At 53.2% G+C, this 69,581-nt stretch overlaps 5 protein-coding genes across 5 annotated transcripts in view; all 5 read right to left on the bottom strand.

The window, feature by feature from the left end:
* LOC308273272 (HLA class I histocompatibility antigen, alpha chain G-like) overlaps positions 1-8,993 on the bottom strand; it is a gene marked incomplete at its 3' end in the record, with an annotated part of 11,234 nt that extends 2,241 nt beyond the window's left edge. The window contains exons 1-8 of the mRNA XM_080710353.1: positions 8,918-8,993; positions 8,452-8,721; positions 7,953-8,228; positions 7,126-7,401; positions 6,922-7,032; positions 6,481-6,526; positions 6,385-6,388; positions 6,028-6,195 (exon numbers count right to left, since the gene is read on the bottom strand). Of these exons, the coding sequence (XP_080566479.1) occupies positions 6,028-6,195; positions 6,385-6,388; positions 6,481-6,526; positions 6,922-7,032; positions 7,126-7,401; positions 7,953-8,228; positions 8,452-8,721; positions 8,918-8,990 (1,224 nt within the window). The 5' untranslated portion in view covers positions 8,991-8,993. The remainder of the gene's footprint in view (positions 1-6,027; positions 6,196-6,384; positions 6,389-6,480; positions 6,527-6,921; positions 7,033-7,125; positions 7,402-7,952; positions 8,229-8,451; positions 8,722-8,917) is intronic.
* Positions 8,994-27,017: 18,024 nt separating this feature from the next.
* LOC308273270 (HLA class I histocompatibility antigen, alpha chain G-like) lies at positions 27,018-34,215 on the bottom strand (the record flags this gene model as incomplete). Its single annotated transcript, XM_080710350.1, has 10 exons — positions 27,018-27,173; positions 27,665-27,751; positions 28,594-28,682; positions 28,795-29,070; positions 29,621-29,896; positions 30,078-30,347; positions 30,544-30,650; positions 32,160-32,263; positions 32,317-32,540; positions 34,200-34,215. The coding sequence occupies 10 exons, from the start codon at positions 34,213-34,215 to the stop codon at positions 27,018-27,020; spliced, it is 1,605 nt and encodes a 534-aa protein (XP_080566476.1).
* Positions 34,216-42,670: 8,455 nt separating this feature from the next.
* On the bottom strand, positions 42,671-44,521 carry LOC308273445 (saoe class I histocompatibility antigen, A alpha chain-like; the record flags this gene model as incomplete). Its single annotated transcript, XM_080710563.1, has 5 exons — positions 42,671-42,672; positions 42,772-43,059; positions 43,534-43,809; positions 43,983-44,252; positions 44,449-44,521. Coding segments are annotated over 5 exons (909 nt in total).
* An 8,605-nt stretch (positions 44,522-53,126) lies between these two features.
* On the bottom strand, positions 53,127-55,066 carry LOC308273063 (saoe class I histocompatibility antigen, A alpha chain-like; the record flags this gene model as incomplete). Its single annotated transcript, XM_080710176.1, has 5 exons — positions 53,127-53,128; positions 53,231-53,518; positions 54,072-54,347; positions 54,528-54,797; positions 54,994-55,066. Coding segments are annotated over 5 exons (909 nt in total).
* Positions 55,067-64,244: 9,178 nt separating this feature from the next.
* LOC308273065 (saoe class I histocompatibility antigen, A alpha chain-like) lies at positions 64,245-66,095 on the bottom strand (the record flags this gene model as incomplete). Its single annotated transcript, XM_080710179.1, has 5 exons — positions 64,245-64,246; positions 64,346-64,633; positions 65,108-65,413; positions 65,557-65,826; positions 66,023-66,095. Coding segments are annotated over 5 exons (939 nt in total).
* Between the last annotated feature and the right edge of the window lie 3,486 nt (positions 66,096-69,581).

Below are 69,581 nucleotides of genomic sequence, written 5' to 3'. Positions count from 1 at the left end.
TCTGTTCTTATCATGGCTGACTGCAGCCTCTGTCATGCTAAGAGGCATGGTCAGAGGCCAGCTTCTCTACCCCTCCCAAAACATAAAGCCAACACCCCCACACCCCATAATCTTAGCACTTATCCAAGGTCTTTCCCAGCTGCTGGAGAGACTTCAAGCTAACAGGACTGCCATCCACCTCAGGCCGGGCCTGTGGGGTGCCAGTGTCCCCAAGAGGCTGGCTACCCAGTGCAACTCAAAGTCCCCTCCACCATTTTTGCGGTACTGGGGATGGGACCCAGGGGGCATTCTACCTATGTGCTACACCCCCAGCCCTACTTTTTTTTTTATTTTGAAATAGGGTCTTACTCAGTTGCAAAGGGCCTCACTAAGTATCTGAATCTGTACGTGAACCGTAATCCTCCTGTCTCAGCCTCCCAAATGCTGGGATTACAGGCGTGCACCACCACACCTGGCTTGATCGCCACATTTTGACTGTCCCCACACTGTCTATAACCATATCCAAAAAGTTCCTTTTTAGCTGGTCGTGGTGGCGCATGCTTGTAATCCCAGCATACGGGAGGCTGAGAAGGGAGGATCGCCGTTCTCGGACAGCCTCAGCTACTTAATGAGGCCCTCTGCAACTTCGTGAGACCCTGTTTTAAAATAAGGAATAAAAAATAGGGCAGGGGGTATAGCTCGGAGGTCAAATGCCTCTGGGTTCCATCCCCAGACCCCCCCCCCCCAAATAACTTTCCTTTTTACTGCTGAAATTGGCTAGAGATTTCATATGAAATGATACTGATTAGGACAAATGCTTTTTCTGCCCCCTTACAATGAACATGGAGCTCTCGACCTTCATTCTATCCTCTGGGGGACTGGGCTGTTTTATTTGACGCATGGTAAGCCAACTTTGATTTCCCATGACACGAAAAAGTCCACTCTGGACAGATGTGTGCTGTGTCTGGAGTTTTGGATTTGATGCCCTAGCCCTTTGTATTAATTTTTGAGTTGACTTTCAGGACAGAGTTCTCTTTCCTTTGAAGTCTTGGTGTGGTTTTGGAATTGGAGAAATGGTTTTCAGGTGTCTCTTGTTATTTCTGTTCCTTCCCCAGTGGCAGCTCTGAGCCCAGCACGGATTCCTGGCCCTTCCCAGGACCAGAGGACATCCTCAGGCCACTGCACTGTCCTCTCTCCATAACTGAGCGCCTCGGGTCCTCCCTGGGGAATAGAGACCCTGTGTCCTCAGAGCTCCTTCCAGGTTTCCTCACCTGCCCCCTCAGACCAGCAGTTTTACCCTTTTATTTTGTTTATGAGGTGGTAAAGAACAAGGAACTTATGATTTCCCTTTAGCACAGCAAGTAAAACGGATGCTATTTTTCCATTCACTTAAGAGGAACTAAAGCGATTGTACATCAGCTTAGTACAGACAGTGCTTAGAGATACATCCTGAGCAAAGAGAAGTGGGTGGATTCGATGCCCACTGGGGCTCTGTGAGCCATGTGTGTGCAAGAGGAGAGAAGGAAGTCTCAGAATGGAGGGAGTGCACCGCCCGGAGCTGGGAAAGTTATTTTTATAAATAATACTTTTATTGGTGCATTGTAATCATATATCACAATAGAATACAAGACTTGAGAGGATATACAAGCACACATCATCCAATTAGCCCTCATCCAGCCCCCATCCCATTCCCTCCCCCTCCCTCGATCCCATGCTTGATTGGTGATTATCTTTGATACATTTGTTTATGTACCTCATGAGTTTTAAAGAGGTTCCGTCCTCCGCCATCCCATCCCCTCTGATTGGTCACCTTAATTGCTTCTCTGTAGGTCCCTTTCTACAAATTGACCTCCTTCTGTTACCCTTTTCTCCCTAGTTTTTGCTAATTAGGGGAAGCTTCTGGATTTTTTTTCTGTGCTATTTCTCTGTGCATGCTGCATTGCAAGTTCCGATCCCACTCTTGACCACCCCAGTAGTGGCCTGGCCACCCAGAGGACTCTGATCCCGACCTCGCTGGCTCCAGCACAGGCCTTGCCTCATGGGAGGCCCTGATCCTGGCCTCGCTGGCCCCCGCACCGGCCTAACCCCTCAGCTGGCTCCAATCCCAGCCTCAGAGGCCCCAGCCTCAGAGGCCCCAGCACCGGCCTTGCCTCATAGCAGGCTCCGATCCTAGACTCGCTGGCCCCAGCACTGACCTAACCCCTCGGCAGGCTCTAATCCCAGCCTTGCTGGCCCTGGCACAGGCCTAACCCCTTGGCAGGCTCCGATCCCGGCCTCGGAGGCCTCAGCACCGGCCTTGCCTCACGACAGGCTCCAATCCTGGCCTTGCTGGCCCAGGCACCAGCCTAACCCCTCGGCAGGCTCTGATCCCGGCTTTGGAGTCCTCAGTAGTGGCCTTGCCTCATGGCAGGCTCTGATCCCAGCCTCGCTGGCCTGGCACCGGCCTTACCCCTTGGCAGGCTCCAATCCAGGCCTCGGAGGCCCCAGCACTGGCCTTGCCTCACGGTAGGCTCCGATCCTGGCCTCACTGTTCCTGGCACTGGCCTAAACCCTCAGCAGACTCCGATACCAGCCTTGGAGGCCCCAGCACTGGCCTTGCATCACGGCAGGGTCCGATCCCGGCCTCGCTGGCCCTGGCACCGGCCTAACCCCTCGGCAGGCTCCGATCCCAGCCTTGGAGTCCGAGCTGGAAAGATTTTAAAACTCCCCTCATCCAATGCAACATGGAAAGAATCACAGTTCATAAAAAAAAAAAAATACAGGAGCTGGGCTTGGCAGCGCACGCTTGTAATCCAGCAATTTGGAGGCTGAGACAGGAGGATTGTGCAGGCTTGAAGCCAGCCTCAGCTAGTTAGTGAGGCCCTTTACAACTCAGTGAGACTGTGTTTCAAAATAAAGAATAAAAAATAGGGCTTTTGGTGTTGCTTGGAGGTTAGAATGGCCCTGGGTTCCATACTCAGTACCACAGGCCCGGTATGGTGGCGCACACTTGTAATCCCCGTGCTTGGGAGGCGGAGACAGGAGGATTGCGCTGGTTTAGAGCCAGCCTCACTGGCTTAAGAGACCCTGTTTCCAAATTAAAAAAATATAAAATATAAAATAGGTGTGGGAGTGTAGCCCAGAGGAAGAAGGGCTTCCAGGAACCCCAGTACCACCAAAACAAAAACAAAAACAAAAACAAAAACATACCCAGTACCACATAAAAAGAGAAAGAAACAAATACAGGATAAAAACACAAGTTTATTTTATTTTATTTATTTAAAACACAGGTTTTAAATGCAATCAAACTAAAAATACTTTCTCTGTACACACTTGGGAGCAAATTGCAGTGGCTGTATTTTCTTTTCTTTCTTCCTTCTCTCCTTTCTTCCTTCTCTCCTTTCTTTCTTTCTTTCTTTCTTTCTTTCTTTCTTTCTTTCTTTCTTTCTTTTTTTCTTTTTTTGCAGTAGCGGGGATGGGACCCAGGGGCATTCTACCTCCAAGCTATAACCCCAGCTCAACTCTTTTATTCTTTATTTTGAAAGAAGGTCTTACTGAGTTGCAAAGGGCCTCACTAAGTAGCTGAGGCTGTCTGCGAACTCAGATCCTCCTGTCTCAGCCTCCCAAATGCTGGGATAGAAGCCTGCTGTTTTGCTTCTCCTCATGAGGATTAGGAGACAAGAGAGGAGGACTTGGGAGGGGGAGAAGCAGGGGCTCAGGGAAGCGCTTAGGTCTGACCTGTCCTTGTTTCCCGGGAGCCTGTGGGTGAGAGTTATTGCCCGACTCACTGCCCTCGTCCCTCCAGGTGGTGTTCACTGCTCTGGGGCACCGTTCCTGAGAATGGCAGTCCTGCAGGGTGAACCCCCTGTCTCGTGGGGACCAGGCCAGGCTGAGGTCCTGAGTCCCCACTGCTTTGATCAGGCTCCACATTTTAGGGTTGGAGACAGCTGGGTGGCAGAGGGCTTCCCTAGGCTGAGCTAAGAGTCTAGGTTTGCTCTCAGCCCTGCAAAGAAAATAAAAATCAGACAGGCACCTTTAATTCCAATACTTGGGAGGCTGAGATAGGAAGATTGCAGGAGAGAACAGCTTCAGAAACTTAGGCTCTCAGCAATCTCAAAAAAATAACAAAAAAAAAATAACAAGCAGTTTGTAGTGGTAGTGTAGATTAGACAGAGAACCACCTGGGTTCCATCATCAGTACAGAAAAAAAATCCACATACTAAAAAATGAGGTGATTGTGCTACATGTTTGACTTAACTTTTATAGCTTCCTTAAAGATGAACCAAATAATTTAATAAGCCAGGCTGGGGGATTTAACTGGAGGATGAAGATGATTTGCATACATAGTTTATATTGAAAGGTATGTCTTAATTCCTGTCAAACATTTTTATCTTCTGGTTGTTTTGAACAATCGATGCTCATTTCTTTCTGCCTCATTCATCTCAGAGGTTGAATTATTTTCTGAATTAACAATAAAGCAGCGTGTCGTCTTTGACCAGCGCGGCCCACTCTGAGACCCCCCAGCACCTCCAGGGCCACAGGATGAGGCTGCACCTCAGACCTCCTCTGGGCCAGCTTTCTTTCTTTTTTTTTTTTTTAATGGGTCTGGGGATGGAACCTAGGGGCATTTCACTTCTGAGCTACACCCTGTGCCCTATTATTATTCTTTATTTTGAAACAGGGTCTCACTAATTTACGGAGGGCCTCACTAAGTAGCTGAGGCTGTCCTCGAACCGCGATCCCCGTCTCAGCCTCCTGAATGCTGGGATTACAAGCGTGCGCCACCACGCCCGGCTTTGGGCCAACTTTCAAGCTGCTCTAATCCAAAAGCCAGACCCTACAACGCAGAGCAAGGAAGATGGATTTGCTCAGGGTTTGTGGGGATTCTGGGTTCAGTCTGTTGTGAGGCCAGGGTGTGTACCAGGCTCCGGCCTCCACCATTGCTACCTTCTTTCCCTGAGGGGAAGGGCTGAGTACAAACCAATACAGAACTCCCCTCAGAGGCTCTGCGCCACATCCAGGTGGCTCCCTCTCCCCCAGACACAGCAGGACCCGGCCCCAGGGCATCTGCACCTGAGGTCCTTCCTGCAGACCTCCTCCTGCCCACGCCCTCTGTCCTCAGGCCTCTCCTCAAAGTCACCTCACAACAGAGGCCAACGCTGACACCGAGAAGACAGCGCCTTCCCTGTGCCCGCTCACCACGCTCTGCCTCCTCCTGACACTCACCTGCTCTGTGAGCACCGTCCTGTCCACTCTGCCTGGAGCTTGTCTCCTCCTCGAGGACTCAGCCCACAGCCTGGAACGCTCCTGTTTCCCTCAGCATTGAGTTGTCAGGAGGCAAAATGCAGCACGTCCACGCGGGGCTCACAGCAAATGTGAGCTGAGTGACGCTCCGGGCCCCGCCCTCTCTGCAGACAGGCTCTTTCTAGTGGAGCCTCAGCAGATGCTCCTCCAGGACGCTGTGGCCCCGGGGTGCAGGGCAGACCCAGCCTGGCCAGGCTCTCCAGACACAGGAGGCCTCCCTGCCCAGGCCTGGAGAGGACGAGGCTCTGGGAGTGGGAGCCCCTGGGGTCCAGTCCTGTGGGAAGAGGCTGTGTCCAGGGACAAGGTCAGAGGGGGAGGAGGAGGACGCCCAGCTGAGGAGCGACCACGCCTAAGGCAGGACACGCTGAGCAGCAGCACAGCCCCGTCCACACTCGTCCCCACAGCCTCTGTCCACACGACGGCAGACTCAGAACAGCAAACACGGGGATTCTGGAAGGTTCTCAGGTTTATTTATTTATTTAGTTTTTCTTTTTTGGAATTGAGATTTGAATGTAGGACATTCTGCCTCTAACGTACACCCAGTCCATTTTTTCTATTTATTTTGTAACAGGGTCTTGATGGTTGATGAGTCTCACTACTTCCTGAGGCTGACCTTGACCTCAGCCTCCCAGGTACTAAGATTACAAGTGTGCACAGCACGACCTGCCCGGGTGTGATTTTCACTCTCAGGTGTTAGAAATCTTTCTTTTATTTACTTTACCCATTCATCACATTTCATGGCAAGGATTTGAAATAAAAACCGACATCCAGATTGTTCTTGTCACTAGGGAAGTAGGAGGCTGTGATCAGCGCGGCACGGAGCTGTGTCAGGATGGAGAACCACCTCTGCGGGGACAGAAGTGACAGGAGGGCCCAGGTCCTGTGGGGAGGGTCCTGCTCAGGTGGGCTGGTCTCCTCCTTCCTCACACTACGCTGATGGGGACACAGAGGTGAGGACGTGTTCAGAGGCAGCTGAGACAGAGCAGTCAGGGCCTTGAAGTCACAGTGAGGAGAGACCCCAGGGACCCCGTGTCGCTCAGTCCTCACGAGGCAGCCGTGTCACACTGCAGGGTAAACCATCACGGACAGATTAGATCAGCCAGTGCACGTGGTGACACTCACAGCTCTATAGGAGACGTGGCTGAAAGACGGATTATGGGGGCTGATCTCTCTCCCCGTGGACTCCTGTCTATACTAACCCAAAGGTGTCAGAATCACCCTTCGTCATACTCACAGGCTTCCTGAGTGTAACACATATTTCCACCTGTGGGAAGAAAACATCCTGTGAGAGACTGGGGATGAGGGGGGTCATGAGGAGCAGAGGAATCCTCTGTGCTGGCCCAGGGAAGGTTCCAGAAGGGTGACTGCAGACCCAGGGAGGACCAGGAGACACAGGAAGGAGGCTGACGGGCTGGAGCAGCCGCCTCCTGGAGTCTGTCCTCAGCAGGGCCCTCGCCCTCTGACCTCTCCTGTGGAATCAGGTCTCAGCACCACCACCTCAGGGCTGAGTGTGTCCTCTACTGCCCCTGAGCTTCACAAGTGCGTGTCAGCCCACAGCACCCAGGCTGGGGAGCTGTGGGACAGCGCTTCCATGAAGGAGGCGGGACACCAGGCCTGAGGCCCTCATGGGACCAGAACACTGACCCCGAGCCTCCCTACCTGCTCTCCTCCTCCTCCTCCACACAGCAGCCATTAATCCAGCCACAAATGCAAGGACAGCCGCACCTCCAAGGACCATTCCCACGAAGCGCAGGGTGGACTGAGGAGGCTCTAAGGAAAGAGGGAGGGCAGGGTGACCCCAGCTCTCAGCCGGACGCCTCCTGCTCTCCTGACACCAGGCTCTGTGCCCACAGCCCTGCTCACCCCATCTCAGGGTGCGGGGCTCGGGCAGCCCCTCATGGTCCACGTGGCACGTGTATCTCTGCTCCTCCCCAGAAGGCACCGGCACAGCTGCCCACTTCTGGAAGGTTCCATCCCCCGCAGGCCTGGTGGCCACAGTCTCCATGTCCTGGGTCTGGTCCTCCCCGTCCCGCTGCCAGGTGAGGCTGATGTCGGCAGGGTAGAAGCCCAGGGCCCAGCACCTCAGGGTGACGCCCCCGTCAGGTCTGGGGTGGCGGCTCACGTGTGTCTCTGGGGCGTCTGAGGGAAGAGTCAGGACATTGAGGCATTTTGTATTTCCTCTGTTGTCCACTGGGGCAGAGCCCACGTGACCATCCTGAGGTGGACAGGACAATCGGGGTGGGGAGGGGCGGCAAAACCAGACTCCAGGCTGCACTCGGCTCTGGATAATCTCCTGTTCCTTGGGAAGTTCTGGAATCAGTGGAGTCAGCCTGAGGTAGAGGCTCCAGGTCTGTGAGAGGGATTTCAGTTCTGACCTGGGTGGAGGCTGAGGGCTGTGGGAGGCTGGAGAGAGACTCCAAGACCCTGGACTGGGGCAGGAGCCAGCCTGGGGACGTCGCCATGACGCCCAGGCCGCCAGAGTCAGAGGGAACAGCTATTTCAGGGTCTTTCCCTCCAGCCCCGAGAAAGTGGGTGCTCAGCGTCCTGAGAGCAGGGGGCCTCAGGGTCACTCTGATCAGGACCTGGAGCCCAGGGACACCACCCTCTGCAGGGGAGGGTGCTCAGCGTGGGGCGTTTCCCTCCCTCCTGTGGGCGGCAGGAGGAGACTCGGGGTGTTGGAATCCACAGACCTGCGCGCTGCAGGGCCTCCTTCCCCAGCTCCAGGTATCTGCGGAGCCACTCTGGGCATGTGCCCTCCAGGTAGGCCCTTTCGTGCTCCGCTGCACCAGCCTCCTCCCACTTGCGCTTGGTGATCTGAGCCACTGCATCAGCTGCGGTCCAGGAGCGCAGGTCCTCGTTCAGGGTGATGTAATCGGCGCCGTCGTAGGCGAACTGACGGTACCCGCGGAGGAGGCGGCCATCGGCCCCCACAGAGCAGCCATACGTGGTCTGGAATGTGTGAGAGCCTGGCCCCGCCCCCGGTGCCAACCACGCCCCGCTATTAGCCCCGCCCATCGCAGCCTAGCCCCGCCCCACCCCGGGGATTCTCACCTAAACTGAAGATGGAGCCGGGAAGCCTCCCTGACCGTCCCCGGGTCCGGCCGAGGGTCTCTGCTCGGGGAGCCCTCGCCCTGGTCCAGACCCCGGGTCCCCGAGGCCGCGGTGGCCCCGCGCCCGCCGGTCACTCACCGCGCTCGCTCTGGTTGTAGTAGCCGCGCAGGGTCCGGAGGTGCTCTCGGTCGATCTGTGCGCTCTCCCTGGAGATCCACGTCACCTCCTCCCAATACTCCGGCCCCAGCCCCGCCATCCACGGCGCCCGCGGCTCCATCCTCGCGTCCGCGGCGTCGCTGTCGAAGCGCGCGATCTGCGTGTCGTCCACGTAGCCCACGGAGATGAAGCGGGGCTCCCCGAGGCCGGGCCGGGACACGGCGGCGTGGAAATACGACAAGGAGTGCGAGCCTGGGGACGGGGCGCCTGAGTCGCGACCTCCCCCCGCAGGCCCCGGGGTGGGCGGAGGGAGGAGGGCGCGGGACTCGGGAGGACGGGGCGCGGGGCGGGCGGCGCAGAGGGGATGGGGAGGAGGGGGCGCGGGGCGCACACGGGCGGCGGCTCCTCCTCCCCGCGGACCCCGGTTCCCTCCCGACCCCGCACTCACGCGCCCAGGTCTCGGCCAGGACCAGGAGCCCCGAGAGCAGCGGGAGCAGGGTTCGGGGGGCCACGACCGCCATCCTCGGGGTTGGGGAGACTCATCGTACTGGAGCGCCCTGTGAAGTTTATAGCCGGGAACTATAGCAGTGCTGATTGGCTCCTGTCGAAACTCCACATCCAATGGGAGAGAGGACTGAGGCTGCATCACGAGTGTCCAGGCAGAGAAACCTGACAAGGTGGGACAGGGAGAAGGGAAGCTCAGGGGAGATGGAGAGTCCCTACAGCTAGGTGTCTGCACCCCAGACATGTCCTGGGGCCTGGGACCTGAGATCTATGCCTGGGACCTGGGACTCAGCCCTGGCTCCTCTCCTACTGCGCCGAGTGCGGTGTGTCACTTCATCGCCCTCACTTTTGGCCCAGGATCAAGCCAGTGGTTCTCAAAATCTGGGTTTCAGGATCTCCAGATATTTTTAGATCTTTTTTGTGGACCCCGGAGGTAATTACGTTTGTGTGGAATAACCTGCCGTACTTGCCATATTAGAAATAAATCCCAAGGCAGGCATGGTGGCGCACACCTGTAATCTCAGTATTTGGAAGACAGAGTGGGGGATGGCGGGTTGGCCACCAAATTGAACAATTACGGAGACTTTTAGTAACCTAGGGAGACTGTTTCAAAATAAAAAGAGGTGGGGGTGTAGCTCAGAGGTAGAATGCACCTGGGTTCAACTCCCTGTGCCCCTCCCCACAAACACACAAAAAAGAAATTAATTCAACTTTATAATTACTTGTTTAGAAGAATAATAACCGATTGTACATTGATTGAATATTTTTAAAGCAAAAAGCTATTTTTCAAAATTAAATAATATAGCAAGAAGAGTGAATATTTTTACATTTCACAGTTTTGAAATTCTTTTTTCCATCTCAGAAAACTGCTAGTCAGGCATGGTGACACATACTTGTGATGCCATGACTTGGGAGGCTGAGACAGGAGAATCACAGGTTGGGGCAGGGAGAAGGGAAACTCCTGGGAGATGGGGAATCCCCGAAGCTGGGCTTCTGCACCCCAGGTCCGTCCTAGAAACTTAGTGAGAATCTCAGCAACAATCTAGCAGGACTCTGTTTGAAAACAAAAAATGAAAAGGACTAGGAATGTGTGTGTGTGTGTGTGTGTGTGTGTGTGTGTTGCCAGGGAGTCAACTCAGGGGCATTCGATCTCCAAGCTACACCCCCAGCCCTTTTTTGTGTTTTATTTTGACACTAGGTCTCACTAAGTTGTACAGGGCCTCACAAGGTTGCTGAGGCTGGCTGCAAACCTGTGATCCTCCAGTCTCAGCCCCTAACTACTGATGGGACTGTAGCTTGAAGGTACAATAACCTTGGGTTTGATATCTAGTACCAAAAAATGAAATATAAAAAATTTGGTTGAAATACCAAAACGCAGCCTCACACAAATATACAGAAGGATTTTTAAATAATTTTTCAGATAACTATGAGTATTGAGCTTTGCTATTACAGTAAATAAAAAATTTTAGCTTCTAAAAAGTTCTTAGCCAGGCATGGTGGCGTACCCTTGTAATCGCAGCATTTGGGAGGCTGAGACCTGAGGATTGCAGTTTACGGACAGCCTCAGCTACTTAGTGAGGCCCTCCGCAACTCAGTGAGACCCTGTTTCTAAATAAAGAATAAAAAATTGGGCAGGGGTGTAGCTTGGAAGTAGAATGCTCCTGTTTTCCAATCTCCAGGTCTGTAAAAAAAAAAAAAAGTTCTTCTTGCTGTGGAACCTGGAGCCTAGTGAAACTCGCGAGGAAATCAGACATTAGGTGGAGACCGATGGGGAAGGAGGGCCCATGTAGGACAGGGCGAGGGCAGGGGCATCCCGGGGCAGCTGTGCGGGAGGGCGCTTGTGTCTGGGCACAGGCTCGGGGGCCCTGGCTGGGGTGGAGGAGGTCCCTGGTTTTCACAAGGACGGTGACTGCACGGGGCTCTGCCACTCATCAGTGGCCACATGTACGTGTTAAACAGTGTCCTGTATTTCTAGGTAGAGTAAAATCAAACACACCCTGGAGAAATGGGAAGAGACTGCAGGGTGTGACTGCAGGGTGTGAGCGCTCACACCTGCAATCCCGGGACTTGGGAGGTGGGTTAGGAGAATTGCATGTTTGAGGCCAGCCTCAGCAACTTACCAAGACTTATCAACAGCTGAGCAAGTTATCAGCTTATCAAGACGCTTAGCAAAGAACTTAGCAAGACTCCTTCATGATAAAAATAGAAAAAATGGGCTGGGGTGTAGCTCATAGATAGAATACCCCTGGATTCAATCCTCATTACAAAAGGGGGGAGGGAAGTGACTTAGGGGATACCCTGTTCCAGAGCCCGAGCCCTAATACTGGGGTACAGCAGTCACGTGGGGGGAGAAGGAGGTCTCTGGCCATGGTGACGGGGCAGCCCTGGCCCCTGCTTCTGGGCTTCCTAGGGTCCACTCGGGAGCCACAATGTCAGAATCCTGTCTTTCCAGCTAAGTTAGCTGAGGCTGTCTGCAAACCGCAATCCTCCTGTCTCAGCCTCCCAAATGCTGGGATCACAAGCTTGCACCACTGTGGAGATTACTCTCCGGGACTTGGGAGGGGGAGGCCTGAAAGGGGAAACACTGAACAACTGCCCTGAAATGAAGGCACGGACAATTGCCTGATGGGCAACTGACAACTTTATTCTCTAAAACTAGGATTCTTATACCCTTTTCCCACCTAGGTTAAGTATTACATTTTCATGGGAAAAAATGAACATCACAATGCCATGAGGAATGCTAGAGATCAGGGAGGATGTCATAAGTCACTAGGATACAATCATCAAAGGAAACTAACACACCAGCAAGCGCCGGGCGGGGGAGGCCAGAGCAGCTCAGTAAGGGCTAAGATAAGCGCCCTCTATCACTGGGGGGCCTTGAGGTGAGTTCCGGGAGGACTAGCATTCTGCCTGGAGTCTTGGGGGAGTCTGACCTTTCGCCAGCCCCCCTTTTAACTCCTTTGGAATCTTTCATTGCTCAGGCTTCGTCCATGTCCCCCGTCATACCACCACGCCCGGCCCTCTGCAGCTGCTTCTCCTGGAGTTGGCTGCACAAGCTGCCTCTGGCAGTGCAGGTCTGTCTCCACTCAGGGCTGTAAGGAGGACCCACTTAGAAGTGGGCACTGCACTATCCAAGCTGCTGGAGAGACTTTTCAAGCTAGTGGGACTGCCATCCTCCTCAGGCCGGGCCTGCAGGTGCCAGTGCCCCCAGGAGGCTGGCTACCCAGTGCAACTCAAGCCAGCCCTCCATCACCCTTAGGGCAGAGGGCTCAAAACCCCATGCCCGATGGTGACAGATCGCCATGTTTTGACTGTCCTCACACTGTCTATAACCATGTCCAAAAAGTTCCCTTTTTACTGTGGAAATTGGCTAGAGATTTCATATGAAATGACACTGATTAGGACAAATGCCTTTTCTGCCCCCTTACAATGAACATGGAGCTCTCGACCTTCATTCTATTCCCTGGGGGACTGGGCTGTTTTATTTGACGCATGGTAAGCCAACCTAGACTCCCATGACAGGATACAATCCACTGTGGGAAGGTGTGAGCTGTGTCTGGAGTTTGGATTTGACGCCCTAGCCCTTTGTATTAATTTTGAGTTGACTTTCAGGACAGAGTTCTCTTTCCTTTGAAATCTCGTTGTGGTTTTAGAATTGGAGAAATGGTTTTCAGGTGTCTCTTGTTGTTTCTGTTCCTTCCTCAGTGGCAGCTCTGAGCCCAGCATGGATTCCTGGCCCTTCCCAGGACCAGAGGGTGTCCTCAGGCCACTGCACTGTCCTCTCTCCATAACTGAGCGCCTCGGGTCCTCCCTGGGGAATAGAGACCCTGTGTCCTCAGAGCTCCTTCCAGCTTCCTCTCCTGCCCCTCAGACCGGCAATTCCTACCTTTTTATCATGTTTATGAGGCGGTAAAGAACAAGGGACTTATGATTTCCCTTAAGCACAGCAACCAAAACTGATGATGCTATTTTTCCATCCACTTAAGGGGAACTAAAGCGATTGTGCATCAGCACAGACAGTGCTTAGAGATACATCCTGAGCGAGGAGACCTGGGTGGATTCGATGCCCACTGGGGCTCTGTGAGCAGTGTGTGGAAGAGGAGAGAAGGAAGTCTCAGAATCCAGGAAGCGCACCGCCCAGAGCTGGGAAGGTTTAAAAACTCCCCTCATCCAATGCTACATGGAAAGCATCATAGTTCATATGAATTCATAAAAATAAACACAGGATAAAATAACATAAGATTTAAATGCAATCAAACTAAAAACACTGCACACACTTGGGAGCAAATTGCAGTTACTGTGTTTTTCTTTTCCTTTCTTTCTTTCTTTCTTTCTTTCTTTCTTTCTTTCTTTTTTTTTTTTTTTTTTTTTTTTGCGGTCCTGGGAATGGAACCCAGGGGTATTCTACCTCTGAGCTACATCCTCAGCACTAAATTTTTTTTTATTCTTTATTTTGAAACAGGCTCTCACTGAGTTCCAAAGAGCCTCACTAAGTAGTGGAGGCTGTGCCCAAACCATGATCCTCCTGTCTCAATCTCCCAATTGCTGGGGTTAGAAGCCTGCTGTTTTGCTTCTCCTCATGAGGATTAGGGGACAAGAGAGGAGGACTTGGTTGGGGGAGAAGTACGGGCTCAGGGAAGAGCTTTGGTCTCATCTGCCTTTGATTCTGGGGAGCCTGTGGGTGAGAGTTGTTGCCCGACTCACTGCCCTGGTCCCTCCAGGTGGTCACTGCTCATGATCATATACCGGGGCTCCCCGAGGCCGGGCCGGGACACGACGGTGTGGAATACGACAAGGAGTGCGAGCCTGGGGACGGGGCGCCTGAGTCGCGACCTCCCCCCGCAGGCCCCGGGGTGGGCGGAGGGAGGAGGGCGCGGGACTCGGGAGGACGGGGCGCGGGGCGGGCGGCGCAGAGGGGATGGGGAGGAGGGGGCGCGGGGCGCACACGGGCGGCGGCTCCTCCTCCCCGCGGACCCCGGTTCCCTCCCGACCCCGCACTCACGCGCCCAGGTCTCGGCCAGGACCAGGAGCCCCGAGAGCAGCAGGAGCAGGGTTGGGGGGCCATGACCGCCATCCTCGGGGTTGGGGAGACTCATCGTACTGGAGCGCCCTGTGAAGTTTATAGCCGGGAACCATAGCAGTGCTGATTGGCTCCTGTCGAAACTCCACATCCAATGGGAGAGAGGACTGAGGGACAGGGAGAAGGGAAGCTCAGGGGAGACGGAGAGTCCCCACAGCTAGGTGTCTGCAGGGTTGGGGGGGGGGCATGACCATCATCCTTGGAGTTTTGAAGACTCTGAGTCCAGGAGGGCTGTGTGGATTTTATAACACGGAGCCACACCTTTCGAAACCCGATACCCAAAGGGAGAGAGAAATGAGGCCACAGCAGGAGTGCCAGGGAAGAGACCAGGCAGAGGGACCTGACAGGTTGGGACAGGGAGAAGAGAAACTCTGGGCTGATGCGGATTCCCCAAAGCCAGGTGTCTCCACCCCAGATACATCCTAGGGCTAGAGACCTGCGAGCCAGCCCGGGGACCTGGGACTCAGCCCTGCTCCTCTCCTCCTGTGCCGGGTGCTGGGTGTCACATCATCTCCCTGATTTGTGGATCAGAGATCAAACAAGTGGTTCTCAAAAATATTTGTTACATCTCAAACATATTCTCCAGCTATTCTTAGACTCTTTTGTGGACCCCGAAGGCAATTATGCTCCTGTGGATCATAGCTAGCTATATGTGCTATATTAGAAATTAATACCAAGCTGGGCGTGGTAGCACATACCTGTAATCCCCGTACTTGGGAGGCTGGGAGCAGGATCCCAGGGGCCAGCATCAACAGAGGGAGACTCTGTGCAACCCAGGGAGACTTTCAACATAAAAAGATCTGGTGCTGTAGCTCAGAGGTAGAATGCTTCTGGGTTTTAATCCCCAGGAGCTAATACACACACACACACACACACACACACACACACACACACACACACAAACACACACACACATTGATGCAATTTAAGTTACTCATTTAGAATATTAATAACCAATTTCATGGTAGTACAATGCTTTTAAAATAATTGTTTCCCCAAATAAAATAATACTAAACTGGGTGTGGTGGTGCACGATTGTAATCCCTGCACTTGGGAGGCTGAGGCAGGAGGATCACACAGGTTCAAAGCCATCCTCAGCTACTTAGTGAGGCTCTCAGCAACTTAGTGAGACCCTGTTTCCAAATAAAGTATAAAATAGGTCTCGGAGTTTAGCCTGGAGGTAGAAAGCCCCTGGGTTCCATCCCTAGTAACACACAATCACACACACACACACACACACACACACACACACACACAACAAACAAACAAACAAACAATAATACAGAAAAAGAGTGAATATTTTTACATTTTAGTTTTGAAAGTCTTTTTTTCATCTCAGAAAACTGCTAGTCTGCATAGTGGCACATGCCTGTAATGGCAGGATGTGGAAGGCTGAGACAGGAGGGTCATGGGTTTGAGGCCAGATTCATCAACTCAGTGAGAATCTCAGCCAGCCATACCACTCCTGGGTCTTTCCCAAGGGCTGGAACCAGAGAACTACAGTGACACATGCACACCCATGTTCATAGCAGCACAATTCACAACGGCCAAACTATGGAACCAACCTAGCTGTCCATCAACAGATAATGGATGACAAAACTGTGGGAAATACACATGATGGAACTCTACTCAGCAATAAAGAAAAATAAAATGACATCATTTGCAAGAAAATGAAAGGACCTGAAGAACATTATGCTAGGTGAGAGTAGCCAATCACAGAGAGTGAAGGGCAATATATATATATATATATATATATATATATATATTTCTTAATATGTGCAGGATAGGGAGTGATTTGGATACAAGAGAGACTCCAGATGAGGAGGAGACACCTCAGGGGAGCCAGGGAGGAGATATAAGGGTAGGGGCAGAGGAAGACTGAGGTTCATTAATAGAAATATTATATTTCAATTAATATTATAAATAGGTGCTTTTGAGTGACTATATATGAACGTCGATGTGGGTACTCCATATTGGGAGGGAGAGAAATAGGAAGTGGGGGGCAAAATGCACATCCAGGCGCACTGCATGAAGTTCTACCCCCTGAGAAGATGCCCCTCACCTATCCTCCAGGGATGTCCCATTCATTAGCCAGGCTCAGGTTTCTCCTCCTCTGTCGACCGCTCACAAGGCACTCCCCATAAAGCCAAAGGCTCACGCTGGGGGACTGGAGGCACTGTAGCAGCAGGAGGACCCCGGGGAATTTCGGCCACTTCTTCAGGACCTTACTTGTGTCTTCAGGGTTTGCTCAGGCCCAATTATGTATGTACCAGCTCCATTAGATGACGATTGCTGACGCGCACGTGCAGCTGAAAGTGGGGGTTTCTTGAGAAGAAACGCAGTGTTTCATCAAAGATAAAACGGAGTTTCTTGAGAAGAAACTCGGCGTTTCCTTACCAGGTTTTTGTCTACGGTGAGAGAAGATTGACACCCGCAGACTGCAGGGAGGGGAGTAAATGGTTTATTGGAAGCAGCAGGGAATAGGGAAAAGTGGCTGAACACCCTCAAAGGGGCTGTAGAAACTCTGGTGTCCAGTAGCTGCCTTTAGGTCACTACTCGAGTGTCGCCCGAGCCAAGTGCCGTCAATTGCAAACTACTTTCTCCCAGAGTCCACGCGATCTGCCAGAAAAGTGCAGGTCACCCCTAAGGGCCCTGGTCAGCCTTGGTGTCCAGCAGAGGCCTTCAGGTCGCTACCCAAGAGCATCCTGGACCAAATGCCTTCATTGCACTCTGCCTTCTCTCAAGGCTAACACGACCTGCAAGAGAGAGAAAAGCTCTCCAAAGGGGAGGAGGTCCCCAAGAATGAAAAACCCGTTTTGGTGGCTGTGCTAGGGCTTTATATATGTCTGCATGTCCTCTGTTTCGTTGTGGTGAGTTTGGAATTTTGGGAATTATGGGAAGCAGATCTCAGAATTTGCATAGGGTATTTGCAAGTCCTTTGAAGAGTCTCCTTTCATTCCGTAGGAGTGTCAGACTTGCTCCGGTGATGGCTCCTGGGTTTGTTGATTAGTAAACTGATGGCTTTGTGAAGCTTTGGTCCTTCTTAACTCTGAAACTTGGCCCTTCGCCCCTCAGGAAATTGACTTTTTCTACCGAGGCCTCTTCCTTATCTGCCTATTTCCTTTCTATCTCCTCAATTCCCCCTTCCGAATAGGGAACCCTAACTGCCATTAGGGAAATAGGACGAGGACCGTTCTTAGCAACTTCCTGCTGTAAGGGGGCGTCGTGGGGCAGCGGCAGTTAGGACCCCATCGGACGTGGGCAATCTAGGCGGCCATGGTAGACTGGGGCCTGGAAATTTATGAGAGGCTCCATTTGAAGGACCATTTGTAGCTTGAATTTTTCTAAGTGAGAAGAGATGAACTTGGTTAGCATGTTAAGAAGACATGCACCAAAGATGAGAATGACGGTTAACATGATTAAAGGGCCCCAAAAGTGCAGCAGCCATGAGGTAATGGATGGAAACATATTTTGGATCTGTTTCCATATTTGAGTGACAGATTTTGCAGCTCGTCCTTGTAGCCACTTAGCTTGCCTTAGAACGTCCTCAGTTCTAGTTTCTACTGTTCCTGAGGAGTTTACATATATGTAACAGGAAGTATTAGCATTAGCACAAAATCCTCCTTGGTCAGCTAGCAAATAATCGAGGGCTAGTCTGTGATCTAAAACCATGTGTGCCAATGAGTCTAAGGATCTTTGCATCTCTCTAAAATTTAGTCCAGTGTTATTGGCCACTGGAGTCACTGAGGTAGTTAAATTAGCCACTGAGACTGCGTTTAGGGTGATTCCTGCTACTAAACCAGCAGCAATTCTTAATTTTGCAAAAAGAGTAATATTAAAGACAATGGATATCTTATGACCACATACCTTAAAAACTGTATCATAGTGCACCCCTGTTGCTTAACTCCAGCACTTTTCTTTTGGGAATATATAAGCAGTAGGCTTATTAGAAACCTCCACCCTGTTAATAATCCAATTTCATCACATATGTAAAGAAACATGCCACAGATATTCCGCAACTTACCACAAATACTCTGTAACTTGCTTTAACCCTCTGGTATTCCACCAACACTTTATAACTTGCTTTTTCAGTCTCACAAAATTTTCTTTCTCTGTATTTACCAACATATTGACTATCGACATCTGTTTTTTGTTGTTATATATAAGCAAACACAAAAAAGCATATCCTTTAATGTTGTTCATATAGCAGTAATTTATTTATTTATTTATTTTTATTTTTTATTGGTGCACTGTATTCATACATCATAGTGGGATACAAAAACACTTTTGTAGACATACATGCACACATCGCCCAGTCAGCCCCCACCCGATCCCCACCCCATTCCCTCCCCATCCCTCCTTCCCATGCTTGGCTTAGTGCTCACATCTAGTATTATAGCAATTTATCCAAAATTAAAAATGATAATCTCACATAACAGTTTCATTTGTCTGATACCAAGTTTTTGATAACTTAAAGATAACATTTCAATATTTCTTTCTGCTTTCTTTCTTACCAGAGAATATTTTTTTCTTTTTTTTTAGGTGAAACTATCATATATTTATATATTTATTTTTCAGAAAAAATCTATCCTAATATGGAACATGGACTCTAGATACCCAAAACGATCTTGAAAAAGAACAAAGCTAGAAGATATATATTTTCTGATTTCAAAGCATATAAAGCTACAATAATTGAAACAGTGTAGTAATGTTATAAAGGCAGATATATAAACCATTGGAGTTAAATAAAAGCCTAGAGATACATTCTTCCATATATTGTCAAGTTATTTTTGACAAGATTTCCACGAACATTTGGTGGATGAAATAATAATCTTTTAACTAAGTATTGTTGAAAAATAATAATTACATGAAAAAGAATAAAATTGGACCCTTACCTAATTCCATATACAAATATTAACTCAAAATAGATAAAAGACCTAAATATAAATCTTAAGACTATAAACTTTTAGAAGAAAATCTGGGTCATAAAACCTCACAACATTGAAATTGGCAGTGATTTCTTGAATATGATTTCAATGACACAGGCAACAGAAGGGTATACAAACTTCCTAAAAAATAAAATATTGTATATGCAAAGACAATGTAAACAGAGTTAAAAGTTACTGATAGAATGGGATAAAATATTTCCAAATGCTATATCTGAAGGTATATTAATATTCCAACTAGAAATCCTAAAAATTAAGAACAATAAAAGCAAACAATACAATTTAGAAATAGGTAAAAGACTAACATAAATAATGAATCTCCACAGATATCCAATCTTAGTTGTCTGTTGGATGGAAAATCTTGTTTCTCTGGTTCTGGTGTGTGTTACCTATTTCTTCTTTGTAGTTAATCTCTTTGAGTATTTTCTCTAGTGCTGGTTTTGAAGACATAAATTCCTTCAGTTTCTGCTTGTCATGGAAGCTTCTTATTTCCCCATCTAATCTGATAGAAAGTTTTGCTGGGTAGGAAAGTTTTGGCTAGAAGTTGTTTTCTTTCAGAATTGGGAATATGTTACTCCAAGCCCTTCTGGCTCTCATGACTTGGTTTGGGAAGTCTGGAGTGATTCTAATTGGTTTGCCTCTGAATGTCCCTTGGCCCTTTGTTTTTGTTGCCTTTAAGATTCTCTGCTTGGCTTCCACATTGGTCATTTTGACAATTATGTGGCGTGGGGATCCTCTTCTCTGATCCTGTCTAAAGGGAGTTCTATAAGTTTCCTGGACCTGTGTACCGACCTCTTGCTCTATGTTTGGAAAATTTTCTGTTATTACTTCCTTGAAGAGATTGTTGATCCCTTTGGTTTCACCTTCTTTTCCCTCCTCTATTCCAATTATTCTTAGGTTAGCTCTCTTAAAATGGGCCCATATTTCTTCAATGCCAGATTCCTGCTGTTGGATATTTTTTTCTAGATTAGAAACTATGCGTTCATTTTTGGATTGATCATCTTCTAAGAGCGAGACTCTATTCTCCATGTGGTCTAATCGGTTTTTTGTACTTTGAATTGAGGCCTTTACTTCATTAATTGCATCCTTTATCTCTTTTTGGCTCTCTCTGAATTCTTTTTGAAACACCTCTATTATTTCTACAGTTATTTTCCTGATTTGATCTTCTAGAAATCTCTGAATTTCTGTTTTATCAGGTTCTGATGTTGTGGGGTTGTGGGCATTCATTGCTCTATTGTTATTTCTCTTTCCCATGATTTCGGGAGTTTGTGCCTTCTCTGGGTTCTTCCCTTGGGTCACTACGACTTCACTTAAGGTGCTCTGGATCTTGAGTCTGTGGTATCTCGGTCCCCACTACTCCTTTACTGGGTTGTATCGCAGAGTCTCAGACCCTGGGAGTCAATCGAGGCTGCTTTAGAACGCCAACTTGCCAGGTTGGGCGTTCTCCTATGGTGTGATATCTCTGCCACCGCCACTCCCCCATTGGGTCAAGTCCCTGGGAGTCAGTACTGGGATTTCTCCTCTGGGGCCTGCAATTTGACTCACTGTTGTTGAGTGCGCAGATGGAGCTGTAGTGGACTCGGTGAATTCGCTCCTGCTGCCGCTGGTGGCAATATGGCACTGCTGCCATGCCCTCGGCCGTGAGGCTGGCGTATTTCTTCTCTGGTTTTGAGCTCTGCTCTGAGTCCCTGCAGCGTGTGCTGAGCCCAGCCACTGGAAGCTTTAGATGCTCCCTGCACCAAGAAATCTGTCAAATCCCACCCAGCTGTTCCGCAGCGGCTCACCTCGGCTCGCTGTCTGCCGCTCCTCTCTGGAGTCTGGTGGGCTGTTGAGTGCATTGGTCTGGTGCCGTCCGGTGAATTCGCCGCTGCCGCAGGCAGTAAGGCGCTGCTGCCGCGTCCTCGGGCGTGAGGCTGGCGTATGTTCTCTGTGGCTCTGAGTTCCGTTCTGAGACCCCCTCCTCTCTGGGGCTGGTGCTGCAAAAGAAGATGGCGCCCGCCGCTCTGCACGGCGGCTCCGGCCACAGCCACTGCGATCTGGTTTCTTTTTCCAGCCCTCTTTTTCTCTGTCCCTTGTAGTTACATTTTTTTGTTTCTCTGGTGATGGTGTTTTCTGGCTATGAAAGGCGGTGATTTTGTGGTAATAGAGATTGGTTGTTAGCAGGGCTCTTAAGCCCCGCTTTTCTCGGTCGCCATCTTCCTGGAAGTCCTCATGTACCAGTAATTTTAAAAAAATCATTTAAAAGACTTAGGAGTTACTTTATTGTTTTGTTTTTTTTTATTTTTTGGTGGTATTGGGGTTCCTGGAAGCCCTTCTAACCTCTGGGCTACACTCCCAGACTTATTTTATTTTTGAAAACAGGGTCTCTTAAACCAGTGCGGTTGGCTACGAACCTGTGCGATCCTCCTGTCTCCGCCTCCTAAGCGTGGGGATTTCAAGTGTGCGCCACCATGCCCGGCTAGGAGTTACTTTAAACCTTATGTGGTTAAGAGCATTTTAAAGTATTGCATTTTGCATTTTAAGCATTGTACTCCCCACGAAGATTTATTATTTACTCCTATGAATAAATAGACCGGTGGGAGACAGGCAAGACTTAATGTAGGCCTGTAGGTAGAAAAGCCCCTGAATTTCACTCCCAGTACCAGCTGAAAGCATATTGTTTCTGGTGGGCAAGCGACAGACACATATGGAAAAGAAGGTGTTAGCCAAACCGATAGCTGCATACCAAGTACCAGGAGATTCGCCAGTCTGCTCAGGCAAGGAAACCACACCTGGTTACAGCAGCTGCATGTGGAGACAATGCTTGGTTAAGCTTACAGGCATCCCTGTCATTCTCCAAGGTCTGTCTTCTGCAGCGTTACATGGGGATGTGGTAGAAACGATCAACCATGCATGTTTGAATTTTTTTTTTTTGTGGTACTGGGAAAACCTCTGAGCTACAGCCCCAGCCTTATTTTTTATTCTTTCTTTCTTTCTTTCTTTCTTTCTTTCTTTCTTTCTTTCTTTCTTTCTTTCTTCCTTCCTTCCTTCCTTCCTTTCTTTTACTTTCTTTCCTTTTCTTTCTTTCTTTCTTTCTTTCTTTCTTTCTTTCTTTCTTTCTTTCTTTCTTTCTTTCTTTCTTTCTTTCGTGGTACTGGGAGTGAAACTCAGGGACTTTTCTACCTCCAGGCTATACTCTCAGACATATTTTATACTTTCTTTGGAAACAGGCTCTCACTAAGTTGCTGAGCGCCTACACTAAATAGCTGAGGCTGGCTTTGAACCTGTGTGATCCTCCTGTCTCAGCCTCCCTTGCAGGGGGATTACAAGAGTGTGCCACCACATCCGGCAACACAATGACGTTGTGGATCTAGTATCAACATCAAATACAGCCAGTGTGCGTCGTCCCATAATTCTTTATTTTGAGACAGGGTCTCACTGAGTTGCAAAGGGGCTCACTAAGTAGTAGCCGAGGCTGTCCCTGAACCATGGTCCTCCTGTCTCAGCCTCCTGAATGCTGGGATTACAAGGGTGTGCCACCTCACTCGGCTGAAGTTCTTGATGGTGGCACTAACCTCTGCGATTCCTCCAGGTAGGCCGTATTGTTTTCGATTCACTATTTTTCCAGGTAGGGCAGCTCTAATGGCTCCCATTTGGCCTTTCCCACCATAATAGGCCTGACTGTACAGGCTAGGGAGGTATGGATTCTGCCTGTGCTAAGCATGTCTATCCCAATTACACATTCTGGGAGTGGAGACATAAAGGCAGGATGGGTTCGAGGACACACTGGCCTCACTGTGAGTGGCCTCACTGTGGCCAAACTCCTTTGATCACCTGATTCCACAAGCACCGACTTTGACTGGAGGGCCACAATGACATTGTGTTTGTTTGTTTGTTTGTTTTTGGTGGTACTGGGGTTCCTGGAAACCCTTCTACCTCCGGGCTACGCTCCCAGAAACCTATTTTTTATACTTTTTTTATTTGGAAACAGGGTCTCTTAATTCAGCGAGGCTGGCTTCGAACCTGCGCGATCCTCCTGTCTCCACCTCCCAAGCGCGGGGATGACAAGCGTGCGCACTTCGCCCGGCAACACAATGACGTTGTGGATCTTCTAGTGTCAACATCAAATACAGCCAGTGTGCGTCATCCCATAAATATCTTACCATTTCCTTTTCTCAGTGTATGGTTACCCTGGTGAAAGGCCATCGGATCCCTTGAAGAGCGATGGGAGAAAGATAGATAGTAGAGCTTTCTGGTTCTGTAAAGGGTCCTTCCTCAGGGGCACTGACCTCTCCTTCAGTCAAGGGGTTTTGGGTCCGTAATCTGGCCGAAGTCTGGGAACTGGTTAATGGGGGCTGTGAGTCTCTGCTCTTATGACTGATGGTGGACTTTGGTACATTTGTCCTGAAAAATTTCTGCTTATATAAATCAAGTTAGAGTTTAGTAGGTTTCCTCCTGTTTCACTTCTGGGACCATCATGACTACTCAGCCAACCCTGTGGATCTACACGAGTCAGGCCCTTCCTTCCACTGCTTCTTCTCTGCTGCCCGTTGTCGTGGGTACGGCCACCTTGCCTTGGGGTTGACAGCTGCCACTTGGCCACTGCCACTCTGGGAGCTGGTCATAACCACCACACTAAAGTCTCCCAACTGAGCGACTGCGTGTCCTTACAAGGTCTGTCATACAGAGAAGGGCCATGACAGAGTCCTTCAGGGATACGGTGCTCCCCCCACAAATGTTTTAAAGTACAGGCGAAGGGTACATACGTCCTCTGCATGCATCCATTGTGGAGGAGAAGGCCTTGCATGGCAAACCCACTCTGGCAGGCCAAGCGCCCTGAGCATTTGATCCCCCGAGCCACAGAAAACCAGGAGATATCAGGCACTTCCAGCTCTTTCCCAGGAGGCCATCTTTTGATCCATACCTCAGCGAACAAACCAGATAAAGTATTCATACTCCATTTTTTTTTGTGTGTGTGTGGAACTGGGGGTGGAACCCAAGGGCTTTTCTACCCCTGGACTATACTCCTAGACCTATTTTTTATATTTTATTTGGAAACAGAGTCCACTAAGTCGCTGAGAGCCTCACACAGTAGCTGAGGCTGGTTTTGTACCTGTGTGATCCTCCTGTCTCAGCCTCCCAAGCGCTGGGATTACAAGCGTGCGCCACCACGCCCGGCTCATACTCCTTTTAACTGTGTAGCTGCTGCATTAAATATAGAATCTCTGCTTAATGGTCCCTGATCAATAACTTCAGCTTGCTGGGTGTGGTGGCGCATGCTTGTAATCCCAGCATTCGGGAGGCTGAGACCGGAGAGTCGCGGTTCGCGGACAGCCTCAGCTTCTTAGTGAGGTCCTCTGCAACTTAGTGAGACCCTGTTTCAAAATAAATAATAAAAAATAGGGCAGGGGGTGTAGCTCAGAGGTCGAATGCCCCTGGGTTCCATCCCCAGACCTGCAAACAAAACAAAACAAAACAAAACAAAACAAAAAAGAGGTGGGGTGTAGCTCAGAGGTAGAAAGCACCTGGGTTCAACCCTCTGTACCCACCAACACCCATATGAGAAAGAAAAGAAATAAATTCCACTTTAAAGTTACTCATTAGCCAGGTGTGGTGGTTCACGCTTGTATCCCAGCATTGGGGAGGCTGAGACAGGAGGATCGTGGTTTGTGGCCAGCCTCAGCAACTTAGTGAGGTTTTTTGCAACTCAGTGAGATTCTGTTTCAAAATTCAAAATAATAAATAGCGCTGGGGGTATAGCTCAGAGGTAGAATGCCCCTGGGTTCTAGGCCCAGTACCCCCCCTGACATACTACTACTAATAAAGTTACTCACTTAGAATATTAATTACCAATTTTATGTTGGCATCCCCTGGTGGCTGCTCACATTCCCCACTTCCAGCAGCAGGCCTCAGGTTCTCCCAAGCCAGCAGGCATGGCCGTCACCTTCATGAGGTTGCCAGAGAGAGATGAGGCACCCTCGCAGGACAGGGGGCGCTGTCACACCCCACCTCTCACCCTCACCCTGAGGCATTCCTGAGCATGTCCTCTAGCACTTGAACTGTCCCCTGCATTGGCCCACACAGTTGGAGCAGCTGCCAGCGGCCAGTCACGTGGGGAGTGACCTCTGTCCTTATCGATGGCTGACTGCAGCCTCTGTCACGCTGAGGGGGAATGGTCAGAGGCCAGTTTCTCTATCTCCCCAACAGAAGGACATCCCCCCACATTCCATAACCTTAGCAGCCAAGTGGCTGCGGTTCCCTGGGCTTCTGACAAGACTGCAGCACCATCCAGCAGCTCCGTCCAGGTCGGGGCCGCTACATCAGGTGTGTCATGTTGCGGGGGGCTTTCGCTTAGACGCTGAGCTCCACCTGTGTTGCCCCCCAGCCGGCCTGCAGGGTGGGCTGTGCCCTGGGCTCCCTGCAGCAAGCCTCAGGTCTCCTCCATACTGGCCAGCGGCTGTCCTCCTTCCAGCTGCTTCTGGAGCTGCGCACACCTCCCTCTCCAGCAAGCCACTTTGTACTACAACATCTGCTGCAGCTGCTTCTGGGCTCCCAGATCCTCCCCAAGTGTTTGGTTTTGTTTTGAGGTACTGAGGATGGAGCCCAGCCTCCCCAATGCTGGGATTACAGCCTGCGCCACCTCACCTGGCCTTCCTCTTGGAGCTGGGCTGCACAAACTGCCTCTGGCAGTGTAGGGTCTGTCTCCACTCAGGTTGTAAGGAGAACGCCTCCCCAGCCCCGCTGCTGCGTGTGTACCGCACTTATCCAAGGTCTTTCCCAGCTGCTGGAGAGACTTTTCAAGCTAACAGGACTGCCATCCACTTCGGACCCGGCCTGCGAGGTGCCAGTGTTCCCAGGAGGCTGGCTACTCAGTAGAACTCAATGGTGCCCAGACCTCCACCGTCCTCCAGGGCAGAGGGCTCCAAACCCGTGTCAGAAGGTGCCAAATTGCCATGTTTTATTTTGGGGGGGTACTGGGGATGGGACCCAGGGGCATTCTACCTATGAGCTGCACCCCCAGCCCTATTTTTTTAATTCTTTGTTTTGAAATAGAATCTCACTGAGGTACAAAGGGCCTCACTAAGTATCTGAATCTATCCATAAACCCTAATCCTCCTGTCTCAGTTTCCCAAATGCTGGGATTACAAGCATGTGCCACCACACCCGGCTTTATTCTTTATTTTGAAACAGGGTCTCACTGAGTTGCAGAGGGCCTCACTAAGTAGCTGAGGCTGTCCGTGAACTGCCATCCTCCTGTGTCAGCCTCCCGAATGCTGGGATTACAAGCGTGCGCCACCACACCCAGCTTATATTTTCAATTAACAATGAAGCACATGTCAGTCTTTCACCAGCACTGCTCACTCTGAGATCCTCCAGCACCTCCAGGGCCGCGGGATCAGGCTGTACCTTAGAACTCGTCTGCGCCAACTTTCTCACTGTTCTAATCCAAAGGCTGGACCGCCCAATATAGACGAAGATGGATTTGCTCACGGTTTGTGGGGATTCTGGGTTCAGTCTGTTGTGAGGCCAGGGTGTGTACCAGGCTCTGGCCTCCACCATTGCTACCTGGTTTTCTGAGGGGAAAGGGCTAAGTACAAACCAATACAGAACTCCCCTCAGAGGCTCTGTGCCCACATCCAGGTGGCTCCCTCTCCCCAGGACACAGCAGGACCCGGCCTGAGGGCATTTGCACTGGAGGTTCTTCCTGCAGACCTCCTCCTGCCCATGCCCTCTGTCCTCAGACCTCTCCTCATGTCACCTCACAACAGAGGCCAACTCTGACACCGAGAAGACAGCGCCTTCCCTGTGCCCACACTGGCCACCTCCTGAAAACACTCACCCTCCTCCATGAACACCGTCCTCTTCACTCTGCTTAGAGCGTGTCCTCTGCTGCTTCCACTAGAACACAGGCCCACAGCCTGGCAACTTAAAGCACTGAGTTGTCAGGAGGCAAAACGCACCACGTCCATACTGGGCTCACAGCAAATGTCAGCTGAGAGACCGCTGCGGGCACCGCCCTCTCTGCAGACAGGCTCTTTCTAGTGGAGCCTCAGCAGATGCTCCTCCAGGGCGCTGTGGCCCCGGAGGCTGCAGGGCAGACCCAGCCTGGCCAGGCTCTCCAGCCACAGAGGGCCTCCCTGCCCAGGCCTGGAGAAGGATGGGGCTCTGGGAGTGCGAGCCCCTGGGGTCCAGCCCTGTGGGAAGAGGCTGTGTCCAGGGACAAGGACGGGGGAGGGGGGAGTAGGACGCCCCAGCTGAGGAGCGACCAGGCCTAAGGCAGGACACGCAGAGCAGCAGCACAGCCCTGTCCACACTCGTCCTCACAGCCTCTGTCCACAGGGCGTCAGACTCAGCACTGCAAACACGGGGATTCTGGAAGGTTCTCAGGTTTATTTATTTATTTAGTTTATCTTTTGTGGTACTGAGAACTGAATGCAGGAAATTCTCCCTCTAAAGTACACCCCAGACCAATTTTCTATTTATTTTGTAACAGGGTCTATATGGTTGATGAGTCTCACTGCTTCCTGAGGCTGACTTGACCTCAACCTCCCAGGTACTAAGATTACAAGTGTGCACAGCACGTCCTGCCCAGATGTGATTTTCACTCTCAGGTGTTAGAAACCTTCCTTTTATTTACTTAACCCATTCATCACATTTCATGGCAAGGATTTGAAATAAAACCGACATCCAGATTGTTCTTGTCACTAGGGAAGTAGGAGGCTGTGGTCAGCGCGGCACTGAGCTGTGTCAGGATGGAGACGTCCAGCCACCTCTGCGGGGACAGGAAGTGACAGGAGGGCCCAGGTCCTGTGGGGAGGGTCCTGCTCAGGTGGGCTGGTCTCCTCCTTCCTCACACTACGCTGATGGGGACACAGAGGTGAGGATGGATCCAGAGGCAGCTGAGACAGAGCAGTCAGGGCCTTGAAGTCACAGTGAGGAGAGACCCCAGGGACCCCGTGTCGCTCAGTCCTCACGAGGCAGCCGTGTCACACTGCAGGGTAAACCATCACGGACAGATCAGATCAGCCAGTGCACGTGGTGACACTCACAGCCCTATAGGAGACTTGGCTGGGAGAGGATTATGGGAGGCTGAAGTTCCCCCTGGACTATGCTGTCACAGAGGTGTCTGAATCCACCTTCTTAATACTTACAGGTTTCCCGAGTGTAACTCATATTTCCACCTGTGAGAATATGAAAGAAAACATCCTGTGAGAGACTGGGGGTGAGGGGGGTCATGAGGACCAGAGGAATCCTCTAGTGCTGGCCCAGGGAAGGTTCCAGAAGGGTGACTGCAGACCCAGGGAGGACCAGGAGACACAGGAAGGAGGCTGACGGGCTGGAGCAGCCGCCTCCTGGAGTCTGTCCTCAGCAGGGCCCTCGCCCTCTGACCTCTCCTGTGGAATCAGGTCTCAGCACCACCTCAGGGCTGAGTGTGTCCTCTACTGCCCCTGAGCTTCACAAGTGCGTGTCAGCCCACAGCACCCAGGCTGGGGAGCGTGTGGGACAGCGCTTCCATGGAGGAGGCGGGGGCACCAGGCCTGAACCCTTCAGTGGACCAGAACACTGACCCCGAGCCTCCCTACCTGCTCTCCTCCTCCTCCTCCTCCTCCTCACAGCAGCCACCGCGGCTCCAGTGACCGCAGCCCCAAGGACAAGCAGGCAGACGACGAAACCCACGATGGGCAGGGTGGACTGAGGAGGCTCTAAGGAAAGAGGGAGGGCAGGGTGACCCCAGCTCTCAGCCCTGACCCTGCCGAGGTCCCGGGCACCTCCTGCTCTCCTGACACCAGGCTCTGTGCCCACAGCCCTGCTCACCCCATCTCAGGGTGCGGGGCTCGGGCAGCCCCTCATGGTCCACGTGGCACGTGTATCTCTGCTCCTCCCCAGAAGGCACCGGCACAGCCGCCCACTTCTGGAAGGTTCCATCCCCCGCGGGCCTGGTGGCCACAGTCTCCATGTCCTGGGTCTGGTCCTCCCCGTCCCGCTGCCAGGTGAGGCTGATGTCGGCAGGGTAGAAGCCCAGGGCCCAGCACCTCAGGGTGACGCCCCCGTCAGGTCTGGGGTGGCGGCTCACGTGTGTCTCTGGGGCGTCTGAGGGAAGAGTCAGGACACTGAGGCATTTTGTATTTCCTCCGTTGTCCACTGAGGCAGAGCCCACGTGACCATCCTGAGGTGGACAGGACAACCAGGGAGGGGAGTGGGGAAACCCAGACTCCAGGCTGGACTCGGCTCTGGATAATCTCCTGTTCCTTGGAAAGTTCTAGAATCAGTGGAGTCAGCCTGAGGTAGAGGCTCCAGGTCTGTGAGAGGGATTTCAGTTCTGACCCGGGTGGAGGCTGAGGGCTGTGGGAGGCTGGAGAGAGACTCCAAGACCCTGGACTGGGCAGGAGCCAGCCTGGGGACGTCGCCATGACGCCCAGGCTGCGCCAGAGTCAGAGGCAACAGCTATTTCAGGGTCTTTCTCTCCAGCCCTGAGAAAGTGGGTGCTCAGCGTCCTGAGAGCAGAACGGCCTCAGGGTCACTCTGCCCAGGACCTGGAGCCCAGGGCCACCACCCTCTGCAGGGGAGGGTGCTCAGCGTGGGGCGTTTCCCTCCCTCCTGTGGGCGGCGGGAGGAGACTCGGGGACCCGAACCCACAGACCTGCGCGCTGCAGGGCCTCCTTCCCCAGCTCCAGGTATCTGAGGAGCCACTCTGGGCACCTGCCCTCCAGGTAGGCCTTGAAGTGCTCCGCCTCACCAGTGTCCTCCCACTTGCACTTGGTGATCTGAGCCGCTGTGTCCACCGCCGTCCAGGAGCGCAGGTCCTCGTTCAGGGCGATGTAATCGGCGCCATTGTAGGCGAATTGAAGGTACCCACTGAGGAGGCGGCCGTTGGGTCCCACAGAGCATCCATACATCCTCTGGATGGTGTGAGAGCCTGGCCCCGCCCCCGGTGTCAACCGCGCCCCGCCATTAGCTCCGCCCGCGGGGATTCCCACCTAAACTGAAGATGGAGCCGGGAAGCCTCCCTGACCGTCCCGGGGTCCGGCCGAGGGTCTCTGCTCGGGGCGCCCTCGCCCTGGTCCAGCCCCGGGTCCCCGCGCCCGCCGGTCACTCACCGCGCTCGCTCTGGTTGTAGTGTCCGCGCAGGGTCCGCAGGTTCCCTCGGTCAATCTGTGCGTGGTCCCTGGCTCTCCTTGTCTCCTCCTCCCAATACTCCGGCCCCAGCCCCGCCATCCACGGCGCCCGCGGCTCCACCCTCGGGTCCGCGGCGTCGCTGTCGAAGCGCATGATCTGCGTGTCGTCCACGTAGCCGACTTCCATGTACCGGGGCTCCCCGAGGCCGGGCCGGGACACGGCGATGGTGAAATACGACAAGGATTGCGAGCCTGGGGACGGGGCGCCTGAGTCGCGACCTCCCCCCGCAGGCCCCGGGGTGGGCGGAGGGAGGAGGGCGCGGGACTCGGGAGGACGGGGCGCGGGGCGGGCGGCGCGGAGGGGATGGGGAGGAGGGGGCGCGGGGCGCACACGGGCGGCGGCTCCTCCTCCCCGCGGACCCCATTTTCCTCCCGACCCCGTACTCACGCGCCCAGGTCTCGGCCAGGACCAGGAGCCCCGAGAGCAGCAGGAGCAGGGGTCCAGTGGCTATGACTGCCATCCTCGAAGTTTGGGGAGGCTCTGAGTCCAGGAGGCTGTGTGGAGTTTATAACACCGAGCCACACCCCTCGAAACCCGACACCCAATGGGAGAGAGAACTGAGGCCACAGCAGGCGTGTCCAGGCAGAGGGGCCTGACACAGGTTGGGAAGGAGATGGGGAATCCATAAAGCCTGGTGTCTCCACCCCAGATATGTCCTAGAGCCTGAGACCTGAGATCCTCGCCTGGGGACCTGGGACTTCTCCCTGACTGCTCTAAGCGTCTGCTGCTTGTCACTTCATTACCCTGACTTTTGCCCCAGAGTTGTTTTCAAACATTTTTGTTTCATCTCAAACATATTCTCCAGATATTCTTAGCATTTTTTGTCGACACCAGAGGTAATTAAGTTCATGTGGATCATAGCTAACAATATTTGCTATATTAGAAATTAATACCAAGCTGGGGATGGTAGCACATACCCGTAACCCCAGAATTTGGGAGGGTAAAATGCAGGATTCCAGGTTTGTAGGGAGCCGGGCGTGGTGGCGCAGGCTTGTAATCCCAGCATTTGGGAGTCTGAGACAGGAGGACCTGGGTTTGCAAACAGCCTCAGCTACTTAGTGAGGCCCTCTGCAACTCCGTGAGACCCTGTTTCAAAATAAAGAATGAAAAATAGGAAAATAAAGCCGGGCGTGGTGGTGCAGGCTTGTGTTCCCCGGCCTTGGGAGGCAGAGACAGGAGAATTGGGCTGGTTTGGAGCCAGCCTAGCTGGCTTAAGACACCCTGTTTCCAAATAAAAAGTATAAAATAGGTCTGGGAGTGTAGCCCGGAGATAGAAGGGCTTCCAGGAACCCCAGTACCACCAATAAAATAAAATAAAATAAAATAAAATAAAATAAAATAAAATAGGGCTGGGCAGTAGCTTGGAGGTAGAATACCACTGTGTTCCATCCCCAGTACCAAAGGGGGAAAAAAAAAGAAAACAACTGGGAACGGATCCACCGTATCATCCGGCCACACCACTACTGGGTATTTTTCCAAAGGGGCTGAAAACAGAGAACTATAGTAATATATTCATATCCATGTTCATAGCAGCACAGATCACGATAGCCAAACTATGGAACCAACCAAGAAGGCCACCAACAGATCAACGAATTAAAAAATTGTGGGAAATACATGCAATGGAACACTACTCAGCAATAAAGAAAAATAAAATGACATCATTTGCAAGGAAATGAAAGGAGCAGGAGAATGTTATTCTAAGTGATATTAGCCAATCACAGAGACTGAAGGGTCATATATTTTAAAAAATATGTGCAGGATAGGCAGTGATTGTGATACAAGAGACTCCAGATGATGAGGAGACACCTCAGGGGAGCCCGGTGGGGTGGAGGAAGACTGAGGTCCATTAATAGAAATAACACCACAGACTAGGTGTATTCATGTGAGTATAAACCAGTGTCGATGTGGGCGCTCCGTATTGGGAGGGAGGGAAATGGGAACAAAATGCACATCCAGGCGCACTGCACGGAGTCCTGCCCGCTCAGAAGATGCCCTTCACCTACCCTCCAGCGATGTCCCATCCATTAGCCAGGTTTCTCCTCCTCTGTCGACCGCTCACACGGCACTCCCCATGAAGCCAAAGGCTCACGCTGGGGGACAGGAGGCACTGTAGCAGCAGGAGGAGCCCGAGGGATTTTGGCCACTTCTTCAAGACCTTACTCGTGTCTTCAGGGCTTGCTCAGGCCCAGTCATGTACACACCAGCACCATAGATGACGATTGCTGATTGGCACTGCAGCTTTATGGTTGGAGGGTCAGGCAGCACCCAGTCCACGGCGGGCAGCTCAGGTCGAGTGGTAACTTGTTGGCCCACGGTCAAGTGTTGAGTTTGCCCCAAGGCCCAGCAGCAAGCCAAGCACTGCTTCTCAAAGGGAGAGTCCTTGTCTGCGGGTGTCGGCAGGGCTTTGCTTCAAAACCCAAGGGCCCGCGCGTGATTCACCTATGGGGTCCGCCAAAGGCTCCAGACAGCTTATTTATTTATTTATTTATTTATTGCGGTACTGGGGATGGAACTCAGAGGCATTCTACCTATGAGCTATACCCCCAGACCTATATTTTTATTCTTTATTTTGAAACAGCGTCTTACTGAGTTGCAAAGAGCCTCATTAAGTAGCTGAGGCTGTTCCGGAACCGAGATCCTTTGTCTCAGCCTCCCCAATGCTGGGATTACACACGTGTGCCACCATGCGTCACTGGCCCTTGAATTTTAATTGGGTCTATTTCCCATTCCTTGGGATGCAAATGCTTCACTAAGGAGCCCATAGTGGTGGCTACCCCTTGTTCACTGGGTCCAATCAACATAAAGTTATCACCTTAAAGGACCGGTGTGACACCTTGTGGAAGAGAAAGGCAATCATTATCTCTGTGGACTAAATTATGACGCAGGGCTGGAGAGTTGACAGAGCCCTGAGGCAGCACAGTGGAGGTGCGCCGCTGCCTTGTCAGCTGAAAGCAAATCGCTCCTGTTGGGTAAGCGGTGGACAAGTATGGAAAAGAAGGTGTTAGCCAAATCGATAGCTGCATACCAGGTACCAGGAGATGCGCCAATCTACTCAGGGAAGGAAACCACACCTGGTTACTGTTTGGATAAGCTGCCCAGTCATTGCCACAGATGGCGCCTTTCCGGCTTCTCTTCCAGATTGTGCTGATTACCTCATAGCCAGCCAAAGGGGCCACGGGATGCCCAACAACCAGTCCCCTGATAACACACTCACTGGGGTATGAACCATCCAATCAGTAAACGCCCCGTACTCTGTGCGATCTTCCGCTGTGAGCGGAAGCCCCCTCCTCCCAGCTGCCTGATATAAAAGGGAGCTGGGCTGTCTTAATAAAGCTTTTGCTTGCTTGCTTATCTCCGATGGCTGGCCCTTGGTCTTTCCTGCGCTGACCCCCCTTCATTGGTCCCGAAGACCCCGACCCCCTTCAGTTACAGGAGCTGCATGTGGAGACACCGCTTGGTTAAGCTTACAGGCATCCCTGTCATTCTCCAAGGTCTGTCTTCTGCAGAGTTACATGGGGATGTGGTAGAAATGATCAACCACGCATGTTTGAATTTTTTTTTGTGGTACTGGAAAAAACTGAGCTACAGCCCCAGCTTTATTTTTTCTTTCTTTCTTTCTTTCTTTCTTTCTATCTTTCTTTCTTTCTTTCTTTCTCTCTCTCTCTCTCTTTCTTTCCTTCCTTCTCTCTCTCTCTCTCTCTCTCTCTCTCTCTCTCTCTCTCTCTCTTTCTCTCTCTCTCTCTCGTACTGGGAGTGAAACTCAGGGGATTTTCTACCTCCAGGCTATACTCCCAGACCTATTTTATACTTTATTTGGAAACAGGGTCTCACTAAGTTGCTGGGAGCCTCACTAAGTAGCTGAGGCTGGCTTCGAACCTGCGCGATCCTCCTGTCTCCGCCTCCCAAGTGCAGGGATGACAAGCGTGTGCACCTCGCCCGGCAACACAATGACGTTGTGGATCTTCTAGTGTCAACATCAAATACAGCCAGTGTGCGTCATCCCATAAATATCTTACCATTTCCTTTTCTCAGTGTATGGTTACCCTGGTGAAAGGCCATTGGATCCCTTGAGTGATGGGAGAAAGATAGATAGTAGAGCTTTCTGGTTCTGTAAAGGGTCCTTCCTCAGGGGCACTGACCTCTCCTTCAGTCAAGGGGTTTTGGGTCCGTAATCTGGCCGAAGTCTGGGAACTGGTTAATGGGGGCTGTGAGTCTCTGCTCTTATGACTGATGGTGGACTTTGGTACATTTGTCCTGAAAGTTTTCCCCTTATATAAATCAAGTTAGAGTTTAGTGGGTTTCCTCCAGTTTCACTTCTCGGACCATCATGACTACGCAGCCAACCCTGTGGATCTACAGGAGTCAGACCCTTCCTTCCACTGCTTCTCCTCTGCTGCCCGTTGTCGTGGGTACGGCCACCTTGCCTTGGGGTTGACAGCTGCCACTTGGCCCCTGCCACTCTGGGAGCCGGTCATAACCACCACACTAAAGTCTCCCAACTGAGCGACTGCGTGTCTAATCAAGGTCTGTCATACAGAGAATGGCCACGATAGAGTCCTTCAGGGACCGGTGCTCCCCCCACAAATGTTTTAAAGTACAGGCGAAGGGCACATACGTCCTCTGCATGCGTCCACTGTGGAGGAGAAGGCCTTGCGTGGCAAACCCACTCTGGCAGGCCAAGCGCCCTGAGCATTTGATCCCCCGAGCCACAGAAAACCAGGAGATATCAGGCACTTCCAACTCTTTCCCAGGAGGCCATCTTTTGATCCATACCTCAGCGAACAAACCAGATAAAGTATTCATACTCCATTTTTTTTTTTGTGTGTGTGGAACTGGGGGTGGAACCCAAGGGCTTTTCTACCCCTGGGCTATACTCCTAGATCTATTTTTTATATTTTATTTGGAAACAGAGTCCACTAAGTCGCTGAGAGCCTCACACAGTAGCTGAGGCTGGCTTTGTACCTGTGTGATCCTCCTGTCTCAGCCTCCCAAGCGCTGGGATTATAAGCGTGCGCCACCACGCCCGGCTCATACTTTTTTTAACTGTGTGAGCTGCTGCATTAAATATAGAATCTCTGCTTAATGGTCCCTGATCAATAACTTCAGCTTGCTGGGTGTGGTGGCGCACGCTTGTAATCCCAGCATTCGGGAGGCTGAGACCGGAGAGTCGTGGTTCGCGGACAGCCTCAGCTACTTAGTGGGGCCCTCTGCAACTCAGTGAGACCCTGTTTCAAAATAAAGAATAAAAAATAGGGCAGGGGGTGTAGCTCAGAGGTCGAATGCCCCTGGGTTCCATCCCCAGACCTGCAAACAAAACAAAACAAAACAAAACAAAACAAAACAAAACAAAAAAGAGGTGGGGTGTAGCTCAGAGGTAGAAAGCACCTGGGTTCAACCCTCTGTACCCACCAACACCCATATGAGAAAGAAAAGAAATAAATTCCACTTTATTTTTTTTTATTATTTTTATTTTTTTTGGTGGTACTGGGATTCCTGGAAGCCCTTCTACCTCCGGGCTACGCTCCCAGACCTATTTTATATTTTTTGAAACAGGGTCTCTTACGCCAGCGCGGCTGACTTCGAACCTGCGCGATCCTCCTGTCTCTGCCTCCCAAGCGCGGGGATTACAAGCGTGCGCCACCACGCCCGGCTTAAATTCCACTTTAAAGTTACTCATTAGCCAGGTGTGGTGGTTCACGCTTGTATCCCAGCATTGGGGAGGCTGAGACAGGAGGATCGTGGTTTGTGGCCAGCCTCAGCAACTTAGTGAGGTTTTTTGCAACTCAGTGAGATTCTGTTTCAAAATTCAAAATAATAAATAGCGCTGGGGGTATAGCTCAGAGGTAGAATGCCCCTGGGTTCTAGGCCCAGTACCCCCCCTGACATACTACTACTAATAAAGTTACTCACTTAGAATATTAATTACCAATTTTATGTTGGCATCCCCTGGTGGCTGCTCACATTCCCCACTTCCAGCAGCAGGCCTCAGGTTCTCCCAAGCCAGCAGGCATGGCCGTCACCTTCATGAGGTTGCCAGAGAGAGATGAGGCACCCTCGCAGGACAGGGGGCGCTGTCACACCCCACCTCTCACCCTCACCCTGAGGCATTCCTGAGCATGTCCTCTAGCACTTGAACTGTCCCCTGCATTGGTCCACACAGTTGGAGCAGCTGCCAGCGGCCAGTCACGTGGGGAGTGACCTCTGTCCTTATCGATGGCTGACTGCAGCCTCTGTCACGCTGAGGGGGAATGGTCAGAGGCCAGTTTCTCTATCTCCCCAACAGAAGGTCATCCCCCCACATCCCATAACCTTAGCAGCCAAGTGGCTGCGGTTCCCTGGGCTTCTGACAAGACTGCAGCCCCGTCTAGCAGCTCCGTCCAGGTCAGGGCCGCTACATCAGGTGTGTCACATGGTGGTGGCTTTCCCTTGGACGCTGGGGATGCTGAGCCCCACCTGTGTTGGCACCAGCTGGCCTGCAGGGTGGGCTGTGCCCTGGGCTCCCTGCAGCAAGCCTCAGGTCTCCTCCATACTGGCCAGCGGCTGTCCTCCTTCCAGCTCCTTCTGGAACTGCGCACACCTCCCTCTCCAGCAAGCCGCTTTGTACTACAACATCCGCTGCAGCTGCTTCTGGGCTCCCAGCTCCTCCCCAAGTGTTCGGTTTTGTTTTGTGGTACTGAGGATGGAGCCCAGCCTCCCCAATGCTGGGATTACAGCCTGCGCCACCTCACCTGGCCTTCCTCTTGGAGCTGGGCTGCACAAACTGCCTCTGGCAGTGTAGGGTCTGTCTCCACTCAGGTTGTAAGGAGAACGCCTCCCCAGCCCCGCTGCTGCGTGTGTACCGCACTTATCCAAGGTCTTTCCCAGCTGCTGGAGAGACTTTTCAAGCTAACAGGACTGCCATCCACTTCGGACCCAGCCTGCGAGGTACTAGTGTTTTCAGGAGGCTGGCTACTCAGTACAACTCAAAGGTGGCCAGACCTCCACCATCCTCCAGGCAGAGGGCTGCAAACCCGTGTCAGAAGGTGCCAAATTGCCATTTTTGGGGGGGGGGTACCGGGGATAGGACCCCGGGGCATTCTACCTATGAGCTGCACCCCCAGCCCTATTTTTTTTAATTCTTTGTTTTGAAACAGGTCTCACTGAGTTACAAAGGGCCTCACTAAGTATCTGAATCTGTTCATAAACCCTAATCCTCCTGTCTCAGCCTCCCAAATGCTGGGATTACAAGCATGCGCCACCACGCCTGGGTTATATTTCCAATTAACAATAAAGCACGTATCTGTCTTTAACCAGTACTCTTCATTCTGAGACCCTCCAGCACCTCCAGGGCCGCGGGATCAGGCTGTACCTTAGAACTTGTTGATAAGTAAAATAAAAAATTAAATGCGAGTAAAATAAAAATAATGTGCATATGGCGGAGTGTGAAAAACACGAGAGAGGTCCGGTACACATGGCATGTAAAGTTTTAATGGCACGGCTCTCCCGGGGATCAGGGCGAGGCACCGTGGGGCCCTTGCGCCTGTCCGAAGCTAGAGGACGCGGGCTCTCCTTTTAAAGGCATGCATCTCGCGAGATGGGGGTTTACTCGCGGGAATGCCCAATTCTCGCGGGGGTTTCAGCCCCTCCCTTGCCCTGCAGAGGTCATGTGACACAAAGTCACATGAGTGCAGGACCCAACTTAACATTCCGGCCTTTTGATGGTAGGGATAATGGATGACGATTGGACCCTCTAGCTTCTTCCTGCTGTCAAGGGGCGTCGTCAGGGGCCCCAGGCCGGGAGGAGTCGGGAGTTCAGTCCCCCAGAAGGGGGTGCAGGTGGGTGCATAGCTGCAGTGCGAATTGGAGGTTACCCTGGACAGCTTAGTGATGTGCGCTTGAGGAGGCTTGAACAGGCAAGGGCTATTAAAGAAAAAAACAAATCATGAGATTGAGCAGGCGACCAAAAAGGAGACTGGCTTACTCAGTACCTGGAGAGCTACCCTGAGCTGGCAAAGAGGATGGAGGTTGAGGGATCCAGGAGCCATCAGTCTTCAGCCAGGCTGAGTAGGGCCAGCGGCGGGGCCTGGTCTGGAAAGGTGCTCCCCCTGTGTTGAGGCACCTGCGGCTCACCCTTTTCCAAGGGCACTGTTCCAGTGGCCCTCCTGGCCACACGCCGAGCAGTCTGATTGGTAGGCGTGGCTTCGCCCCACTTGAGGCAGGCTCCTGGAGGTAGTTGTTGTTGCAGTCCTCCACACCTAGGTGGCGCTCCAGGGGCTGAGCCGCCACCGCCAGCCGAAGGGCAGCTACCAGGGATCGGCTTTTTTGCAAAGTCGGAGTGTACGCTCCATTTCCGCCTCTTTCTCTCTGGAATTAAAACTTAGATGCTATGTTAAGGTTCTGTCAGCTGCGACGGACCTATACTCACAAAGAGCAAGTCCCGAGACGGGTGTCCAGCAAGAATGGCAACGCAGACTCCGCACGGGCAGACAGAGAGTGTCGCCCCAGCCCCGGCCTGTCGTTTCCCGCAGCACCTAGGGCACGCCCGAGCGGGCCACCCAGCAAAATTGCAGTCTGGCGCAGGCCAAGATGGTGACTGTGACATCACCAGGCAGTGACTATGCGCCATCACAAAATGGCAGCTGGCGGGAAAATAAATGGAAGCTGATGGGGGAGAGCATTTGGAGGGATACCAGACCGCTTATAAAAGTTCCTAACTATTCCTGGGCCACCGCAACCTATTTCCCAACTCGTATCAAGGCAGACAGGCTCTCAGGGCATCTGCTAGTATAAAGGTTCGACTCCCCATAATTGGTTCGCGGGCGGAAACGAAGAACAGGAAATGGGCGTCCCCGATTTCCCTGCTCAATCGTTCGGAAACAGAGGTTAAGAGATAGGGAAGAACGTCTTCATTCCTTCTCAAAACCGGAGGATGACCTGGTCATCCGCAGCGTGGTCCCAGTGGACCGGGGGACAATGGGTCACCAAGCGCTTGGATTTTTGGGTCCCAGTGGACCGGAAGACCCAAGTCCGGAACCCGCTAACCAAGGGAAGGAGGCAGTTTACCGGAGTGAAGTGTTGCCAGCCAGCGCTGGCTGCGACAGAAGCGCTGAGAAGCTGCTGGGAGCGTGGTGGAGCTGGGGCGCATGGATGCCGGTGGCTGGTGTGGACGGCACTGGCGGCTGGCGCAGGTGGGATCAGTGGGGGTGCGCAGGCGGCATGGCTTGCCGGGCCGGCGGCGTGGAGACAAAATGGCTTCCAGGCACGCGCCAGACGCTGAGGCTGGGCCCCGAGGAGCACCGCCAGTGAGCCTGGCTCGGGGCGGGTGGGGCAAACCGGCCAGAGGTCCCGGCGGTGACCGGAGAACCAAGCTGGAACGGTGCTTTAGGAGGTCCAAGCGGCAGGCAGAGCAAGTGCCAAGCTGCCTGGCTCGGGCCGGAAAGATGGCCGCCGACTCCAGAATGGCCAGGCCCAGGCAGCAGGGGTGGGCAGGCACAGGGTGAAGGGCGCCAGGGCGCGAGTCCGAGTGGAGGAACCAGCTGGAGCACGGGCTGGGGGCTGTTTAGCAGAGTGGCGGCCGCCTAGATGGAGGAGGCGGGCGGCCCCGGCAGGCGGGTCTAAGCAACGTCAGGCGCGGAGAAGACATAGGCGCGCGGTGTGGCGCAGTCCGCGGGCGGCGCGGTCCCATTCCAGCGGTGGGCGGCGTGGGCAGGCGGGAACGGCGGTTTTAGGAGGTCCAAGCGGCAGTGGTGGGAGCAACGCCTGCAAGCGGAGCGCTGCTGTGGGACCTCACAGTCGAGCTGCTGGCGGGTCAGAGAGTCCGGGGCTCAAAAAGAGAGTAAAAATAAAAAGAGAAAACAGAAAAAAAAAAAAAAAAAAGGAAAAAAATGGGGAGGGACCCAAGAGTTAGTTCTCCCGGTTAGGCACCAAATGATAAGTAAAATAAAAAATTAAATGCGAGTAAAATAAAAATAATGTGCATACGGCGGAGTGTGAAAAACACGAGAGAGGTCCGGTACACATGGCATGTAAAGTTTTAATGGCACGGCTCTCCCGGGGATCAGGGCGAGGCACCGTGGGGCCCTTGCGCCTGTCCGAAGCTAGAGGACGCGGGCTCTCCTTTTAAAGGCATGCATCTCGCGAGATGGGGGTTTACTCGCGGGAATGCCCAATTCTCGCGGGGGTTTCAGCCCCTCCCTTGCCCTGCAGAGGTCATGTGACACAAAGTCACATGAGTGCAGGACCCAACTTAACACTTGTCTGGGCCAACTTTCTTGCTCCTCTAATCCAAAGGCTGGACCGCACAATGCTGAGGAAGATGGATTTGCCTCACAGTTTCAGGGGATTCTGGGTTCTGTCTATTGTGAGGTCAGGGTGTGTACCAGGCTCTGGCCTCCACCATTGCTACCTGGTTTTCTGAGGGGAAAGGGCTGAGTACAAACCAATACAGAACTTCCCTCAGAGGCTCTGTGCCCACATCCAGGTGGCTCCCTCTCCCCAGGACACAGCAGGACCCTGCCCCAGGGCATCTGCACTGGAGGTTCTTCCTGCAGACCTCCTCCTGCCCACGCCCTCTGTCCTCAGACCTCTCCTCAAAGTCACCTCACAACAGAGGCCAACGCTGACACCGAGAAGACAGCGCCTTCCCTGTGCCCACACTGGCCACCTCCTGAAAACACTCTCCCCTTCTCCATGAACCCCGTCCTCCTTACTCTGCTTAAGACTGTGTCCTCTGCTGCTTCCACTAGAACACAGGCCCACAGCCTGGCAACTTAAAGCACTGAGTTGTCAGGAGGCAAAATGCACCACGTCCATACTGGGCTCACAGCAAATGTGAGCTGAGTGACCGCTGCGGGCCCCGCCCTCTCTGCAGACAGGCTCTTTCTAGTGGAGCCTCAGCAGAGGCTCCTCCAGGGTGCTGTGGCCCCAGGGTGCAGGGCAGACCCAGCCTGGCACAGGAGGCCTCCCTGCCCAGGCCTGGAGAAGGATGGGGCTCTGGGAGTGCGAGCCCCTGGGGTCCAGCCCTGTGGGAAGAGGCTGTGTCCAGGGACAAGGACAGAGGGGAGGAGGAGGGCGCCCCAGCTGAGGAGCGACCATGCCTAAGGCAGGACGCGCAGAGCAGCAGCACAGCCCCGTCCACACTTGTCCTCACAGCCTCTGTCCACACGGCGGCAGACTCAGGACTGCAAACACGGGGATTCTGGAAGGTTCTCAGGTTTGTTTATTTAGTTAGTTTATCTTCTGTGGTACTGAGAATTGAATGCAGGAAATTCTTCCTCTAAAGTACACCCCAGACCAATTTTCTATTTATTTTGTAACAGGGTCTATATGGTTGATGAGTCTCACTGCTTCCTGAGGCTGACTTGACCTCAACCTCCCAGGTACTAAGATTACAAGTGTGCACAGCACGACCTGCCCAGGTGTGATTTTCACTCTCAGGTGTTAGAAATCTTCCTTTCATTTAGTTAATCCATTCACAAATTTCATGGCAAGGATTTGAAATAAAACTCCACATCCAGATTGTTCTTGCCACTGGGGAAGTAGGAAGCTTTAGATCCCTGCAGCACCGAGCTGTGTCAGGATGGAGACGTCCAGCCGCCTCTTCAGGGACAGGAAGTGACAGGAAGTGACAGGAGGGCCCAGGTCCTGTGGGGAGGGTCCTGCTCAGGTGGGCTGGTCTCCTCCTTCCTCACACTACGCTGATGGGGACACAGAGGTGAGGACGGATTCAGAGGCAGCTGAGACAGAGCAGTCAGGGCTCTTGAAATCACAGTGAGGAGAGACCCCAGGGACCCCGTGTCGCTCAGTCCTCACGAGGCAGCCGTGTCACACTGCAGGGTAAACCATCACGGACAGATTAGATCAGCCAGTGCACGTGGTGACACTCACAGCCCTATAGGAGACTTGGCTGAGAGAGGGATTATGGGAGGCTGAAGTTCCCCCTGGACTCCTGACTACGCTGTCCCAAAGATGTCTGGATCCACCTTCTTAATACTTACAGGCTTCCTGAGTGTAACTCATATTTCCACCTGTGGGAAGAAAACATCCTGTGAGAGACTGGAGGTGAGGCGGGTCATGAGGACCAGAGGAATCCTCTAGTGCTGGCCCAGGGAAGGTTCCAGAAGGGTGACTGCAGACCCAGGGAGGACCAGGAGGCACAGGAAGGAGGCTGACGGGCTGGGGCAGCCGCCTCCTGGAGTCTGTCCTCAGCAGGGCCCTCGCCCTCTGACCTCTCCTGTGGAATCAGGTCTCAGCACCACCACCTCAGGGCTGAGTGTGTCCTCTACTGCCCCTGAGCTTCACAAGTGCGTGTCAGCCCACAGCACCCAGGCTGGGGAGCGTGTGGGACAGCGCTTCCATGAAGGAGGCGGGACACCAGGCCTGAAGCCCTCATGGGACCAGAACACTGACCCTGAGCCTCCCTACCTGCACTCCTCCTCCTCCACCTCACAGCAGCCACCGCGGCTCCAGTGACCACAGCCCCAAGGACAAGCAGGCCAACGACGATGGCCACGATGGGCAGGGTGGACTGAGGAGGCTCTAAGGAAAGAGGGAGGCAGGGTGACCCCAGCTCTCAGCCCTGACCCTGCCGAGGTCCCGGGCGCCTCCTGCTCTCCTGACACCAGGCTCTGTGCCCACAGCCCTGCTCACCCCATCTCAGGGTGCGGGGCTCGGGCAGCCCCTCATGGTCCACGTGGCACGTGTATCTCTGCTCCTCCCCAGAAGGCACCGGCACAGCTGCCCACTTCTGGAAGGTTCCATCCCCCGCAGGCCTGGTGGCCACAGTCTCCATGTCCTGGGTCTGGTCCTGCCCGTCCCGCTGCCAGGTGAGGCTGATGTCGGCAGGGTAGAAGCCCAGGGCCCAGCACCTCAGGGTGACGCCCCCGTCAGGTCTGGGGTGGCGGCTCACGTGTGTCTCTGGGGCGTCTGAGGGAAGAGTCAGGACACTGAGGCATTTTGTATTTCCTCCGTTGTCCACTGAGGCAGAGCCCACGTGACCATCCTGAGGTGGACAGGACAACCAGGGTGGGGAGGGGCGGAAACCCAGACTCCAGGCTGCACTCAGTCTCCAGGTCTGTGAGAGGGATTTCAGTTCTAACCTGGGTGGAGGTTGAAGAGAGACTCCAAAGACCCTGGACTGGGGCAGGAACCAGCCTGGGGACGTCGCCATGACGCCCAGGCCGGCCAGAGTCAGAGGGAGCAGCTATTTCAGGGTCTTTTCCTCCAGCCCTGAGAAAGTGGGTGCTCAATGTCCTGAGAGCAGGGGGCCTCAGGGTCACTCTGCCCAGGACCTGGAGCCCAGGGCCACCACCCTCTGCAGGGGAGGGTGCTCAGCGTGGGGCGTTTCCCTCCCTCCTGTGGGCGGCGGCGGGAGGAGCCTCGGGACCCGAACCCACAGACCTGCGCGCTGCAGGGCCTCCTTCCCCAGCTCCAGGAATCTGCGGAGGTACTCTGGGCACCTGCCCTCCAGGTAGGCCCTTTGGAGCTCAGCCTCACCAGCCTGCTCCCACTTTCGCTGGGTGATCTGAGCTGCTGAGTCTGCTGCTGTCCAGGAGCGCAGGTCCTCGTTCAGGGTGATGTAATCGGCGCCATCATAGGCGTATTGCTGGTACCCGCGGAGGAAGCGGCCATAGGGTCCTACTTTGCAGCAGGACTTCATCTGGATGGTGTGAGAGCCTGGCCCCGCCCCGCCGTCAGACCCCGCCCCTCCCCGCCCCGGGGATTCCCACCTAAACTGAAGATGAGCCGGGAAGCCTCCCTGACCGTCCCCGGGTCCCGGCCGAGGGTCTCTGCTCGGGGCGCCCTCGCCCTGGTCCAGCCCCGGGTCCCCGCGCCCGCCGGTCACTCACCGCGCTCGCTCTGGTTGTAGTAGCCCAGCAGGGTCCGCAGGTTCCCTCGGAAAATCTGCGCGCTCTCCCTGGCTCTCCTCGTCTGCTCCTCCCAATATTCCGGCCCCAGCCCCGCCATCCACGGCGCCCGCGGCTCCATCCTCGGGTCCGCGGCGTCGCTGTCGAAGCGCGCGATCTGCGTGTCGTCCACGTAGCCCACGATCATGTACCAGGGCTCCCCGAGGCCGGGCCGGGACACGGCGGCGTGGAAATACGACATGGAGTGCGAGCCTGGGGAAGGGGCGCCTGAGTCGCGACCTCCCCCCGCAGGCCCCGGGGTGGGCGGAGGGAGGAGGGCGCGGGACTCGGGAGGACGGGGCGCGGGGCGGGCGGCGCAGAGGGGATGGGGAGGAGGGGGCGCGGGGCGCACACGGGCGGCGGCTCCTCCTCCCCGCGGACCCCGGTTCCCTCCAGACCCCGCACTCACGCGCCCAGGTCTCGGCCAGGACCAGGAGCCCCGAGAGCAGCAGGAGCAGGGTTCGGGGGGCCACGACCGCCATCCTCGGGGTTGGGGAGACTCATTGTACTGGAGCGCCCTGTGAAGTTTATAGCCTGGAACTATAGCAGTGCTGATTGGCTCCTGTCGAAACTCCACATCCAATGGGAGAGAGGACTGAGGCTGCATCACGAGTGTCCAGGCAGAGAAACCTGACAAGGTGGGACAGGGAGAAGGGAAGCTCAGGGGAGATGGAGAGTCCCTACAGCTAGGTGTCTGCACCCCAGACATGTCCTGGGGCCTGGGACCTGAGATCTATGCCTGGGACCTGGGACTCAGCCCTGGCTCCTCTCCTACTGCGCCGAGTGCGGTGTGTCACTTCATCGCCCTCACTTTTGGCCCAGGATCAAGCCAGTGGTTCTCAAAATCTGGGTTTCTGGATCTCTAGATATTCTTAGATTTTTTTTGTGGACCCCAGAGGTAATTACGTTTATGTGGGATATTTTGCAATACTTGCCATAGTGGAAATGAATCCCAAGGCAGGCATGGTGGCATACACCTGTAATCTCAGTATTTGTAAGACTGAGAGTGGGGGATGGCGGGTTGACCACCGAATTGAACAATTACGGAGACTGTTAGTAACCTAGGGAGACTGTTTCAAAATGAAAAGAGGTGGGGGTGTAGCTCGAGGGAAATGAACCTGGGGTCAACTTCCTGTACCCCTTTCCCCCCACAAACACAAAAAAGAAATTAATTCAACTTGAAAATTACTTGTTTAGAAGATTAATAACCGATTGTATGTTGACTGAATATTTTTAAAGCAAAAAGATATTTTTCAAAATTAAATAATACAGCGAGAAGAGTGAATCTTTTTACATTTCACGGTTTTAAACGTCTTTTTTCTATCTTAGAAAACAGCTAGTCAGGCATGGTGACACATACTTGTGATGCCAGGACTTGGGAGGCTGAGACAGGAGGATCACAGGTTGGGGCAGGGAGAAGGGAAACTCCTGGGAGATGGGGAATCCCTGAAGCTGGGCTTCTGCACCCCAGGTCCATCCTAGAAACTTAGAGTCTCAACAATAATCTAGCAGGACTCTGTTTGAAAACAAAAAATGAAAAGGACTAGGAGTGTGTGTGTGTGTGTGTGTGTGTGTGTGTGTGTGTTGCCAGGGAGACAACTCAGGGGCATTCGATCTCCAAGCTACACCCCCAGCCCTTTTTTGTGTTTTATTTTGACACTAGGTCTCACTAAGTTGTGCAGGGCCTCACAAGGTTGCTGAGGCTGGCTGTGAACCTGTGTTCCTCCAGTCTCAGCCCCTAACTACTGATGGGAATGTAGCTTGAAGGTACAATAACCTTGGGTTTGATGTCTAGTACCAAAAAATGAAATATAAAAAATTTGGTTGAAATACCAAAACGCAGCCTCACACAAATATACAGAAGGATTTTAAAATAATTTTTCAGATAACTATGAGTATCGAGCTGTGCTATTACAGTGAATTTAAAATTTTAGCTTTTAAAAAGTTCTTAGCCGGGCGTGGTGGCACATGCTTGTAATCCCAGCATTCGGGATGCTGAGACCTGAGGATCACGGTTTGCGGACAGCCTCAGCTGCTTAGTGAGGCCCTCCGCAACTCAGTGAGACCCTGTTTCAAAATAAAGAATAAAAAAATAGGGCAGGGGATGTAGCTCAGAGGTCAAATGCCTCTGGGTTCCATCCCCAGATCTGTAAAAAACAAAAAAACAAAAAAAACAAAAACAGTTCTTCTTGCTGTGGAACCTGGAGCCTAGTGAATCTCGCGAGGAAACCGGACATTAGGTGGAGGCCGATGTGGCGGGAGGGCCCAGGCGGGACAGGGCGAGGGCACGGGCAGCCCAGGGCAGCTGTGCGGGAGGGCGCTTGTGTCTGGGGACAGGCTTGGGGGTTCTGGCTGGGCTGCAGGAGGTTCCTGGTCTTCACAATGATGGTGACTGCACGGGGCTCTGTCACTCATCAGTAGCCACATGTGTTAGGCAGTTTTCTGTACTTCTAGGTAGAGTAAAATCAAACACACCCGGGAGAAATGGGAAGAGAAGAGGAAGTGACTGCAGGGTGTGAGGGCGCGTACCTGCATACCCAGACTTGGGAGACTGAGTTAGGAGGATTGCATGTTTGAGGTCAGCCTCAGCAACTTAACAAGACTTATCAATAGCTTAGCAACCTATCAGCTTATCAAGACTTATCTGTCTCCAAACTATACCCAGAGGATGCTTATCAAGATGCTTGGCAAAGAACTTAGCAAGACTACTTCATGATAAAAATAGAAAAATGGGCCAGGTGTAGCTCCTAGATAGAATACCCCTCATTCAATCCTCATTACAAAAGGGGGGAGGAAGTGATTTAGGGATCCCCTGTTCCAGAGCCCGGGCCCTAAAGCTGGGGTGCAGCAGTTACGTGGGGGGTGAGCGAGGTCTCTGCCCATGGTGACAGGGCAGCCCTGGCCCCAGCTTCTGGGCTTCCTAGGGTCCACTCAGAAGCCACAATGTCAGAATCCTGTCTTTCCAGCTAAGTAGCTGAGGCTGTCTGCAAACCGCAATCCTCCTGCTTCCCCAAGTGCCAGGATTAGAAGCCTGTGTCACCACGCCCGGCCCTCTGCAGCTGCTTCTCCTGGAGTTGGCTGCACAAGCTGCCTCTGGCAGTGCAGGTCTGTCTCCACTCAGGGCTGTAAGGAGGACCCACTTATAAGTGGGCACTGCACTGTCCAAGCTGCTGGAGAGACTTTTCAAGCTAATTGGCCTGCCATCCTCCTCAGGCCGGGCCCGCGGGGTGCAGGTGCCCACAGGTGCTGGCTACCCAGTGTAACTCAAGCCAGCCCTCCACTGTCCTCAGGGCAGAGGGCTCCCAACCCCAGGCCCGATGGTGCCAGATCGTCATGTTTTGACTGTCCTCACACTGTCTATAACCATGTCCAAAAAGTTCCCTTTTTACTGCTAAAATTGGCTAGAGATTTCATATGAAATGACACTGATTAGGACAAATGCCTTTTCTGCCCCCTTACAACGAACATGGAGCTCTCGACCTTCATTCTATCCCCTGGGGGACTGGGCTGTTTTATTTGACGCATGGTAAGCCAACCTAGACTCCCATGACAGGATACAATCCACTGTGGGAAGGTGTGAGCTGTGTCTGGAGTTTGGATTTGACGCCCTAACCCTTTGTATTAATTTTGAGTTGACTTTCAGGACGGAGAGTTCTCTTTCCTTTGAAGTCTTGGTGTGGTTTTGGAATTGGAGAAATGGTTTTCATGTGTCTTTCTTGTTGTTTCTGTTCCTTCCCCAGTGGCAGCTCTGAGCCCAGCATGGATTCCTGGCCCTTCCCAGGGCCAAAGGACGTCCTCAGGCCACTGCACTGTCCTCTCTCCATAACTGAGCGCCTAGGGTCTCGCCTGGGGAATAGAGACCCTGTGTCTTCAGAGCTCCTTCCAGGTTTCCTCGCCTGCAGTTTTACCCTTTTATCATGTTTATGAGGCGGTAAAGAACAAGGGACTTATGATTTCCTTTAGCGCAGCAACCAAAACTGATGCTTTTTTTCCATTCGTTTAAGAGGAACAAAAGCGATTGTGCATCAGCACAGACAGTGCTTAGAGATACATCCTGAGCGAGGAGACCTGGGTGGAGTCTGTGAGCCACGTGTGTGGGAGAGGAGAGAAGGAAGTCTCAGAATCGAGGCAGGCACTGCGCGGAGCTGGGAAGGTTTAAAAACTCCCCTCATCCAATGCAACTTAGAAAGCATCACAGTTCATATCAATTCATAAAAACTAAATACAGGATAAAATAACAAGTTTTAAATGCAATCAAATAAAAATACTCCCTCTGCACACACTTGGGAGCAAATTACAGCCGCTATATTTTCTTTTTTCCTTTTGTGGTACCGGGGATGGAACCCGGGGCATTCTACCTCAAAGCTACATCCTCAGCCCTATTTTTTTTTTTATTCTTTATTTTGAAACAGGGTCCCACTGAGTTCCAAAGGGCCTCACTAAATAGCTGAGGCTGTCCCCCAATCACAATCCTCCTGTCTCAATCTCCCAAATGCTGGGATCAGAAGCCTGCTGTTTTGCTTCTCCTCATGAGGATTAGGAGACAAGAGAGGAGGACTTGGGACAGGGAGAAGCAGGGGCTCAGACAGGAGGATCTGAGGCTGAGGCAGGAGGATCGCGCAGGTTCGAAGCCAGCCTCAGCTACTGAGTGAAGCTCTCAGCAACTCAGTGAGACCCTGTTTCCAAATAAAATATAAAATAGGTCTGGGAGTATAGCCCGGAGGTAGAAAGCCTCTGGGTTCCACTCCCAGTACCACCAAAAATAAAAAAAATTAAAAAACATTAAAAAAAATCAGACAGGCACCTATAATTCCAATACTTGAGACTGAGACAAGAGGGTCGCAGAAGAGGACAGCCTCAGAAACTTAGGCTCTCAGCAATCTAGCAAAACAAATAAATAACAAAGGGTTGGTAGTGTAGCTCACATGCAGAACCTCCTGGGTTCCATCTTCAGTACAGAAAAAAATCTACATACTCAAAAATGAGGTGATTATGCTACATATTAGACTTAACTTTTATTTATTTATCTTTGCAGTACTGGGGATGGAAGCCAGGGGCATTCTACTTCTGAGCTACACCCCCTCCTTATTTTCTATTCTTTATTTTCAAACAGGGTCTCCCTGAGTTGCAAAGAGCCTCACTAAGTAGCTGAGGCTGTCCATGAACCGAGTTCCTCCCGGTCTCAGCTCCCAAGTGCAGCGATTACAAGTGTGCACCACCACGTTCTGCTTTGACTTAACTTTTATAGCATCCTTAAAAGCAAACCAAGTACTTTAATAAGCCAGGCTGGGAGATTTAATTGGAGGATGAAGATCATTTGCATGCAGAGCTAATATTGAAAGGTATGTCTTAATTCCTGTCAAATTTTTCTGTTCTTCTCCTGGTTGTTTTTTTGTTTTGTTTTGTTTGGTTTGGTGGTACTGAGGCTCCTAGAAACCCACTCCCTCCTCCGGGCTACACTCCCAGACCTATTTTTATATGTTTTTATTTGGAAACAGGGTGTCTTAAGCCAGCGTGGCTGGCTTCGAACTGCCCGATCCTCCTGTCTCCGCCTCCCAAGCACAGGGATTACAAGTGTGCGCCACCAGCCAGGCCGGGTGGTTTGAATAATCGATGCTCGTTTCTTTCTGCCTCATTCATCTCAGAGGTTTGATTATTTTCTGAATTAACAATAAAGCAGCGTGTCTGTCTTTGACCAGCACTGCCCACTCTGAGACCCCCCGCACCTCCAGGGCCGCAGGATGGGGCTGCACCTCAGACCTGTCTGGGCTGTACTACTATTGGGAAGAGGTTTTAAAATGTATTAATGTATCAGTAGTGGGAAAGATTTCCAATTTTAAAAATATATCTTTTAAGAAAGCCAGGGCTAGCTGGAAGGAAGGAGGGACTTGTAATTTACATTTCTAAAAGAAGGCTGGAGCCAAAGATCTGGGAGGAAATCCCAGATCCTGGAGAAGCAAGTTCACACATCTTAGGGCATGAAACAAAAGGTGGTTGGAGATGGGGCTGCCCCCACTTCCAGGGCAGATCTGCCTGGAGACAGCAGAACCAGGGCTAGAGATAAGGTAACATATTTCCACAAGGACTTGGGCGGGATAAAAACACTCAGTAAGAGGGAGTTCTTTGGTATTTTCCATTCAGATTGCCCCCCCTGTGTGTCTCTCTCTCCTGCACAGGGCTGTAACTATATCCTATATTTCTATCTTTTAAATAAACTTCTTTAAATCTTCAGCAACTGTCCAAGCTATGCATATTTATTCTTAGCTTAGGACAAGAATCCATGGTTCTTCTGTTTTTGTGTTTGTGTGGTTGTGGTGGGGGAATTACTTCTCCCCTCACACACCATGCACATTTCATCCGCAACATGGGCCTCCTTCCTTCCTTCCTTCCCTCCCTCCCTCCCCCCACCCCTCTCTCTTTCTATTGCGAGTCTGGGGATGGAACCCAGGGGCATTCGACCTACGAGCTATACCCTGTGCCCATTTTTTATTCTTTTTATTTTGAAACGGGTCTCACTGAGTTGCAGTGGGCCTCACTAAGTAGCTGAGGCTGTCCGCGAACCACAGTCTCCCGTCTCAGCCTCCTGAATGCTGGTTTTACAAGCGTGCACCACCGCGCCTGGGGTGCAACTCTCAAGCTGCTCTAATCCAAATGCCGGACTACACAACGCAGAGCAAGGAAGATGGATTTGCTCATGGTGTCTGGGGATTCCGGGTTCAGTCTGTTGTGAGGGGAGCGTCTGTACTGTGCTACCTTGTTTCCCTGAGGGAAAGGGCTAAGGACAAACTAATACAGGAATCCCCTCAGAGGCTCTGCCCGGCTTTGGGCCAACTTTCAAGCTGCTCTAATCCGAAAGCCAGACCCCACAACGCAGAGCAAGGAAGATGGATTTGCTCAGGGTTTGTGGGGATTCTGGGTTCAGTCTGTTGTGAGGCCAGGGTGTGTACCAGGCTCCGGCCTCCACCATTGCTACCTTGTTTCCCTGAGGGGAAGGGCTGAGTACAAACCAATACAGAACTCCCCTCAGAGGCTCTGCGCCACATCCAGGCGGCTCCCTCTCCCCAGGACACAGCAGGACCCGGCCCCAGGTCATCTGCACCTGAGGTCCTTCCTGCAGACCTCCTCCTGCCCACGCCCTCTGTCCTCACCTCTCCTCATGTCACCTCACAACAGAGGCCAACGCTGACACCGAGAAGACAGCGCCTTCCCTGTGCCCGCTCACCACGCTCTGCCTCCTCCTGACACTCACCTGCTCCGTGAGCACCATCCTGTCCACTCTACCTGGAGCGTGTCTCCTCCTCGAGGACTCAGGCCACAGCCTGGAAGGCTCCTGTTTTCCCTCAGCATTGAGTTGTCAGGAAGCAAAACGCACCACGTCCACAAGGGGCTCACAGCAAATGTGAGCTGAGTGACGCTGTGGGCCCCACCCTCTCTGCAGACAGGCTCTTTCTAGTGGAGCCTCAGCAGATGCTCCTCCAGGACGCTGTGGCCCCGGGGTGCAGGGCAGACCCAGCCTGGCCAGGCTCTCCAGACACAGGAGGCCTCCCTGCCCAGGCCTGGAGAGGACGAGGCTCTGGGAGTGCGAGCCCCTGGGGTCCAGCCCTGTGAGAAGAGGCTGTGTCCAGGGACAAGGACAGAGGAGGAGGAGGAGGACGCCCAGCTGAGGAGCGACCACGCCTAAGGCAGGACACGCTGAGCAGCAGGCCCAGCCCCGTCCACACTCGTCCTCACAGCCTCTGTCCACACGGCGACAGACTCAGGACTGCAAACATGGACTCTGGAGAGTTCTCAGGATGATTTATTAAATCTTTTGTGGTGCTGAGCATGAATGCAGGACATTCACCCTGTAACACACACCCGGCCTAATTTTCTATTTATTTTGTAACAGGGTCTTGATGGTTGATGAGTCTCACTGCTTCCTGAGGCTGACCTTGACCTCAGCCTCCCAGGTACTAAGATTACAAGTGTGCACAGCACGACCTGCCCAGGTGTGATTTTCACTCTCAGGTGTTAGAAATCTTCCTTTCATTTAATTAACTCATCACATTTCCTTGCAGGAATTTGAAATAAAATTCTACATCCAGATTTTTCTTGTCACTAGAGAAATAGGAAACTGTAGGTCAGCGCAGCACTGAGCTGTGCCACAGTGGAGACATCCAGCTGCCTCTACAGGGACAGGAGGGCCCAGGTCCTGTGGGGAGGGTCCTGCTCAGGTGGGCTGGTCTCCTCCTCCCTCACACTACGCTGATGGGGACACAGAGGTGAGGACGTGTTCAGAGGCAGCTGCAGACAGAGCAGTCAGGGCTCTTGAAGTCACAGTGAGGAGAGACCCCAGGGACCCCGTGTCGCTCAGTCCACAGGAGGCAGCTGTGTCACACTGCAGGGTAAACCATCACGGACAGATTAGATCAGCCGGTGCACGTGGTGACACTCACAGCTCTATAGGAGACGTGGCTGAAAGACGAATTATGGGGGCTGATCTCTCTCCCCGTGGACTCCTGTCTATACTGACCCAAAGGTGTCAGAATCACCCTTCTTCATACTCACAGGCTTCCTGAGTGTAACACATATTTCCACCTGTGGGAAGAAAACTTGCTGTGAGAGACTGGGGGTGAGGGGGGTCATGAGGACCAGAGGAATCCTCTAGTGCTGGCCCAGGGAAGGTTCCAGAAGGGTGACTGCAGACCCAGGGAGGACCAGGAGGCACAGGAAGGAGGCTGACGGGCTGGAGCAGCCGCCTCCTGGAGTCTGTCCTCAGCAGGGCCCTCGCCCTCTGACCTCTCCTGTGGAATCAGGTCTCAGCACCACCACCTCAGGGCTGAGTGTGTCCTCTACTGCCCCTGAGCTTCACAAGTGCGTGTCAGCCCACAGCACCCAGGCTGGGGAGCGTGTGGGACAGCGCTTCCATGGAGGAGGCGGGGACACCAGGGCTGAACCCCTCATGGGATCAGAACACTGACCCTGAGCCTCCCTACCTGCACTCCTCCTCCTCCACCACACAGCAGCCACCGCGGCTCCAGTGACCACAGCCCCAAGGACAAGCAGGCCGACGACAATACCCACGATGGGCAGGGTGGACTGAGGAGGCTCTAAGGAAAGAGGGAGGGCGCAGGGTGACCCCAGCTCTCAGCCCTGACCCTGCCGAGGTCCCGGGCGCCTCCCGCTCTCCTGACACCAGGCTCTGCGCCCACAGCCCTGCTCACCCCATCTCAGGGTGCGGGGCTCGGGCAGCCCCTCATGGTCCACGTGGCACGTGTATCTCTGCTCCTCCCCAGAAGGCACCGGCACAGCCGCCCACTTCTGGAAGGTTCCATCCCCCGCGGGCCTGGTGGCCACAGTCTCCATGTCCTGGGTCTGGTCCTCCCCGTCCCGCTGCCAGGTGAGGCTGATGTCGGCAGGGTAGAAGCCCAGGGCCCAGCACCTCAGGGTGACGCCCCCGTCAGGTCTGGGGTGGCGGCTCACGTGTGTCTCTGGGGCGTCTGAGGGAAGAGTCAGGACACTGAGGCATTTTGTATTTCCTCCGTTGTCCACTGAGGCAGAGCCCACGTGACCATCCTGAGGTGGACAGGACAACCAGGGTGGGGAGGGGGGAAACCCAGACTCCAGGCTGGACTTGGGCTTCTGGGATAATCTCCTGTTCCTTGGAAAGTTCTAGAATCAGTGGAGTCAGCCTGAGGTAGAGGCTCCAGGTCTGTGAGAGGGATTTCAGTTCTGACCTGGGTGGAGGCTGAGGGCTGTGGGAGGCTGGAGAGAGACTCCAAGACCCTGGACTGGGGGCGGAGCCAGCCTGGGGACGTCGCCATGACGCCCAGGCCGCGCCAGAGTCAGAGGCAACAGCTATTTCAGGGTCTTTCCCTCCAGCCCTGAGAAAGTGGGTGCTCAGTGTCCTGAGAGCAGAATGGCCTCAGGGTCACTCTGCCCAGGACCTGGAGCCCAGGGCCACCACCCTCTGCAGGGAGGGTGCTCAGCGTGGGGCGTTTCCCTCCCTCCTGTGGGCGGCGGGAGGAGACTCGGGGACCCGAACCCACAGACCTGCGCGCTGCAGGGCCTCCTTCCCCAGCTCCAGGTATCTGAGGAGCCACTCTGGGCACCTGCCCTCCAGGTAGGCCTTGAAGTGCTGCGCCTCACCAGTGTCCTCCCACTTGCACTTGGTGATCTGAGCCGCTGTGTCCACCGCCGTCCAGGAGCGCAGGTCCTCGTTCAGGGCGATGTAATCGGCGCCATTGTAGGCGAATTGAAGGTACCCACTGAGGAGGCGGCCGTCGGGTCCCACAGAGCATCCATACATCCTCTGGATGGTGTGAGAGCCTGGCCCCGCCCCCGGTGTCAACCGCGCCCCGCCATTAGCTCCGCCCCGGGGATTCCCACCTAAACTGAAGATGGAGCCGGGAAGCCTCCCTGACCGTCCCGGGGTCCGGCCGAGGGTCTCTGCTCGGGGCGCCCTCGCCCTGGTCCAGCCCCGGGTCCCCGCGCCCGCCGGTCACTCACCGCGCTCGCTCTGGTTGTAGTGTCCGCGCAGGGTCCGCAGGTTCCCTCGGTCAATCTGTGCGTGGTCCCTGGCTCTCCTTGTCTCCTCCTCCCAATACTCCGGCCCCAGCCCCGCCATCCACGGCGCCCGCGGCTCCACCCTCGGGTCCGCGGCGTCGCTGTCGAAGCGCATGATCTGCGTGTCGTCCACGTAGCCGACTTCCATGTACCGGGGCTCCCCGAGGCCGGGCCGGGACACGGCGATGGTGAAATACGACATGGAGTGCGAGCCTGGGGACGGGGCGCCTGAGTCGCGACCTCCCCCCGCAGGCCCCGGGGTGGGCGGAGGGAGGAGGGCGCGGGACTCGGGAGGACGGGGCGCGGGGCGGGCGGCGCGGAGGGGATGGGGAGGAGGGGGCGCGGGGCGCACACGGGCGGCGGCTCCTCCTCCCCGCGGACCCCATTTTCCTCCCGACCCCGTACTCACGCGCCCAGGTCTCGGCCAGGACCAGGAGCCCCGAGAGCAGCAGGAGCAGGGGTCCAGTGGCTATGACTGCCATCCTCGAAGTTTGGGGAGGCTCTGAGTCCAGGAGGCTGTGTGGAGTTTATAACACCGAGCCACACCCCTCGAAACCCGACACCCAATGGGAGAGAGAACTGAGGCCACAGCAGGCGTGTCCAGGCAGAGGGGCCTGACACAGGTTGGGAAGGAGATGGGGAATCCATAAAGCCTGGTGTCTCCACCCCAGATATGTCCTAGAGCCTGAGACCTGAGATCCTCGCCTGGGGACCTGGGACTTCTCCCTGACTGCTCTAAGCGTCTGCTGCTTGTCACTTCATTACCCTGACTTTTGCCCCAGAGTTGTTTTCAAACATTTTTGTTTCATCTCAAACATATTCTCCAGATATTCTTAGCATTTTTTGTCGACACCAGAGGTAATTAAGTTCATGTGGATCATAGCTAACAATATTTGCTATATTAGAAATTAATACCAAGCTGGGGATGGTAGCACATACCCGTAACCCCAGAATTTGGGAGGGTAAAATGCAGGATTCCAGGTTTGTAGGGAGCCGGGCGTGGTGGCGCAGGCTTGTAATCCCAGCATTTGGGAGTCTGAGACAGGAGGACCTGGGTTTGCAAACAGCCTCAGCTACTTAGTGAGGCCCTCTGCAACTCCGTGAGACCCTGTTTCAAAATAAAGAATGAAAAATAGGAAAATAAAGCCGGGCGTGGTGGTGCAGGCTTGTGTTCCCCGGCCTTGGGAGGCAGAGACAGGAGAATTGGGCTGGTTTGGAGCCAGCCTAGCTGGCTTAAGACACCCTGTTTCCAAATAAAAAGTATAAAATAGGTCTGGGAGTGTAGCCCGGAGATAGAAGGGCTTCCAGGAACCCCAGTACCACCAATAAAATAAAATAAAATAAAATAAAATAAAATAAAATAGGGCTGGGCAGTAGCTTGGAGGTAGAATACCACTGTGTTCCATCCCCAGTACCAAAGGGGGAAAAAAAAAGAAAACAACTGGGAACGGATCCACCGTATCATCCGGCCACACCACTACTGGGTATTTTTCCAAAGGGGCTGAAACCAGAGAACTATAGTAATATATTCATATCCATGTTCATAGCAGCACAGATCACGATAGCCAAACTATGGAACCAACCAAGAAGGCCACCAACAGATCAACGAATTAAAAAATTGTGGGAAATACATGCAATGGAACACTACTCAGCAATAAAGAAAAATAAAATGACATCATTTGCAAGGAAATGAAAGGAGCAGGAGAACGTTATTCTAAGTGATATTAGCCAATCACAGAGACTGAAGGGTCATATATTTTAAAAAATATGTGCAGGATAGGCAGTGATTGTGATACAAGAGACTCCAGATGATGAGGAGACACCTCAGGGGAGCCCGGTGGGGTGGAGGAAGACTGAGGTCCATTAATAGAAATAACACCACAGACTAGGTGTATTCATGTGAGTATAAACCAGTGTCGATGTGGGCGCTCCGTATTGGGAGGGAGGGAAATGGGAACAAAATGCACATCCAGGCGCACTGCACGGAGTCCTGCCCGCTCAGAAGATGCCCTTCACCTACCCTCCAGCGATGTCCCATCCATTAGCCAGGTTTCTCCTCCTCTGTCGACCGCTCACACGGCACTCCCCATGAAGCCAAAGGCTCACGCTGGGGGACAGGAGGCACTGTAGCAGCAGGAGGAGCCCGAGGGATTTTGGCCACTTCTTCAAGACCTTACTCGTGTCTTCAGGGCTTGCTCAGGCCCAGTCATGTACACACCAGCACCATAGATGACGATTGCTGATTGGCACTGCAGCTTTATGGTTGGAGGGTCAGGCAGCACCCAGTCCACGGCGGGCAGCTCAGGTCGAGTGGTAACTTGTTGGCCCACGGTCAAGTGTTGAGTTTGCCCCAAGGCCCAGCAGCAAGCCAAGCACTGCTTCTCAAAGGGAGAGTCCTTGTCTGCGGGTGTCGGCAGGGCTTTGCTTCAAAACCCAAGGGCCCGCGCGTGATTCACCTATGGGGTCCGCCAAAGGCTCCAGACAGCTTATTTATTTATTTATTTATTTATTGCGGTACTGGGGATGGAACTCAGAGGCATTCTACCTATGAGCTATACCCCCAGACCTATATTTTTATTCTTTATTTTGAAACAGCGTCTTACTGAGTTGCAAAGAGCCTCATTAAGTAGCTGAGGCTGTTCCGGAACCGAGATCCTTTGTCTCAGCCTCCCCAATGCTGGGATTACACACGTGTGCCACCATGCGTCACTGGCCCTTGAATTTTAATTGGGTCTATTTCCCATTCCTTGGGATGCAAATGCTTCACTAAGGAGCCCATAGTGGTGGCTACCCCTTGTTCACTGGGTCCAATCAACATAAAGTTATCACCTTAAAGGACCGGTGTGACACCTTGTGGAAGAGAAAGGCAATCATTATCTCTGTGGACTAAATTATGACGCAGGGCTGGAGAGTTGACAGAGCCCTGAGGCAGCACAGTGGAGGTGCGCCGCTGCCTTGTCAGCTGAAAGCAAATCGCTCCTGTTGGGTAAGCGGTGGACAAGTATGGAAAAGAAGGTGTTAGCCAAATCGATAGCTGCATACCAGGTACCAGGAGATGCGCCAATCTACTCAGGGAAGGAAACCACACCTGGTTACTGTTTGGATAAGCTGCCCAGTCATTGCCACAGATGGCGCCTTTCCGGCTTCTCTTCCAGATTGTGCTGATTACCTCATAGCCAGCCAAAGGGGCCACGGGATGCCCAACAACCAGTCCCCTGATAACACACTCACTGGGGTATGAACCATCCAATCAGTAAACGCCCCGTACTCTGTGCGATCTTCCGCTGTGAGCGGAAGCCCCCTCCTCCCAGCTGCCTGATATAAAAGGGAGCTGGGCTGTCTTAATAAAGCTTTTGCTTGCTTGCTTATCTCCGATGGCTGGCCCTTGGTCTTTCCTGCGCTGACCCCCCTTCATTGGTCCCGAAGACCCCGACCCCCTTCAGTTACAGGAGCTGCATGTGGAGACACCGCTTGGTTAAGCTTACAGGCATCCCTGTCATTCTCCAAGGTCTGTCTTCTGCAGAGTTACATGGGGATGTGGTAGAAATGATCAACCACGCATGTTTGAATTTTTTTTTGTGGTACTGGAAAAAACTGAGCTACAGCCCCAGCTTTATTTTTTCTTTCTTTCTTTCTTTCTTTCTTTCTTTCTTTCTTTCTTTCTTTCTTTCTTTCTTTCTCTCTCTCTCTCTCTTTCTTTCCTTCCTTCTCTCTCTCTCTCTCTCTCTCTCTCTCTCTCTCTCTCTCTCTCTCTTTCTCTCTCTCTCTCTCGTACTGGGAGTGAAACTCAGGGGATTTTCTACCTCCAGGCTATACTCCCAGACCTATTTTATACTTTATTTGGAAACAGGGTCTCACTAAGTTGCTGGGAGCCTCACTAAGTAGCTGAGGCTGGCTTCGAACCTGCGCGATCCTCCTGTCTCCGCCTCCCAAGTGCAGGGATGACAAGCGTGTGCACCTCGCCCGGCAACACAATGACGTTGTGGATCTTCTAGTGTCAACATCAAATACAGCCAGTGTGCGTCATCCCATAAATATCTTACCATTTCCTTTTCTCAGTGTATGGTTACCCTGGTGAAAGGCCATTGGATCCCTTGAGTGATGGGAGAAAGATAGATAGTAGAGCTTTCTGGTTCTGTAAAGGGTCCTTCCTCAGGGGCACTGACCTCTCCTTCAGTCAAGGGGTTTTGGGTCCGTAATCTGGCCGAAGTCTGGGAACTGGTTAATGGGGGCTGTGAGTCTCTGCTCTTATGACTGATGGTGGACTTTGGTACATTTGTCCTGAAAGTTTTCCCCTTATATAAATCAAGTTAGAGTTTAGTGGGTTTCCTCCAGTTTCACTTCTCGGACCATCATGACTACGCAGCCAACCCTGTGGATCTACAGGAGTCAGACCCTTCCTTCCACTGCTTCTCCTCTGCTGCCCGTTGTCGTGGGTACGGCCACCTTGCCTTGGGGTTGACAGCTGCCACTTGGCCCCTGCCACTCTGGGAGCCGGTCATAACCACCACACTAAAGTCTCCCAACTGAGCGACTGCGTGTCTAATCAAGGTCTGTCATACAGAGAATGGCCACGATAGAGTCCTTCAGGGACCGGTGCTCCCCCCACAAATGTTTTAAAGTACAGGCGAAGGGCACATACGTCCTCTGCATGCGTCCACTGTGGAGGAGAAGGCCTTGCGTGGCAAACCCACTCTGGCAGGCCAAGCGCCCTGAGCATTTGATCCCCCGAGCCACAGAAAACCAGGAGATATCAGGCACTTCCAACTCTTTCCCAGGAGGCCATCTTTTGATCCATACCTCAGCGAACAAACCAGATAAAGTATTCATACTCCATTTTTTTTTTTGTGTGTGTGGAACTGGGGGTGGAACCCAAGGGCTTTTCTACCCCTGGGCTATACTCCTAGATCTATTTTTTATATTTTATTTGGAAACAGAGTCCACTAAGTCGCTGAGAGCCTCACACAGTAGCTGAGGCTGGCTTTGTACCTGTGTGATCCTCCTGTCTCAGCCTCCCAAGCGCTGGGATTATAAGCGTGCGCCACCACGCCCGGCTCATACTTTTTTTAACTGTGTGAGCTGCTGCATTAAATATAGAATCTCTGCTTAATGGTCCCTGATCAATAACTTCAGCTTGCTGGGTGTGGTGGCGCACGCTTGTAATCCCAGCATTCGGGAGGCTGAGACCGGAGAGTCGTGGTTCGCGGACAGCCTCAGCTACTTAGTGGGGCCCTCTGCAACTCAGTGAGACCCTGTTTCAAAATAAAGAATAAAAAATAGGGCAGGGGGTGTAGCTCAGAGGTCGAATGCCCCTGGGTTCCATCCCCAGACCTGCAAACAAAACAAAACAAAACAAAACAAAACAAAACAAAAAAGAGGTGGGGTGTAGCTCAGAGGTAGAAAGCACCTGGGTTCAACCCTCTGTACCCACCAACACCCATATGAGAAAGAAAAGAAATAAATTCCACTTTATTTTTTTTTATTATTTTTATTTTTTTTGGTGGTACTGGGATTCCTGGAAGCCCTTCTACCTCCGGGCTACGCTCCCAGACCTATTTTATATTTTTTGAAACAGGGTCTCTTACGCCAGCGCGGCTGACTTCGAACCTGCGCGATCCTCCTGTCTCTGCCTCCCAAGCGCGGGGATTACAAGCGTGCGCCACCACGCCCGGCTTAAATTCCACTTTAAAGTTACTCATTAGCCAGGTGTGGTGGTTCACGCTTGTATCCCAGCATTGGGGAGGCTGAGACAGGAGGATCGTGGTTTGTGGCCAGCCTCAGCAACTTAGTGAGGTTTTTTGCAACTCAGTGAGATTCTGTTTCAAAATTCAAAATAATAAATAGCGCTGGGGGTATAGCTCAGAGGTAGAATGCCCCTGGGTTCTAGGCCCAGTACCCCCCCTGACATACTACTACTAATAAAGTTACTCACTTAGAATATTAATTACCAATTTTATGTTGGCATCCCCTGGTGGCTGCTCACATTCCCCACTTCCAGCAGCAGGCCTCAGGTTCTCCCAAGCCAGCAGGCATGGCCGTCACCTTCATGAGGTTGCCAGAGAGAGATGAGGCACCCTCGCAGGACAGGGGGCGCTGTCACACCCCACCTCTCACCCTCACCCTGAGGCATTCCTGAGCATGTCCTCTAGCACTTGAACTGTCCCCTGCATTGGTCCACACAGTTGGAGCAGCTGCCAGCGGCCAGTCACGTGGGGAGTGACCTCTGTCCTTATCGATGGCTGACTGCAGCCTCTGTCACGCTGAGGGGGAATGGTCAGAGGCCAGTTTCTCTATCTCCCCAACAGAAGGTCATCCCCCCACATCCCATAACCTTAGCAGCCAAGTGGCTGCGGTTCCCTGGGCTTCTGACAAGACTGCAGCCCCGTCTAGCAGCTCCGTCCAGGTCAGGGCCGCTACATCAGGTGTGTCACATGGTGGTGGCTTTCCCTTGGACGCTGGGGATGCTGAGCCCCACCTGTGTTGGCACCAGCTGGCCTGCAGGGTGGGCTGTGCCCTGGGCTCCCTGCAGCAAGCCTCAGGTCTCCTCCATACTGGCCAGCGGCTCTCCTCCTTCCAGCTCCTTCTGGAACTGCGCACACCTCCCTCTCCAGCAAGCCGCTTTGTACTACAACATCCGCTGCAGCTGCTTCTGGGCTCCCAGATCCTCCCCAAGTGTTCGGTTTTGTTTTGTGGTACTGAGGATGGAGCCCAGCCTCCCCAATGCTGGGATTACAGCCTGCGCCACCTCACCTGGCCTTCCTCTTGGAGCTGGGCTGCACAAACTGCCTCTGGCAGTGTAGGGTCTGTCTCCACTCAGGTTGTAAGGAGAATGCCTCCCCAGCCCCGCTGCTGCGTGTGTACCGCACTTATCCAAGGTCTTTCCCAGCTGCTGGAGAGACTTTTCAAGCTAACAGGACTGCCATCCACTTCGGACCCAGCCTGCGAGGTACCAGTGTTTTCAGGAGGCTGGCTACTCAGTACAACTCAAAGGTGGCCAGACCTCCACCATCCTCCAGGCAGAGGGCTGCAAACCCGTGTCAGAAGGTGCCAAATTGCCATTTTTTTTGGGGGGGGTACCGGGGATAGGACCCCGGGGCATTCTACCTATGAGCTGCACCCCCAGCCCTATTTTTTTTAATTCTTTGTTTTGAAACAGGTCTCACTGAGTTACAAAGGGCCTCACTAAGTATCTGAATCTGTTCATAAACCCTAATCCTCCTGTCTCAGCCTCCCAAATGCTGGGATTACAAGCATGCGCCACCACGCCTGGGTTATATTTCCAATTAACAATAAAGCACGTATCTGTCTTTAACCAGTACTCTTCATTCTGAGACCCTCCAGCACCTCCAGGGCCGCGGGATCAGGCTGTACCTTAGAACTTGTCTGGGCCAACTTTCTTGCTCCTCTAATCCAAAGGCTGGACCGCACAATGCTGAGGAAGATGGATTTGCCTCACAGTTTCAGGGGATTCTGGGTTCTGTCTATTGTGAGGTCAGGGTGTGTACCAGGCTCTGGCCTCCACCATTGCTACCTGTTTTTCTGAGGGGAAAGGGCTGAGTACAAACCAATACAGAACTCCCCTCAGAGGCTCTGCGCCCACATCCAGGTGGCTCCCTCTCCCCAGGACACAGCAGGACCCTGCCCCAGGGCATCTGCACCTGAGGTCCTTCCTGCAGACCTCCTCCTGCCCACGCCCTCTGTCCTCAGACCTCTCCTCAAAGTCACCTCACAACAGAGGCCAACGCTGACACCGAGAAGACAGCGCCTTCCCTGTGCCCACACTGGCCACCTCCTGAAAACACTCTCCCCTTCTCCATGAACCCCGTCCTCCTTACTCTGCTTAAGACTGTGTCCTCTGCTGCTTCCACTAGAACACAGGCCCACAGCCTGGCAACTTAAAGCACTGAGTTGTCAGGAGGCAAAATGCACCACGTCCATACTGGGCTCACAGCAAATGTCAGCTGAGTGACCGCTGCGGGCCCGCCCTCTCTGCAGACAGGCTCTTTCTAGTGGAGCCTCAGCAGATGCTCCTCCAGGGCGCTGTGGCCCCGGGGTGCAGGGCAGACCCAGCCTGGCACAGGAGGCCTCCCTGCCCAGGCCTGGAGAAGGATGGGGCTCTGGGAGTACGAGCCCCTGGGGTCCAGCCCTGTGGGAAGTGGCTGTGTCCAGTGACAAGGACAGAGGGGAGGAGGAGGGCGCCCCAGCTGAGGAGCGACCATGCCTAAGGCAGGACGCGCAGAGCAGCAGCACAGCCCCGTCCACACTCGTCCTCACAGCCTCTGTCCACAGGGCGGCAGACTCAGGACTGCAAACACGGGGATTCTGGAAGGTTCTCAGGTTTGTTTATTTAGTTAGTTTATCTTCTGTGGTACTGAGAATTGAATGCAGGAAATTCTCCCTCTAAAGTACACCCCAGACCAATTTTCTATTTATTTTGTAACAGGGTCTATATGGTTGATGAGTCTCACTACTTCTTGAGGCTGACCTTGACCTCAACCTCCCAGGTACTAAGATTACAAGTGTGCACAGCACGACCTGCCCAGGTGTGATTTTCACTCTCAGGTGTTAGAAATCTTCCTTTCATTTAGTTAATCCATTCACAAATTTCATGGCAAGGATTTGAAATAAAACTCCACATCCAGATTGTTCTTGCCACTGGGGAAGTAGGAAGCTTTAGATCCCTGCAGCACCGAGCTGTGTCAGGATGGAGACGTCCAGCCGCCTCTTCAGGGACAGGAAGTGACAGGAAGTGACAGGAGGGCCCAGGTCCTGTGGGGAGGGTCCTGCTCAGGTGGGCTGGTCTCCTCCTTCCTCACACTACGCTGATGGGGACACAGAGGTGAGGACGGATTCAGAGGCAGCTGAGACAGAGCAGTCAGGGCCTTGAAGTCACAGTGAGGAGAGACCCCAGGGACCCCGTGTCGCTCAGTCCTCACGAGGCAGCCGTGTCACACTGCAGGGTAAACCATCACGGACAGATCAGATCAGCCAGTGCACGTGGTGACACTCACAGCCCTATAGGAGACTTGGCTGAGAGAGGGATTATGGGAGGCTGAAGTTCCCCCTGGACTCCTGACTACGCTGTCCCAAAGATGTCTGGATCCACCTTCTTAATACTTACAGGCTTCCTGAGTGTAACTCATATTTCCACCTGTGGGAAGAAAACATCCTGTGAGAGACTGGAGGTGAGGCGGGTCATGAGGACCAGAGGAATCCTCTAGTGCTGGCCCAGGGAAGGTTCCAGAAGGGTGACTGCAGACCCAGGGAGGACCAGGAGGCACAGGAAGGAGGCTGACGGGCTTGGGCAGCCGCCTCCTGGAGTCTGTCCTCAGCAGGGCCCTCGCCCTCTGACCTCTCCTGTGGAATCAGGTCTCAGCACCACCACCTCAGGGCTGAGTGTGTCCTCTACTGCCCCTGAGCTTCACAAGTGCGTGTCAGCCCACAGCACCCAGGCTGGGGGGCGTGTGGGACAGCGCTTCCATGAAGGAGGCGGGACACCAGGCCTGAAGCCCTCATGGGACCAGAACACTGACCCTGAGCCTCCCTACCTGCACTCCTCCTCCTCCACCTCACAGCAGCCACCGCGGCTCCAGTGACCACAGCCCCAAGGACAAGCAGGCCAACGACGATGGCCACGATGGGCAGGGTGGACTGAGGAGGCTCTAAGGAAAGAGGGAGGCAGGGTGACCCCAGCTCTCAGCCCTGACCCTGCCGAGGTCCCGGGCGCCTCCTGCTCTCCTGACACCAGGCTCTGCGCCCACAGCCCTGCTCACCCCATCTCAGGGTGCGGGGCTCGGGCAGCCCCTCATGGTCCACGTGGCACGTGTATCTCTGCTCCTCCCCAGAAGGCACCGGCACAGCCGCCCACTTCTGGAAGGTTCCATCCCCCGCGGGCCTGGTGGCCACAGTCTCCATGTCCTGGGTCTGGTCCTCCCCGTCCCGCTGCCAGGTGAGGCTGATGTCGGCAGGGTAGAAGCCCAGGGCCCAGCACCTCAGGGTGACGCCCCCGTCAGGTCTGGGGTGGCGGCTCACGTGTGTCTCTGGGGCGTCTGAGGGAAGAGTCAGGACACTGAGGCATTTTGTATTTCCTCCGTTGTCCACTGAGGCAGAGCCCACGTGGCCATCCTGAGGTGGACAGGACAACCAGGGTGGGGAGGGGCGGAAACCCAGACTCCAGGCTGCACTCAGTCTCCAGGTCTGTGAGAGGGATTTCAGTTCTAACCTGGGTGGAGGTTGAAGAGAGACTCCAAAGACCCTGGACTGGGGCAGGAACCAGCCTGGCGACGTCGCCATGACGCCCAGGCCGGCCAGAGTCAGAGGGAGCAGCTATTTCAGGGTCTTTTCCTCCAGCCCTGAGAAAGTGGGTGCTCAATGTCCTGAGAGCAGGGGGCCTCAGGGTCACTCTGCCCAGGACCTGGAGCCCAGGGCCACCACCCTCTGCAGGGGAGGGTGCTCAGCGTGGGGCGTTTCCCTCCCTCCTGTGGGCGGCGGCGGGAGGAGCCTCGGGACCCGAACCCACAGACCTGCGCGCTGCAGGGCCTCCTTCCCCAGCTCCAGGAATCTGCGGAGGTACTCTGGGCACCTGCCCTCCAGGTAGGCCCTTTGGAGCTCAGCCTCACCAGCCTGCTCCCACTTTCGCTGGGTGATCTGAGCTGCTGAGTCTGCTGCTGTCCAGGAGCGCAGGTCCTCGTTCAGGGTGATGTAATCGGCGCCATCATAGGCGTATTGCTGGTACCCGCGGAGGAAGCGGCCATAGGGTCCTACTTTGCAGCAGGACTTCATCTGGATGGTGTGAGAGCCTGGCCCCGCCCCGCCGTCAGACCCCGCCCCTCCCCGCCCCGGGGATTCCCACCTAAACTGAAGATGAGCCGGGAAGCCTCCCTGACCGTCCCCGGGTCCCGGCCGAGGGTCTCTGCTCGGGGCGCCCTCGCCCTGGTCCAGCCCCGGGTCCCCGCGCCCGCCGGTCACTCACCGCGCTCGCTCTGGTTGTAGTAGCCCAGCAGGGTCCGCAGGTTCCCTCGGAAAATCTGCGCGCTCTCCCTGGCTCTCCTCGTCTGCTCCTCCCAATATTCCGGCCCCAGCCCCGCCATCCACGGCGCCCGCGGCTCCATCCTCGGGTCCGCGGCGTCGCTGTCGAAGCGCGCGATCTGCGTGTCGTCCACGTAGCCCACGATCATGTACCGGGGCTCCCCGAGGCCGGGCCGGGACACGGCGGCGTGGAAATACGACATGGAGTGCGAGCCTGGGGAAGGGGCGCCTGAGTCGCGACCTCCCCCCGCAGGCCCCGGGGTGGGCGGAGGGAGGAGGGCGCGGGACTCGGGAGGACGGGGCGCGGGGCGGGCGGCGCAGAGGGGATGGGGAGGAGGGGGCGCGGGGCGCACACGGGCGGCGGCTCCTCCTCCCCGCGGACCCCGGTTCCCTCCCGACCCCGCACTCACGCGCCCAGGTCTCGGCCAGGACCAGGAGCCCCGAGAGCAGCAGGAGCAGGGTTCGGGGGGCCATGACCGCCATCCTCGGGGTTGGGGAGACTCATTGTACTGGAGCGCCCTGTGAAGTTTATAGCCTGGAACTATAGCAGTGCTGATTGGCTCCTGTCGAAACTCCACATCCAATGGGAGAGAGGACTGAGGCTGCATCACGAGTGTCCAGGCAGAGAAACCTGACAAGGTGGGACAGGGAGAAGGGAAGCTCAGGGGAGATGGAGAGTCCCTACAGCTAGGTGTCTGCACCCCAGACATGTCCTGGGGCCTGGGACCTGAGATCTATGCCTGGGACCTGGGACTCAGCCCTGGCTCCTCTCCTACTGCGCCGAGTGCGGTGTGTCACTTCATCGCCCTCACTTTTGGCCCAGGATCAAGCCAGTGGTTCTCAAAATCTGGGTTTCTGGATCTCTAGATATTCTTAGATTTTTTTTGTGGACCCCAGAGGTAATTACGTTTATGTGGGATATTTTGCAATACTTGCCATAGTGGAAATGAATCCCAAGGCAGGCATGGTGGCATACACCTGTAATCTCAGTATTTGTAAGACTGAGAGTGGGGGATGGCGGGTTGACCACCGAATTGAACAATTACGGAGACTGTTAGTAACCTAGGGAGACTGTTTCAAAATGAAAAGAGGTGGGGGTGTAGCTCGAGGGAAATGAACCTGGGGTCAACTTCCTGTACCCCTTTCCCCCCACAAACACAAAAAAGAAATTAATTCAACTTGAAAATTACTTGTTTAGAAGATTAATAACCGATTGTATGTTGACTGAATATTTTTAAAGCAAAAAGATATTTTTCAAAATTAAATAATACAGCGAGAAGAGTGAATCTTTTTACATTTCACGGTTTTAAACGTCTTTTTTCTATCTTAGAAAACAGCTAGTCAGGCATGGTGACACATACTTGTGATGCCAGGACTTGGGAGGCTGAGACAGGAGGATCACAGGTTGGGGCAGGGAGAAGGGAAACTCCTGGGAGATGGGGAATCCCTGAAGCTGGGCTTCTGCACCCCAGGTCCATCCTAGAAACTTAGAGTCTCAACAATAATCTAGCAGGACTCTGTTTGAAAACAAAAAATGAAAAGGACTAGGAGTGTGTGTGTGTGTGTGTGTGTGTGTGTGTGTGTGTGTTGCCAGGGAGACAACTCAGGGGCATTCGATCTCCAAGCTACACCCCCAGCCCTTTTTTGTGTTTTATTTTGACACTAGGTCTCACTAAGTTGTGCAGGGCCTCACAAGGTTGCTGAGGCTGGCTGTGAACCTGTGTTCCTCCAGTCTCAGCCCCTAACTACTGATGGGAATGTAGCTTGAAGGTACAATAACCTTGGGTTTGATGTCTAGTACCAAAAAATGAAATATAAAAAATTTGGTTGAAATACCAAAACGCAGCCTCACACAAATATACAGAAGGATTTTAAAATAATTTTTCAGATAACTATGAGTATCGAGCTGTGCTATTACAGTGAATTTAAAATTTTAGCTTTTAAAAAGTTCTTAGCCGGGCGTGGTGGCACATGCTTGTAATCCCAGCATTCGGGATGCTGAGACCTGAGGATCACGGTTTGCGGACAGCCTCAGCTGCTTAGTGAGGCCCTCCGCAACTCAGTGAGACCCTGTTTCAAAATAAAGAATAAAAAAATAGGGCAGGGGATGTAGCTCAGAGGTCAAATGCCTCTGGGTTCCATCCCCAGATCTGTAAAAAACAAAAAAACAAAAAAAAAACAGTTCTTCTTGCTGTGGAACCTGGAGCCTAGTGAATCTCCGAGGAAACCGGACATTAGGTGGAGGCCGATGTGGCGGGAGGGCCCAGGCGGGACAGGGCGAGGGCACGGGCAGCCCAGGGCAGCTGTGCGGGAGGGCGCTTGTGTCTGGGGACAGGCTTGGGGGTTCTGGCTGGGCTGCAGGAGGTTCCTGGTCTTCACAATGATGGTGACTGCACGGGGCTCTGTCACTCATCAGTAGCCACATGTGTTAGGCAGTTTTCTGTACTTCTAGGTAGAGTAAAATCAAACACACCCGGGAGAAATGGGAAGAGAAGAGGAAGTGACTGCAGGGTGTGAGGGCGCGTACCTGCATACCCAGACTTGGGAGACTGAGTTAGGAGGATTGCATGTTTGAGGTCAGCCTCAGCAACTTAACAAGACTTATCAATAGCTTAGCAACCTATCAGCTTATCAAGACTTATCTGTCTCCAAACTATACCCAGAGGATGCTTATTAAGATGCTTGGCAAAGAACTTAGCAAGACTACTTCATGATAAAAATAGAAAAATGGGCCAGGTGTAGCTCCTAGATAGAATACCCCTCATTCAATCCTCATTACAAAAGGGGGGAGGAAGTGATTTAGGGGATCCCCTGTTCCAGAGCCCGGGCCCTAAAGCTGGGGTGCAGCAGTTACGTGGGGGGTGAGCGAGGTCTCTGCCCATGGTGACGGGGCAGCCCTGGCCCCAGCTTCTGGGCTTCCTAGGGTCCACTCAGAAGCCACAATGTCAGAATCCTGTCTTTCCAGCTAAGTAGCTGAGGCTGTCTGCAAACCGCAATCCTCCTGCTTCCCCAAGTGCCGGGATTAGAAGCCTGCGCCACCATGCCCGGCCCTCTGCAGCTGCTTCTCCTGGAGTTGGCTGCACAAGCTGCCTCTGGCAGTGCAGGTCTGTCTCCACTCAGGGCTGTAAGGAGGACCCACTTAGAAGTGGGCACTGCACTGTCCAAGCTGCTGGAGAGACTTTTCAAGCTAATGGGCCTGCCATCCTCCTCAGGCCGGGCCCGCGGGGTGCAGGTGCCCACGGTGCTGGCTACCAAGTGCAACTCAAGCCAGCCCTCCACCGTCCTCAGGGCAGAGGGCTCCAAACCCCAGGCCCGATGGTGACAGATCGCCATATTTTGACTGTCCTCACACTGTCTCTAACCATGCCCAAAAAGTTCCCTTTTTGCTGCTGAAATTGGCTAGAGATTTCATATGAAAGGACACTGATTAGGACAAATGCCTTTTCTGCCCCCTTACAATGAACATGGAGCTCTCGACCTTTATTCTATCCCCTGGGGGACTGGGCTGTTTTATTTGACGCATGGTAAGCCAACTTAGACTCCCATGACAGGATACAATCCACTGTGGGAAGGTGTGAGCTGTGTCTGGAGTTTGGATTTGACGCCCTAACCCTTTGTATTAATTTTGAGTTGACTTTCAGGACGGAGAGTTCTCTTTCCTTTGAAGTCTTGGTGTGGTTTTGGAGTTGGAGAAATGGTTTTCATGTGTCTTTCTTGTTGTTTCTGTTCCTTCCCCAGTGGCAGCTCTGAGCCCAGCACGGATTCCTGGCCCTTCCCAGGGCCAGAGGGCGTCCTCAGGCCACTGCACTGTCCTCTCTCCATAACTGAGCGCCTCGGGTCTCGCCTGGGGAATAGAGACCCTGTGTCTTCAGAGCTCCTTCCAGGTTTCCTCGCCTGCAGTTTTACCCTTTTATCATGTTTATGAGGCGGTAAAGAACAAGGGACTTATGATTTCCTTTAGCGCAGCAA

This window comes from Muscardinus avellanarius (genome assembly GCF_963383645.1).
Source record: "Muscardinus avellanarius genome assembly, chromosome: 14".
In the NCBI taxonomy this organism is placed as follows: Eukaryota; Metazoa; Chordata; class Mammalia; order Rodentia; family Gliridae; genus Muscardinus; species Muscardinus avellanarius.
Note: the sequence above shows the minus strand (reverse complement) of the source record. Positions and strands in the feature narration are given on the sequence as shown.